This window comes from Astyanax mexicanus, chromosome 20 (assembly GCF_023375975.1).
Source record: "Astyanax mexicanus isolate ESR-SI-001 chromosome 20, AstMex3_surface, whole genome shotgun sequence".
NCBI lineage: Eukaryota > Metazoa > Chordata > Actinopteri > Characiformes > Acestrorhamphidae > Astyanax > Astyanax mexicanus.
In genome coordinates, this window is record NC_064427.1 from 9,339,319 (window position 1) to 9,407,242 (window position 67,924).

A 67,924-nucleotide genomic window follows, 5' to 3' on the forward strand; every position below is an offset into this window, starting at 1 on the left:
TACAAGACACTATGCTTAATAATAAACTGTATTTTAAAGCTATTGTGTGTGCACATTTATACATGTAATTTCCTGGGGCAGAAATGGCACTGATTCGGCAGAATATTCAGTGAATGTCCAAACTTTGACTGGTGCTGTAGTGTTCACTTAATATGTATTAAAGTCATTCAGTGTATATTGGAGTTAATTTATTTTATACTCTATCAGAATTTCCTCCATATATATCAAGGTTCGTTCTGTAGTCCAACAGAAGCAGGATAAACATTTATAATGCGTGATTATATAATAAATTAGTGCGTGTTTACAGAAAAGGGAATCTGTGGACGCGTCAGCTCTAGTTTCCATACTGTTCGAGAAGGGTAATGCTGCAGGCCGGAGCACCAGTGGGCGTGGCTAAAGGGCGGAGCATGTGTCAATCATTTTCGACTGCAGCCAATCAGATACTACACTTTCGTTGTCAATCACTTTTTATTAAGCCAATCCTCAGACAGACCAAGCTGTCCATCATTTTTTACTGCAGCCAATCACCTTAAAAGATCTGTTAAAAGAAGGCGGAAACTGCGGTGCTACCGGTTAAACGTTAAACGTGCGCGATTTAAACTTCTGAACAGCGGTGAAGCTGAATGTATATTTTACACAATACTACATTAACAGTTTAAACACATTTATGTGCTACTGTAGTTAGTCCTGCCTATATGCCGCTCTTAAACAGAAGTAACTGAATGAAAACGTTAGAAAAGCCCTGACTTTAGATATTTTTAAATCAAAGATTAAAATACTTTTTTTTCTGGAATAGCACTTTCGTGATTTTTTTTTTCCTTTATTGCAGTAATTGCATTAAATCGTGTATACGTGTGTGTGTGTGTGTGTGTGTGTGTGTGTGTGTGTATACATATATACGTACACATACGTATACACGATTTAATGCAAGACAGACAGACAGACACTTTATTGATCCCCGAGGAGAAATTTTGGAATTACTGCAATAAAGGAAAAAAATCACGAAAGTGCCATTCCAGAAAAACGAGTATTTTAATCTTTGATTTAAAAATATCTAAAGTCAGGGCTTTTCTAATGTTTTCATTCAGTTACTTCTGTTTAAGAGTGGCATATAGGCAGGACTAACTACAGTAGCACATAAATGTGTTTAAACTGTTAATATAGTATTTTGTACGTTCAGCTTCACCGCTGTTCAGAAGTTTAAATCGTGCTACGTTTAACCAGTAGTAACGCAGTTTCCGCCTTCTTTTAACAGATCACATGCTCCGCCCTTTGGCCACGCCCACTTGGGCTCCGGCCTGCAGCATGACATAGATGTACTGTTCTGAAGAAACGAAAGTGAAACTGATCTCAAGCTCAGCGGAAATCTGATATCTACGAGATCTGCGGCTCTTCGGCATTTTAGCCCAGCAGGTCAGCGCGCGGAGGAGCGGAATGGACGAGTTCCCTTACCCCCTCACCGTGGAGGGACCCTGGCCCGCTACCTCCACCAAAACTCTCACTTACAAACTCCAGATTTACTTTCAGAGCAGAAAGAAGTCTCAGGGTGGAGACTGCGAGGTGAAGATCTGCGAGCAGAGCGGAATCGCTACGGTTTTTTTCGAATCAGAAGAAAGTAAGTAGCCTACTCTTCTACACTGAGAATGAATAAGTTAAGCTGAAGTCACATTTTTTTAAAGAGTGAGGAAATACGGGAGTTTTTCGTGGTTAGGAAGGGGTGGGGGTAAGTTTTAGGAATATGATATTGTGTTTTTGTGTATGTGCTCGTGTGTAAATTAATAAACACTAATACATAAACATCTACTAATCTAACAAAAAATAATAAATACATTAAACCGTGTATGGGCTCGCTTGTTGTAGGTGGAGTAAAAATGGTAGGCTTGTTGTGTATTTGAACCTTGCCCGAACTTGTGTAAAACATCGATAAAAATCACGTGTGTGTGTGTGTGTGTGTTTGTGTGTGTGTGTGAGAGAGAGAGAAAGAGAGAGAGAAAACAGAGTCAGAACTGAAAAAATAAACCACCACAATGCACTTATGCCCAATCTGGACTACGCCCTTGTGTCCATTTACGAGGACTTTACTCATCCGGTTTTGTATTCCAGTATTGGCACATTTCTGTTTAAATATAGATCCCACAGCAGATGTATTAAGTCTAAAAAATATAATAAACATGCACTTCAAACAGAAAGATTATTGTTCTAGCAGCATTTCTATAATTGGAAGAAAATATATATATCAATTCTGACGTCATTCAAAATAATTTTATATGAAATCTGTCATCATTTTCAAGGGACACATATCAGGTATCCAACGGGTGTCTTTCAGTTTATTATCTTTGCAGACATATCCAGGGGACATAGATGTGTAGTCAGTCACCCTATGCAAGTATTTAAAACAGGGTGGAAATATTACTGCCTTTCATCACTTTATTAAACAAGCGTGTCTTATGCAAGCCTCTTGAATAGCACTTAATATGTATACCTAAGTTCATTGAAAACCAAGATGTTTTGTAATAGTGGAGTGCGGAGGGCCTTCAATGATGACTCGATAATTTTTTTCCAGTCTAAAAACATCGTAGGTGTAAAAGTAACCCATTCGCAATAGATACAGGCTAAGATATTTACTCATTCATAAGTTTCCCAAAAACCTAACGAAATTCTGCTTCAGTAATGAGAAAGCAATACATTTTTTAACGTTTGCAAGAATTAAATCATACTTTTCTATTAGTCTTGAGGTAAAGACAATAATCGTAATCGTAATGTTAAGCTTTGAATTTGGTACAGAAATAGAAAATACAATCTCAAACTTATAAATAGACTTAAATAACAAATAGATAAATATTCTAGACTATATCTATTTTGGACCTCACTACGGTAAAATAGCGCATGAAAGCCAGGTCGCAAAATGCTTCATTCAAGTGGAAGATCACCAAGCACATGATTGTGAAAAAATCAAATGCTAGCTGTGCGGTTGTTTTGGTCACAAAAAGAAGGAATGTATATATTCCTTTTGCGGTTCCTTTTGATTTTATATGATTATAATAAGACTCTCCAACACCTTCCATTGTGCTTCAGGATGTGATTGAATAAACAAGTAATAGAAGAGTTTTATTTATTAGGACTTCGTACAAATACAACATGACAATTCTGCTGCCCTGCGCCTGTTTTTCTAACGTTGCGAGGTGCATGCCGAGATCTGTGAGCTGCAACGCTTTCATGCCGCCTTTTGTTGAGCGCTTCATTAAGAAAATGCAATCTCAGAAACAAATCGCAGTGTGCAGGCACGCAATCGGTCACGTGGTCATTATTTAACTCTACCTGTGCACCACACAATGTAACATAGGTCATTATCAAATTACTTTTAGGCTGTACATTTTAAAGAGAAAAAAAACTTTGTCACTGCACAAACCAATGTTGTACAATATTGAACTTTTTATTATTATTGTTATTATTTTTATTATTATTATCATTATTATTATTGTTATTATTAGTAGATACATACGATTTTTTCAGCTTTGATTTGAAGCAAAAATAAAAAAAAAACTTTTGACCAATGTTTATGTATATTTTTGTTATTATAATGAAAAAATTACTGGCTTCAAACAAGGTAGCAAACATAGCGTTTCAAAAGTTGTTTTGAAATTATTTTAAATAACTTTCAATAAACACTCATTTAAAGTTGGTTACATCATTTATGTTAAAATAATATAATGGAAGCAAACTGTACATTTTGTATTTTGTATTGCATTATATTAATTTAAATATATAGATTTGTTTTGGTGCAAAAATGTACAAACTTATGTAAAAAAAACAAATATAAAACAGATACCCTGAAACTATCCAGGCTAGAAACTAATCAGGCTAGAAACCTTGGAGTTATTTTTGATTCTGTACTTAAATTTGATAAACAGATAAACTCTGTGGTCAGTGCAAGTTTTTATCAGCTTAGAAAAAATGCCAAACTCAAACCCATGTTAACTGTTAAGGACCTGGAAGTTGTAACTCATGGTTTTATTTCATCACATTTGGACTATTGCAATTCTCTTTATCTGGGTATCAACCAATCAGCCCTGTCACGTTTGCAGCTTGTCCAAAACGCTGATGCTGGAGGGAGTCCATCTCTCCTGTACTGGCCTCCCTACATTGGCTGCCTGTCAAATTCAGAGTAGACTTTAAAGTAGGGTGACCATATTTTTATTTGGGTAAACCAGGAAACCTGGCTAAATGACGTCAACACCTAATTTGCATAATACATGTTTTTGAAGCTGTAAAGGATTAAGGTTGTGAGAGTGAAAAAAAAAATATGTTAGAAATGATGCAAATGAACAACCTCTGTTGCTTTTTAAATAGGCCGTCACTTTTTTACAGTAACATTATTTTTACGTGAATTACATAAATCAGTTTTTTGCCATGTTATTATAAGAGCAGACGTTAGACTGACCTGTTATTCCACGTTTTTTTAGGGGTTTTGTTTGTATTATTTATTTTTTTTACGTTTTCTTTATTTTTAAAGCTATCATAGACAAATTGTTCATTGGTTCAATAGATATGTAGCTTTTTACAAAGAGGCAGACACTGTGGAGGAGGTGAGTGACAGGCTGTGTGGTGAATGAGGTGACTGACTGAGACTGTGGGAGTTAAATTCAGTCGGGGGGGGGGGGGGGGAGCTTGTGCGCTCCGGAGAGGAAATTTATGTGGAGCTTTGATTTGGCGCCCCCTCTAGGCTGCATACTCCCCCTGCTCTCACTGAGGCGGCTCAGGGATTATGTCACAGGCAGCGCCGTGCGCAGTGCCATAGTGCCTGTTAATTTAATGGTCCAATGAAGGTCATTTAAAACCAGGACATTTCCTCACTTTTTGAAAAAAAAAAATGGGATGCCCGGGACAGGACGTGAAATACGGACATGTCCCGGGAAATACGGACGTTTGGTCACCCTACTTTAAAGTCTTATTAATTGTTTTTAAAGCCTTAAATGACATGTCTCCATCATACATCTCTGACCTTCTGTGTCCATATTCAACCAGAAAAGTCCTAAGATCTTCAAATCAGCTGCTCTTGGAGACGCCACATTCTAAATTGAAGTCAAAAGGTGACAGAGTTTTTCTGTTGCAGCACCCAAACTGTGGAATAGTCTGCCTGTTTTTATTAAAGCATCTCCCACCATTACAGTTTTTAAGTCTAATCTAAAAACCTACTTGTACTCTTAGGCCTCTGAGTGTTTTTAGTAAGTTTAAATGACTTATCTGTATGTCCGGGGTTAATCTAAATCTTGTTTGCTGATGCTGCTTTTATTTACTTATCGTATATATTTTTGTTGTTTAGTCTTATACATTGTATTGTTCATAATTATGTATTGTACAGCACTTTGGTTAACCCTTGTGGTTTTTAAATGTGCTTTAGAAATAAATTTGACTTGACTTGACTTGACTATCTGACATCTTGAAAGCCTCTACTGTTTGTGGCCTGGCGCCATGCAGCAACTCCGGAGCGCTGATTTGTCAGCAATGTTTTTTTTGCAAATCACTTTTGTAAATGACTTTCGTTGTTTTAAAACAAGCCCTATAATGGTGGAAAAATGCTTCTAAATGGGTCTAATCACAATCAAAGCCACCCCCTTCAAAGAGAAAATAATGCCAGTACTGTAAAACAATGGTGATAGAGAGATCCAAGGGCATAGGAGCAGGTTTGATAATGGAAGGGCACATCTGCTAATATGAATGAAAGCCCACCCAAAGTGTCTTAGAACAACATTTGTGGAATTACTTTTAATCACAAATGAACCATTTTTTTCTGTACTTCTGTTTATTATTAGTTATACACATTACATTTACTGTTGTTAAAAACAAAATTATGTGTGCAATGTCTAAATTATATACATATATGACAAAAACTGATGAGTTATCACCTAATGTTTAAAATAATATACCAGATGTGAATTTTATAATTATTATTATTATTATTATTATTATTATTATTATTATTATTATTATGTATTGGCATGTCAAATCTGTTTTATGTTTGTGTATTTACATTTACGCCACTTTCTTTTTAAATAACTCAGTAGTGTGTTTTTATTTTTTTCTACTGAAAGTACTTCTTATGATGGTCCTTCTAAAAAAAATAGCATATTGTGATAACGTTCATTCTTTTCCATAATGAAATGATAAAAAAATAAACTTTCATATATTTTAGATTAATTGCACACCAACTCTTTTATTGTTTTAATACTGAGGATTTTGGCATACAGCTCATGAAAACCCCAAATTCCTATCACAAAATTAGCATATAATGAAAAGGTTCTCTAAACGAGCTATTAACCTAATCATCTGAATCAACGAATTAACTCTTAACACCTGCAAAAGATTCCAGAGGCTTTTAAAAACTCCCAGCCTGGTTCATTACTGAAAACCGCAATCATGAGTAATCTGGACTGCTGTCCAGAAGGCCATCACTGACACCCTCAAGCAAGAGGGTAAGACACAGAAATAAATTTCTGAACGAATGTGCTGTATCAAGGCACCTCAGTGGGAAGTCTGTGGGAAGGAAAAAGTGTGGCAGAAAACGCTGCACAATGAGAAGAGGTGACCGGACCCTGAGGAAGATTGTGGAGAAGGGCCGATTCCAGACCTTGGGGGACCTGCGGAAGCAGTGGACTGAGTCTGGAGTAGAAACATCCAGAGCCATCGTGCACAGGCGTGTGCAGGAAATGGGCTACAGGTGCCGCATTCCCCAGGTCAAGCAGCACTGGACTGTTGCTCAGTGGTTCAAAGTACTTTTTTCAGATGAAAGCAAATTTTTGCATGTCATTTGGAAATCAAGGTGAAGACTGGGGAGAAGGAAATGCCAAAATGCCTAAAGTCCAGTGTCAAGTACCCACAGTCAGTGATGGTCTGGGTGCCATGTCAGCTGCTAGTGTTGGTCCTCTGTGTTTTGTCAAGAGCAGGGTCAATGCAGCTAGCTATCAGGAGATTTTGGAGCACTTCATGTTTCCATCTGCTGAAAAGCTTTATGGAGATGAAGATTTCATTTTTCAGCACAACCTGGCACCTGCTCACAGTGCCAAAACCACTGGTAAATGGTTTACTGACCATGGTATTACTGTGCACAATTAGGCCTGTCGCGATAATTAAGTTATCGACTTATCATAGGATAATTTTTTTTAACCGCGATCATTTTTACCGACGTCGATAACAGCCATCGGGTCTCCGCACGAGTTTGTTTAGATGAGAATGCTAAATATCTAGTGCCGCTCTCTCACCAGCTCTCTTTCTGAGGCAAAGCCGAATCTGTCAAACAGTGACATCTATCGGTTGATGAGTGTAGTGCACACAGAGCTGCACCAGTAACGGTGCCTCCACACACACACACACACACACACACACACACACACACACACACACACACACACACACACACACACACACACACATACACACACGGCGAACGTATTTGAGTGTCTGACAGTTACATTAAAAAATACATTTATAGCAAGAGCTATGGTGTACACGTGTGTTTTTGAGCTAATGTGTTTTACAGCATATGCATATATGATCAGAAAAAATAATCTGCAAGTGCCTTTTCATTATATCTAGAGTTAAAAAAATGAATTCATGTAAATGTTACTTTCATCTACTGTTTAATGGTCTGTTTAATATTTAGTGCAGAGGACCAGGGTGGTTGTACTTTATTTGTTTTATTTATTTAGGATATTAAAATATTTTTATATTAGAAGCCCAATGTCTGTTCTTAATAATAAAAAGTAAGTTTCACTGTAAAATGGTGTAATAGTATTATGCTAGTATATTATTACTGTGGCACACTTTCTTAAAGCTCCTTTGGTAGCCCAGAAGCAGGAAAAAAGCATTACGATTAAAATGACAATATTATCTTTTATCGGAATAATTTCTGGGACAATATATCGTCCTAAAAATGTTGTTATCGTGACAGGCCTATGCTCAATTGGCCGGCCAACTCTCCTGACCTGAACCCCATAGAGAATCTGTGGGATATTGTGAAGAGAAATTTGAGAGACGCAAGACCGACACTCTGGATGAGCTTAAGGCCGTTATCGAAGCATCCTGGGCCTCCATAGCACCTCAGCAGTGCCACAGGCTGATAGCCTCCATGCCACGCCGCATTGAAGCAGTCATTTCTGCAAAAGGATTCCCCGATGAAATATGCGATTTTTTGAGATAGGGATTTTTGTTTTTTTCTTACTTTTTTTGCCAAAACCGTCAATATTAAAACAATTAAAGTGAACTTGAACTACTTCAGTGGTGTGTAATGAATCTAAAATATATGAGAGTCTAATGTCTATCAGTACATTACAGAAAATAATGAACTTTATCACAATATGCTAATTTTTTTAGAAGGACCTGTGTGTTTCATAGAGATGTTTGGCAGAAGTTAGCATAAAAGTTAGATAACCCAAACCCTCCTAGTCTGTTAGTATCATGAGATTTTACTAATGGACCAGATATATTCCATCAGTAAATCTATTCTTCAATAAATCATGTAAAACTGTACATCAACAATTGATTTAATTTAACAATGTATTAATGTAAACAATTCACTTGTTTCTAAATTGTTCTTTTACCTTTTATGACATGAATTATTGAAAGAAACATTAATAAATATTAGTCCTAAGAGGCCTACACTATTAATAATCTTTAAAAATTACTCATATATCCTGTATGCATTAGGGTTGGGTGGTACTGAAGTTTTTCATACCCTCATACCATACTCAAATGCCGCTGCTCCTTCTGTTCTATAGGTGTTGTCTCATAGCGCTGGTAAAGCTTTATATTCAGTCTGTTAATCTACTGCTTTGAGATTAGTACAACTAGTGGCTCTTAAATTTGTTTTTGTTCATTTCTTTGTTTGGGGCGTGCAGAGAGCCTCGTGGTCCGCGGAATTACTTATCTAAACCCTGAGGAAACTGCAGAATTAAATGTCCTGTTTTTCAAAGTAAAGATTTGGCACGTCACGTCACGTGGTTAATATACCGTCACCATTTTACAATACTGTCACCATATGTAAAAACCGTGAAATACCAAAATACCGTCATATGCATAATCTTGCATCTCTTAACATGTTCTTTCTTTTTAAACATTGTCACACTAAGTTGCTGTATAGTTGCTCAAAACATACAATTACAGTAAAAATAAAATCCAGAAAAAGCCGGAAATCCCTGTATTTACTCAGGACATGTGGTTATACTGTAAACTACAAATGAACAGAAGTCAGGTTAGATCAGTGTTTCTCAGCCCTGTTCCTGCATATTCTACTTTAATAAAGTAAGTGGTGGTATGATGTGTCTTAATACACTGCTGGATATACATAATGATTGATTTATGGTCGATAGGGAGCTAAGGGATTTGAACAGATAAACTCAATAAAGGATTGTTTTTTAGCTGATCAGGTGGATCCTGTGGAAAACACAATTTTAGGGCAGTGATCAGGGTTAAGAAATTGCTTTAAACTACTGTGGTAGGCCCCTGGGGTAAGGGGCGTGACCACAGTGACCCAGAAGGAGGAAGCACACAGAGAACACAGACACGGGGAGTAAATGAAACTCAAAGCATACCTTTATTCGGCTTTTAAACTGCCCTCCACCACACCCAAAACAACTCAAAACATAATGCTCAGCCCAATGGGGCTCTAGAGTCTGTAGAATTACTTTTAGTTTAGTTTTTAAGGTTTTAAGGTCCGTGCAGCCTCAGCCCTCTGCTCCCCAGTGTAAGTTCTCCCAAATGATGGCTGAGGCTGAGTATATATGCCTGTCTCAACTGGCGGCTCAATCAGCCCTCATGCGGGCCAGCTGAGACAGGCATGGCTTTGCGCTCTGGCGTGGGGCGGACCCACAACTCCCCCGCCTCCTCACGCCACACTACAAACATAAAGTACTGTTCTGAATTCTAGCTATTCACAACATCCATCTTCTAGCTAACTAGTTAAGATCGCTAAAAGAATTTTCTTAGTTTCAGGTCACAATGACTATCACAAGCTGTAAGCAAACAGTGGGTTTGATCTGTGTGTTTTGATTCTTGTCTTTTTAACCATCTATCAGAAATAATCTCATCACAGTTTACATGGTTAGCTCTGTTATCTTTTTTTTTTTTTTTTTTTTTAGAAAAAACGCTGTACCAGTGACTGGAGACGTGACATTAATAAATATTAAATAAAATGATAATTATAGAGTTCATTACAGTGCTTGATCAAATTAGAGAGTGAAAGTGGATTTGGGACAGTCTGGGGGCATTTTCCTTTAGTTATTTATGTCCACGTGAACAAGTTAAAGATCGACATAACTTTAAAAACGCCAGTTTGGCATGTTCCCAAAAGTATTTTTAGTGTCCAAAGTTACTGTTTTGTTGACTTTGTCTGCTGAAAGAGCAGTGTCAGTCGAAAAGTGAACCATTTAAGTGAACCGATTATTTTCTTATTATTAAATCACATACACAGTTCTGGAAAAAACACTTCAGTCTCTGAATCAGTTTCTCTGATTTTGCTTTTTATATGTTTATTTAAAGTCAGTTTGTCTCCATTGGCAAGTTTAGATCTGACCCATCTTGTCTATCTCATGGTGTTTCCTGGGGACAAGTTCTTGGCCCATTATTATTTATTATTTACATGATACCTCTGGGCAGCATCACTAGGCCGCATGATGTTCAAATTTATATAGATGCGTCGTCAGCGTCCTGTCATTGAATTCCGGGAGATTATATGTGGGCATCAGGGAGCCGCTACCGAAATGCGGGACACTCCCGCGGCTTCAGGGAGACTTGGTTTGTCTGGGTGGATGGCAAACAATTTCTGCAGCTAAATAATGGAAAGTCTGAGGCTATGCTAATTGCATCTCTCTCCATCTGAAAGAAAATTTTCCACCCCATTGTGTCCTGGCTGGATTTTGCTGCTTCCCCTGAAGATCAAGTTAGGATGTTATTTTAGATTCCACGTTGTCATTCAGTGCACATATTAATAACCTGACTAGAACAGCGCATTAAGAACATTACTATGTTACACTATTTTCTGTTGTATTTGGCCACTGAGACCCTTATTCATGCTTTTGCCACTTCTAGGCTTGATTACTGCTATTCTGTAGTATTTGGTTTTCCAGCCTGTGGACAGAAGAAACTGCAGTCTGTTCAGAATGCAGCAGCTAGGGTTCTCACTCGTACCCGATCCCAGGACCATATAACTCCCACTCTAATACAGCTACACTGGCTACCCATTCATTATCGCATACATTACAAGATACTTGTTTTGGTTTTTCGAGGCACGGCTACATGGCTTGGCACCTTCCTACCTTACTGACCTACTCCAGAGGTTTTTATCGACACGCTACCTCCGGTCTGCCGACACCATCCTTCTCTCTGTTCCACACACCCGGTTACGTACATGTGGTGATAGAGATGGAATTCCGTATGGAATTCCCTCCCTGTGCATCTTTGCATTATTACTTCCCTCCTGTCTTAAAAAAAAAACAGTTAAAAACCCACCTCTTTCAGATTGCGTTTTCTAAAGCTCTCTGACTTAACTAGATATATCAAGGGTTGTGCACATAGCCTCCACCATTGTTACTTCATTTTATGTGCTTATGTTTTTTTTTTTTTGTTCTATTGTACAGTGTCCTTCGGTACCTTGAAAGCAGGGTGCGTATTATACAATAATTGTTGGGGGTTAAGTATTTCTTCGGAGTGAAACCAGTCCAGTGCAAGTCTTACAATCCTTACAATTTCTCGCTTCCGTAATGTCTACAGCACGTAAGAGATAAACCCATTACACCAGCTAATGTAGCATATACCAGACGATAAGTCTATAGCAGCCACCTACACGTAATGCTGTAGCTTGAGCAGCTGGCGCACCTTAACTTAAATGCAAGCCACCTGACCAATAATGAGGCAGCAGGCAGGTAAACGAGAGGAAGGCTTATTATAATGGAATGGTATGATCCACTTGAAATCGTATCACAATATTCTTCCAGCCATAGATACTGCATTGTTTTTGTAGTAATTAACATTATGTAAAAAGTATATTTAAATGTTTTTACCCCTTTAGGGGGGCTTAAAGTCCCCAGACCAGATATTTGTACATAGTGACGTGGTCTTTACATATGCCACTAAAATAATTCAAGAGAAGACTTTATGTAGTCCTGCATTTTATTTAATTCATGAGGAATTTGACATTAAACTTTTTAAAGGGTTTGGCTCCACCTCCTGGACTTTACTGTTAGTGTTCACAAGTAGACATATTTGTACTTTAACTTTTGTACTTTGTACTTTAATATTTTAACTTTAACTTTAATATTTAAAAAAAAAAGTTAGACTCCTCCTTCATTGACGACTTTTTGCTTTTGTTACAGCTCGTGATCAGGTTCTGGCTAAAGGAAACCATTCCATAAATATTGCAAAACAGGTGGTGAAACTGAAGGTGTTCAAACCTAGTGATGCAGAAAATCAGACAAAAGCAGCCAGTGGAGCAGTAAGTTGGCAAATCTGTCTTTATTTTTTATTAATTTTTAGATGCAGCATTGTCCTGCAAGTTTTCATGTAGTAAAATACTGACAAAAACCTACATTTGGATGGGTTATAACTCTGCTTTTTGAGGATTTTTTCTGGAAGATTCACTGTTGTTCCACCTCTGTTTTACTTTTTTTTATTAGGTTGCAGCAGAAAGTGATGTGGTGGCTAGCTTTCAGCAAACAGGTGAGAACTCAAAAATAGCTTTTTTGTCTTTGTATAGAACAAGATTCTGTCTGTCTATCTGTCTGTCTGTCCATCCAGTCCTCTTGGTCAAGGCATTCCACAAATGCTACTTAGTACAAAGCTGCAGGTTTCAGTAAAAAGTAAAGTTTTACTTGTTGTAATGTTTTGATCTTGGCTATGGCAACTAATTTTTGAAGACTTCAATACGAATCATAAACCTTCTCTAAATTTTAATAGCTGTGATATCAGCAGTTTGTTTGTATCATTTATCTTTTAAGTAATTACACTATTTCACATTTTTACCTCCAGTTGGTGCTGAGGAGAGTCAGAGTGACCCAATGGATGAATCTTCTAAGGAATGTTTAGCATATCCTCCACAGTCCAGTGCTGTGGTCCTGGAAAAACTGCCAATCCACTTTTCCAGAGATACGCTTGTGCTTTTAGTGGAGAACATCAGTGATCTCCTAGAAGACGAGTTTGGCCTAGAGATAATCGTGGAATCAAACTGTGCTGTTGTGACCTTTAATAACCCCAGTGGTAAGTTCATGACAAGCAGTGTATGGTTACAAACTGCTGTTGTGTCTTCCTATATATGATTTTTCCACAAGATTTCTTGTAAAGCTTCTCCTGTGGTTAGGCAGGTATTGCTCTGAACTCTCTCTTTACCAGTTAATATTTTTCTTTACAGTTTCTGAGAAATTTCTGATGGAGAGCAGAAACAATAAAAAATTCCAGCAGTATGGTATTGTAGGTCGTGCTTTGGAAAATAGCAGAAGAATTAAAGTGGAAAGTTTGCCTAACCAGGCCTCTATTAAAGATATACTAGAACTTTACTTTGAAAAGTGGGGTGGAGCAGTGGAGACCATCACCATGATTCCAGAGGAGCAAAGTGCCATTGTCACTTTTCATAGCCATGACGGTAAATCATTTGTGCTTTTAACTTCAAATTTACCCTTGTAAATAAATTACCCCACTTTTGGACAGATTATGAACCTAAACATCTCCCATCATTGGTTTCAGGTGTACAGAAAGTTCTGGGGAAAGAACACAATGTTGGCCAGACTTCAGTCAACGTGTACCCATATTTCATGTCTTTGGGTACAGCCTTGTATGGCAAAGACAGACCAACATGGAGTCTGCCCAAACCGTTCACAGAGAAGATCCATCCTGCTCTAAATCAGTTCCTTCATCAGAAAGGATTAATATCTTCCATCTGTGATCAGATGAGCTCTTATTTCTGTGAGCTAAACATGGACAAAGCTGAAGTCCAGATCAGCCCTCTCCCTACTCTTCTAAAGCAGAAAGGTTTTACCAAGACACACATAGATGGCTGGATGAAAAATGCTCTACATGGATTTAGAACCATTCTTTCCAATTATGCTGTTTTTGAGCATGCGGTGATGCCTTCTATGTCAACTACAGTAGAGAAGGACATCCAATCCATAGTGAAAGACAAAGCTTTCATGATAATAGATAGTGGACTTTTGATGTTGGCAGGAATGGCTCAAGATATTAACTTGTTGAAGCCAATTTTGGATGATTTTTTGAAGAAATCAGTCAGTCAGATGGAACGGGAAAAGAACACTGTCTCAGACACCTTGGAGATATCTGCTGCCATGTTCTCATTGCTACTGCAGGAAGGTTTTAAACACAAGGCTTTGGCCAAATACCCAGAACTAAAACTCACACACAAAAAAGACTCCAATCAGTTAACATTGCAGGGTCTTTCTGTTGAAATTGTTGACATAAAAAACTGGATAATTGAAAAGAGAATTAGCGTAAAAATGAAGTCACTGAACATGGATGCTTCATTGCTTGAGTTCTTGAGGTCAGCTGACTGTGATGAGATGTCTCAAGATTTATTCCTTTCCAAAGGAATTAGCTCAGTCTACAAAGTTGAAAATGGAGATGTCGTATTAATGGGAAGCACAGACTCTGCACTGTCTGAGGCAGAAAAGCAACTACAAAGGACTCTTACATCCAGAACTCTGTCTTTGAAGGACCAAGGTGTGCTTGAAAAGCCTGAATGGCATTCTCTTAGAAACCAACTGTTTGACATATACAACTCCACCAGAAAGAAAACTGTGGTTATTACAACCTCACAGAATGGAGATACACTTGTAGTTTCAGGTTTTAAGGATCCAGTCTCAGACGTTAGCCAGAACCTGGAGATGTTTATTAATGAACACTCAAAAATCTTCAGTCTGCCAAAACCATTCACAGAGAAGATCCATCCTGATATCAGAGAATTCCTGCACAAGAAGGGATTAATATCTTCCATCTGTGATCAGATGAGCTCTTATTTCTGTGAGGTAAACATGGATAAACCTGAAGTCCAGCTCAGCCCTCTTCCTACACTTCTAAAGCAGAAAGATTTAACTAAGAGGCAAGTGGACAGCTGGAAGCAAAATGCTATTGATGGCTTAAAAAGTATTCTCTCCAATTATGCCGTTTTTGAGCATTCAGTGACACCAACTTTGTGGTCTACAGTAGAGAAAGACATCCAATCAATAGCGAAAGATAATACTGTTTTGAGGTTGAATAATGAACTCTTGACACTGGCAGGAATGGCTCAGGATATTGAGTTGCTGCGACCACTTTTGGAGGATATTTTAAAGAAAGCACTGACTCAGATGGAAAGGAATAAGAACATTATCTCAGACAGCATGGAGATGTCCCCCGCTATGATCTCATTGCTTCAGCTTGAAGAGTTACAATCTATTGCTGCAGAAAAATACCCAGAGCTAAAATTTGCAAACTCAGACAATCAGTTAACATTCCAGGGTCTTCCAGTGGAAATTATTGATGTGAAAAGTTGGATCCTTAAGAGGAAATTAAGCATTAAACAGAAGCCTCTGAACATGGACGCTTCATTGCTTGAGTTCCTGAGATCAGCTGACTGTAATGAGATGTCTGAAGATCTATTCACATCCAAAGGAATTAGCACAGTCTATAAAGTTGAAAATGGAGATGTCATATTAATGGGAAGCACAGACTCTGCTCTGGCTGAAGCAGAGAAGCAACTTCAAATGATGCTTACATCCAGAACCTTGTCTTTGGAGGACAAAGGTAAGCTTGAAAAGCCAGAATGGCGTTCTCTCAGGAACAATTTGATTGACTCATACAACTCATCCAAGAAGAAAACTGGGATAATAATACCTTCAGGAAACAAAGACACACTGGTAGTTACTGGCTTTAAAGATCCAGTTTCAGAAGTCAGCAGTAACTTGGAGATGTTCATTAATAAACACTCAAGAATCGAAAAAGTAATTCGTGTCAAGTCTTGCGCTGTGCTGAAATTCATTAATGAGAAAAACTCTGAGGCTTGGGCAAAATTTGTGAAGCCCAATGAGGTGAAAGTACATTTTGACCCAAGAAGACCATTGATCAAACTGTCTGGGGCGCGTGTACATGTCCAACCAGTCATGGAGAACTTCCAGAAGATGGCCCAATCTCTCCACACCGATACACTGACAATAAACAAGGCAGGTGCTAAGAAGTACTTTCAAGAGCAAGAAAACTTGTTCCTGATAATGATAAAGGAACACAGATTTGTGGTCGTTCTTGCGGAAGGTGACATGCTGGAAGAGGATGAAGAAGATGAAGATAATTATGACAGTGGCAGACTGGAAGATTTTGGACAGCTGTCCTGTAAGGTCCAAATGCCTGATGGGGTTACCATCACAGTCAGAAAGGCTGATATCTGTAAGTTCAAAGTAGATGCTGTGGTCAACGCTGCCAATGAAGACTTAAAGCACATTGGTGGTTTGGCTTTGGCACTCCTAAGAGCTGCTGGACCAAGTTTACAAGAGGACAGTGATCGATACGTAGCTAGAAATGGACAGGTGCAACCTGGTAATGCCATCACTACTGGATCAGGTCGTCTTCCATGCAAATATGTGTTGCATGCTGTTGGTCCCCGCTACTCAGATACTGACAAGTTTACAGCAGTGAGACGACTGAGGCAGGCTGTGAGGGAAAGTTTGAAACAAGCTGTGGAAAACAAGTGCTCCTCCATCGCAGTCCCAGCCATCAGTTTAGGAATATTTGGCTTTCCTCTGGAACTCTGCTCTGAAACAATTGCCAAGGAGCTGTATGCATACGTTGAAGCCCAGAGCCATCAATGTGGCAGGAGAATAACTGAGATTCATCTGGTGGACAATAATGCCAACACTGTAAATGCCATGGCTCAGGCTATTAGGAAGGAATTTGCAGATTTTATCCCCAAATTGACTTTGACACAGCAAACACAATCTGATGGGGATGGTAATGGTGGGCACGGTAATCGTGGCAAGAATTATTGGAGTCGAGGTGCTTATGGACATCAAATTGCTGGGCCATGGAGTAAAGAACAAAAGGATTACAGAGCAAATAAACCCATAGAGATTCAAGCACGAGGAGCATTTAGACGACTAAAGTCACACCAGTTGTCTCATGACTTTAGCAGGTCAAGGCCTCTTGAAACGCAGTCCACCCAAGAAGGACTTAGAATCATTCAAAGAAAAGGGAATATCCAGGATGCAGCTGTAAGTATGCATGTTGTGTCTGATTAAACAAATCAAAATATTAATTTAATACTGTAAAAACATTGATAATATACCTAATCAATTAATTACATTAACAGATATCTGTACCACCTGCAAAGTCCCCACAGTGTCCTGGTGAGTCTCTAATGCATTTACCCATCATATTTTGTGTCTTGTTCATCAAAACATTGTCAAACACACAATTATAGCCTAATATGTACATCATGTCTATTAAATTTATAATGTCAGACATTTTTATTGCAACTATTTTTAGTAGTAATAAAAGGTAGATGTAGTAGTATTAAAGCTTAAATGAAACAAGCTGATTTGGTCAGTATATTAATACATCTAGTGGCTGCATTGTTTTAAATGTATTTTACTTCATTATAACCACACACACACGCAAACTGCCATGGTCCTGCAAACATGTACTAACTCGTCAGCACAGTGAATTATCATGTGTCACCAGTGTTCTTTTTGTTATTACTTCCATTAAACAGCACTTCCATTAATCTTTTATAATTTCTTCTTTTTTATTATTATTATTTCTGAACTAGCATTGTAGCTCTACTGCAACTATCAAGAGGCAACATACATTAACAGACATCCCAAGTTGCAAAAGTTGATTTCAGGGAGGTTAGCCTACCACTACCCACCCACACCCCCCCCAAAAAAAAAAAAAAAAAAAATTGCACACTTACCAAAGGCTAACCAAACTTTACTTTAATATTAATTAATTTGACTTTTTTTTAGTTTTTTTAATTTAGAGTATTCAGAGGTGAAATTAGTTTTATCTTTTTTCTTTTTCGAAGGCCCTGCTTCAGGGAGACTTGGTTTGTCTGCATTAAAAGTGTTTTTTTTTTTCCCCTGACTCACCTATGGCATCAAAATAGGGTCAAAAATTTTTGAGAACCAAGAAGCGCCGAGTGGTCCAGCAGTCTAAAGCACTGCCACAATGAGCGGGAGGTTGCAGGTTCGAACCCCAGCTCATGCAGCTTTGCCATCAAGTTGCTGATGTTCAGAGGGACCAAAATAGGCACTTCTCCCTCTGGGTGGGTAGATGGAGCTCTCTCCCATCACTCCTAGAGTGATGTCTGCAGCACAAGGTATCAGAACCGAGCCGCTGCGCTGTCCTCTAAGCGCGCTGGTTGCTCGGCAATGCTGCATCAGCAGCAGCTCGAAAAGAAGCGGTGGCTGACTTCACATGTATCAGAGGAAGCATGTGTTCGACTTCACCCTCCTGGTGTGTTGGGGCATTACTAATGATAGGGGGAGTCCTAATGAGTGGGTTGGGTAATTAGCCATGTAAATTGGGGAGAAAATGGAAAAATTTTAAAATACAGTTATTAAAAAAAAAAAGTTTTTGAGAACCAAAAGTATAATCCATAACCAAGAAATTTTAATTTGAAAACAAGATAACTATTATTGATATGAAGATTTTTGTTTTTTTATTACAGAGCTTTATTTTGTATTTAGCATTAATAAAAATAAGAGGTGCTTTTTTGGTCTTATGTTTATAATTGTAAAATACAAAATTGTATACAAAATAAAGCTCTGTAATAAGTTTAATATATTCTATATTTAAGGAAATATTAAACCAAATCCACTCCTAAAAAATATTAAAACAGTTTTGGTAGTAGGTATGGATAACTGGCATTCTGCACAGCCTCAGCTTCTGTAACTTTATAAAAACGGTGGAATCTAAATATGTTGTATCACAGCCCAAACACTGAAACCGCTTTTCCACTGCGGGTTTGTCGACCATTTCTGAGCTCAGAGAGGAGTTCTGTTCAGGTCATTTTTCCACACGGACAAACTTACAAACCGAGGCGGGTCTTCCCAGTTAGCTCTCCGTACCCAGTGACAACAAACCACTCAGCGGTAGGGCATAAGACAAAGGGATCTGCCTAATAGCCAGCCGGACCGGGCCGGTACAGGCACTGCTACTTAGCATTGCTTTAAGACCTGGGTGCCGTTGGCATTGTTAAAAACAGGTCAGAACCAGCCAGGAACACAAGTTTTCAGGATTCAGCTTGCCCGTGATCTATAACTGGTCTGTGACCTTCGTACTGTAATGGTCGCGGGCTTTTGCTGACATAAGCGAGTGGAATGACTTTAATGGGCGCGGTTTGTTTCCAGCAATCAATGACCAACTAGTGCCCACCCACCTATAAAAACAGGGTCAAAATTACATGTGAGAAAATTCAAACTGAAAACAAATCTGAAAGACACGTAACTGTAAAAAAAATATATACTGAAGGCGAAAATGGATTTCTAGTAAAACACAAAACAGAAAATGTAACTTTCTATGCAGTATTAAATATTCTGTTTACAAACATAATTTTAAAATTCTTGATATCAATAATAGTCCTTTTATCTTAAAATTTTAATTTCTTGGTTATGAATTATACTTTTGATTCTCAAAAGATTTGACCCTATTTTGACGCCAATCTCCCCTAGCTCAACTTACTAAATTATGAAGTAATTATTTATCAGTTATAACAAACAAAATTCACAGCATCACTAATGATCAGACCTTTCCTATAATAAACTGTACAATAATGAAAATATCTTAATTTAATACACCAGGTCTCTTTGGCGTGGTTTCCACTCCTACTCTTGGAGTGCACAGAGTCCAGGTGGGGCATCTGACTCTTGAGGTATCGTCAGGTGACATCACCAAAGAGAGAACTGATGCCATCGTAAACTCCTCCAACTCATCGTTCACTTTGAAAGCAGGTAAGCTTTCAGTATACAGTGTAATATTTCAAAATAAATGTAGCTAATATTAGAAACTGTCATTTAAACTCTACAGTATTCATGAGGTCAAGTGACATAAAATATCAGTTTAAACACACAGAACATTTAAACAGATACAAATTCAAGAAGTGATTTAAGATGCATTTGAGCCACATTATAGCAACACAAACACACCTGTCTCCCAAGGCCCATTCAAAAACCAAAGAGCCTTCACAGTATAATAGTACAATTCCTCCCCTTGCAGTACAAATGCATAATCTGTCCACATTGGGCTAGTGCCAGCTTATCTAATTCCACTGGTTTAATCAGTTGGTCTGTCATTCAACAACTGGTCTCATGACTTCTACTTAGTTAGAATGAAAACCTGCAGCCACACCAGTCCAATGTGGACAGGTTTGACACCCCAGTTGGTCAATTTCTTGTCAGCATAGACTTATGAAGCAGTTGCTATCCTTTGAGTTTAAAGCAGTGCACAACATTGTGTAAAATTGCAAATAACAAAATTGCAACATCTATCTTTTTTTACATGTAAAAGCTTAATGAATAAACAATTGTAAATAAATACCATGTGTAAATACATGCAGTTTAAATAAGAATACTACTACTCTCTGAAACTACATAGAGGGATCATACAAATGCTTGTAGAGGTGTAACTTCAGATTGTTCCATTTTGCATGAAGTGAGCACTAAATTACAAAAAATTCGGGTAGATATTAAAATGGCACAGGTGTTAAATATGATTTATGAGACCTATGCACTGGTAACCAAAACAAATGTTTGATAATTTTGGCCGGAAACAGCAGCGCTGGACTGCTCAAGTGAGCTGCTGTGCACACAGTCACTCTCACACACACGAACACATGTAGTGGCAACTCACTGAGATTTTATCATAAGTTGCCAGGTCTGTATAGAACCCTCAAGAGGGATTGCAAGTTGATACAGAACCCTTACTTCTGTAAGTCCTAATGTCTAACGAGACTAATGAGATCATACAGGAGAGTAGCGGTTGGGTTTATAATTGTATACTGAAATCTATTACAAGATGATTACTTAAGAAAAAATTTAAGTTCACCTGCAGTTTCGCATTTTCAGTGAAATAGAATATTTTCAAATATATTTCATTTTATTGTCATTCGCATCACATGTGGTACATGAGGTGTAAGCAAATTGTGATCTCACGGTCCAGTTTACACCCAAAGAGCAATTGTTAAAATAGATAAATATAGATAAATTAAAATAAAAATAAGAACACAATAAAATAGAATAGAACAAAATAGACATCCAGATAAATACACAAAAAATAGGGAGAGTAGGCAGGTGGCAGCAACGGGAAGTCCAGAGTTCAAGTTGGCTATAGCAGCATGATAGTGTGAATTAATAACATAAAGTGTCTCAGTGCGGTTTAAAGTGACAGTGTATGTAAACAGTAATTTGTCATTGTGTGTCAGTGCAGTGTGTTGGTTGTTAGGTGGAGTTTAAGAGTCTTACAGCTTCCGGAATGAAGCTGTTTCTGAGTCTGGCTGTTTTGCACTTGATGCTCCGCAGCCTCCTGCCTGAGGGACGCTGGACAAAAAGCGCGTGTCCTGGGTGGGTGGGATCCTTCCTGATGCAGGTGGCCCTTTTCCTGCATCTGGAGGTGTAGATATTCGTGGTGCTGGGGAGGCTGACTCCAACAATCCTCTGTGCAGCCTTCACCACCCTCTGCAGAGCTTTACTGTCTGCAGCAGAGCAGCTTTTATGCCACACGTTGATGCTGGAGCACACATCGCTCTCCACCACACATCTGTAGAAGGAGGTGAGGACTGTGCTCCCAAGTCCAGCTCGTCTCAGCCTCCTGAGGAAGTAGAGCCGCTGATGTGAGCAGTCATATGTGAGCAGTGAACAGGAGGGGACTCAACACACAGCCCTGAGGGGAGCCAGTGCTGAGTATTATGGTGGGGGAGGAGATGTTGTGAATCCTCACAGACTGCGGCCTGTTGGTCGGGAAGTCTAGGACCCAGTTGCACAGCGAAGAGCTCAGTCCAAGTGAGGAGAGTTTAGTTATCAAGGTCCGAGGAATCATTGTGTTGAAAGCAGATGTGTATTCCACAAAGAGCATACGGACGTAGGAATCCTTCTGCTCCAGGTGGGTGAGGGCAGTGTGGACCATGGAGGAAATGGCATCCTCTATTGATTGATTCTTTTTGTATGCGTACTGATGTGGATCCACAGTCTTTCAAAGTACTTTGTGACTATCGGAGTGAGGGCTACTGGCCGGTATTCATACAGACCTGTCACTGCGGAGCTCTTGGGGACTGGGATGATGGTGGCAGTTGTCAGGCAAGTAGGGAAAGCTGCCTGGATGAGGGAGGTATTGAAGATGTCCGCCAGGACGTCCGAGAGCTGGTCTGCTTAGTCTCTCAGTGTCCTCCTTACTTCTGCTGGTGTCATGCTGAGGGGCTCCTCTCCTGGTGAGTGTGGAAGTCTGGTGCTGGGTGGGGTGTCAGGATTATCAAAGCGAGCATAGAACTTGTTGAGAGCCTCAGGCAGGGATGGTCTTTGGAGCTTTGTGCAACGTTGAATTTGTAGTCTGTGATGCCCTTCCACATGCTCTGTGGAACTCCAGCAGTCAGCAGACCTGAAGGCAGCATCCCTGGCTTTCAGCAGAGAACGCACCTCGGCGTTCAGCCATGGCTTCTGGTTCGGTGTAGCCAGTCACAGTCTTGGTGGTAGTGACATCCTCTTGTCTGGTTCTTGCAAACCCAATACCGTGTCTCGTCTTGCAAGATGAATGTTTCATTGCACCCCTAGTGCTCGGCCACAGAGTGCCTGCTCAGCGCAGAGAAAGAGCATCTCTATTTAGGAACGTGCTAGCTGCACCAATGGATATAAATGTGTTATTTATTGATCAGTGTGTGAACAATGCATATATTTTTTTTTCACAACAGTTTATGTGATGTGACGAAGCTTTGTTTACTGTTGTCACATGAATAGCATATGAACAGAGACATTAAATCATTTTATCAAAAAAATATAAAGTTTTAAATGTAACATTTCTATTAATTACACATCTACTCATTATTTTCTTTGAAATAGCTGTTATAATTGAAATACTTGGTAGTTTTAAAAGGGCATGCTTTCCATGGACATATCATAGAACCATAGTTTTGTTCCATTCAAGGTGTCTCCATTGTTTACTAATTTTCTTTTTCGGAAATGTATTTATTTAGGAGTCTCCAAGACGATTTTAGATGCTGCGGGATCAACAGTGGAACTGGAATGTGCACAGATTGGTCTGTAAAATTATATGATTCAACTTTCATTTAATTTTGTTATAGTTTGTCCTATTGTGTGTTATTCATATTGTTCTTTAATCAGTCCAGCGAAGTCTACTTCAACAAAATGAATTGATAGTGACCTCTGGAGGACGTCTCCCATGCAAACACATCATCCATGTCATAGGCCGGAACAATGCTGCAGCCATCAAAGATGTTGTTTACTCCGTCTTGAAGTTGTGTGAGACACAAAAGTTCTCATCTGTTGCCTTTCCAGCCCTTGGCACAGGTAATGTACAGTTATCATAACGTATTGTAAGCAGAGTTACGTCTGCTAGAAAAGTGTGTAATTTTTTTTCGGTCTCAATGATTAGGCCAAGGTGGGATAAGTGCTTCTGCTGTTGCCGACGCCATGATTGATGCCGTGGTTGACTTTGTAAAGAAGAAAAAAGGACAGCATTTACAGAGTGTGAAGTTCCTGATATTCCAGACGTCCATGGTGCCAGATTTCCATCAGACCATGCTTAGAAGGCAGCAGGAGAGTGTTGAGGAGGAAACTGGTGTGCTCAACTGGATAAAAGGTTTTTGGACATATGCAGTGGTGTTATGCTGATATTTTAACCCCACAGTCACATGGTGATAAAATGTATGTTTAAACAACAGTTTAAAACTTATTAAATGTATTTATTTCACTTATTTATAAGACATTTTCTTTTCATTTTCTTAAACATTCAAAAAATAGGAAAATTTGAGGCTGTGACCAGCATATATTATGGCGGCAATTCAGAGTCCCCTGCAAACGAGGAATTTGAGATGGTGGAGGAGGAGTTTGAGCCGGCTGTGTTCCAGCTGTGTGGAGAGAGCCAGCAGGACCTGAATGAAGCCCGAGAACTGATCAACAGCTTCATTGTGAAGGAGCATAACAGTTCAACTGTCCGGGACTCTGCGATCAACCATTTCACCAGGGAGGATGCTGAGATTCTGTCCAATCTGCAACGAGAACTCACGGTCAGCATCCAGCTGAACAAGAGCGGCCCAGAACCGGTCATCACTGTGGAGGGCCTGACCCGGGACGTGATGAAGGTGGAGAGCATCATCCGGGACATGATCCGAAAAGTGGAGAAGAACGAGTCTCGTAAGCGCGAGGCCTTCATGGTCGGCAGCATGGTAGAGTGGCAGTATCTGGACAGCAGGAAAAAGCTCATACCTTTTGATTATCTCACTAACTATGACTTGGAGGAAGCCTTCGGACAAAAACAACCTCGCATAAAGATTAAGATCAACAATGAGCCATATGAGGTCAACATAGCCCAAAGAACTGCTGTTGGAAAACACCAAAGGATTGAATTGAAGAGGGTTGATCGGAGAGGTAGGACATTTCAGATGGTCAATGTGTTTCAGTTGTTCTGCACATTGACTGCATTTACATTTCTGTATGTCTTTGAATTTTTGTAGACAAAACCTCTGTGCCTCTGCCCAGTCACTGGGAGGACATGAAGGGGAGCTTTGTCAAACTGGTTCAAATTCAACCTGGCACCCAGGAATACACAGATGTGGAAAATGAGTTCAGGAGAACTGGACTGAACAATACAATTCTTGAAGTAAGATTGCAAATGAGCTTGCTTTTATCTATTCATACTATTCTCTTGCTATTTATTACATCTGATAATTTATATAAGACAAGCAAGGTGTGATTGATTTAAAAAAAATGTTTGTATGATCAATAAAACCATGTCCAAATGTAGCTTATTTAGTGTAGTGTTGGCATTGCGATGGCATTGCTGACAAATTGGTAGTGGATTTCATACACCAGCTAACTTGTTATTGACTGAAATTCATATACATATACAATCTCTGGAGCATCATAGAGTTTAAAGAGGCACTAAACCCTAAACATTATTTTTTTCATTAATAACTGAAATGTGTTCCTTTGAAGTCGTGAAACATACCATTCCTGCTTGAAATTTTTATAAACATTTCCTAATATATAAAAATTAATTTCATTTACACCTTTGCAGCGCCCTCTCAGGTTTAACTGTGCTCTAGGCGAGGACGATGTGTCCGTGTACTTTTGTACAAATTAGTCAATCAATAATACCCTTGGACGTAACCCCTGGTGACATCCATCCATCTGCTAGTCACCGCTTTTAGAGGCACACTGGATGGGTCAGAGGCACACCCAATCAGTTCTCCCTTCTGACCCGCCTCCAAACTCATACATCACCTAATTCCCCTCCCATTCTGTAGCATTTTTCAAATTTGAGTGTGTATCAAAGGGTATTGTTACCTTTTAAAGTCTTTTTAATGTTCTCAGATTGAGAGAGTCCAGAACAGCACATTGTGGAGGAGCTACATGATCCAGAAAAATCACTTGGACGAAAAGAACAAGCACAAAAACAATGAGAAGAAGCTTTTCCATGGCACTGGATCTAATAATATTGATAAGATCGACAAACAAGGCTTCAATCGGAGCTATGCTGGGATGCACGGTATAATACAGCTATAACATTTTTATTTATTTTTTATTTTATTTTACCAAGCAAGTCATTAAGAACACCTTCTTATTTTTGAAATGTTATTTCAGTACATATTTATAAAATTCCTTTGTCTTGTCTTGTCTTGTCTTGTTTTAAGGTGCCATGTACGGGAATGGTGCATATTTTGCTGTTGACCCAAATTACTCCCAAGGCTACGCAAAGCAAGACCGACTTGGTCATAAGCGCATGTATCTGGCCAGAGTTCTGGTTGGTGACTACACCACAGGGAAGGTGGGTCTTTTTTCACCTCCAGCCAAGAGCTCCAGTGCCACAGATTTATATGACAGTGTGACGGATAATCATCGAAACCCATCCATGTTTGTGATCTTTCACGATGTGCAGGCATACCCAGAATACCTAATCACATTTCAGTAGGTGTGGGTATTTTTCTTTTTTTGTAACTTGTATACATAAATTTTAATATTAACTGTGGGTGAAATCTAATAGTATATTTTGGAGAATATTCATCTAGTCTTTTTATTCATAAAGCTAAGGTTTTTATTTTTTCTGTGGTTTCAGTAACAACTTGTGCAATAATTAGCACTGATATCATATGTGACTATGCTGGTGATCTCTGATCACTGAATGCCTTAATCACTGATTAGTGGTGTAATTCCTTGTACCATTCTGTAATTGTGCTATGCAATACTTCACATCTCCACAAGAGAGCAGGGAACACAAATGCAAGATCATGAACTGAAACACTAAGTTTAAGCAATTTTGGCTTTTCCTGTACTACGAATTCTCTGGTTATTTTATTAAATGTGAGTTTCTCAGATTTTTCAGAAATTTATTAAAAAACGTCATTCAAAGAATCAGAGTTTGTTTGGCACAGAGTTCTTCATTTTAAAGTCTGTACCTAAACATACATTTCTCTGTGGTTTTGAACTAAAGCACACATCTGAAAACTTCAGTTTCTTTAAATACTCCAAACATTACACCAAATTGATATAAATACACTAAGACCTGTCTCTGCTGTCTTTGTTGCAGTTTGGAATGCATCAGGGCACTTCATAGTTTAGTTTAGTTTAAATATCTGAGACCCACCAGGGGACTTTATAGTATGTTTCAAAATGTTAATGATATAATTAAACTGTAGTGATTGCTTCAATGTTGTCTGAGAAAGAGATTGCACAATAAAATGCTGAAATAAACACATTGGACAGTTTTTATTTCATTTTTCTTTCTTTAATTTTAAGCTTAAGTGTAAAAACACAGTCAGTATTGGTAATAATATAAAGCAGTTTAGTGTAAACACAGTCACTGTACTTATTGCCTAAAGCATGCAAAGGGATATGGTTATGTCAGACAGGTCTTGTTAGGTGGGGCCCCAAAATGTATTGATTGATGTGATCCACAGAGCCCATAACCTAAGGACACCATCAGGGATCTACATGGACATTGTTAGACCTTTTTTAGAGTGCATGTTGATATTCTGAGTATAATGCTAAAAAGTATAAAACATTGTCTTAAATTTACTATATATAGCAATAATCAATGTTAGGCTTATATTCACCAATTGATTGGTGCTGTGTCTGTGAGGCGTGGAGCAGAGTGAGAGAAGAAATGAGAGTGGGAGAATGGGAAAGCAGCTATTTTGTGTTAAAATATATAAAGTAAAAACATGTTACATATTTAAAAGAGGCATATTGTACCACTTTTGCACAAGTTAGAATAGGTCTATGGACTGTAAAAGACACTTTCTTTGCACAAAGTCTTTGCACTAAATCACTCTCACATAAGGAGATCTCACCAGCTCTATTTTTGCCAGTTTCAGTCCCTTTCAGAATAAACCATTTAAGGGTTCTGTCATGTTTATGCAAATAAGCTGTTGCAGACCACCCATGTTTACTGCACATTTACAGTGCTAGCTCATCTGCCAACTTGCCACGGACAGTAGGTACAGATTCCTCCGTCAAAAAAAGTCTGCTGGCTAATGTGTATTGTCAACGGCTCTCAGCCAAAATGACAAAATGGCAGACCATCAACCATGACCATGATCTAAATGGTGGGGCTCAGGTGGTAGTTGATGGGTGAGAAGTTGTGCCGGGGTGGTTCTATGCACATTTACTTTTGTGATGTCACAATAAGTAAGCTTTCCAAATTGATCATGATTCCTGACACCAATAATAATTTAAGTGACTTACAGAAAATTGACTTTGGCATTTGGAGTGTTTATAAGGACAGTCGAGACCCAAGGCCAAATGCAAATGCACGTAAAAAGTGAGTTTTGCATGCTTCGTTAAGTTATTGTCCATTCAGAACAGGTAGTGGCAATGACTTAAGTTAAATTGACTTAAATTACTTTAATTAAATGAATAAATAAAATTAAATCGTGTATATGTATGTACAGTCATATGAAAAAGTTTGGGCACCCCTATTAATCTTAATCCTTTTTAGTTGTAAATATTTGGGTGTTTGCAACAGCCATTTCAGTTTGATATATCTAATAACTGATGGACACAGTAATATTTCAGGATTAAAATGAGGTTTATTGTACTAACAGAAAATGTGCAATATGCATTAAACCAAAAAAATTGACTGGTGCAAAAGTATGGGCACCCTTATCATTTTATTGATTTGAATACTCCTAACTACTTTTTACTGACTTACTGAAGCACAAAATTGTTTTGGTAACCTCATTGAGCTTTGAACTTCATAGCCAGGTGTATCCAATCATGAGAAAAGGTATTTAAGGTGGCCAATTGCAAGTTGTTCTCCTATTTGAATCTCCTCTGAAGAGTGGCATCATGGGCTCATCAAAACAACTCTCAAATGATCTAAAACAAAGGTTGTCCAACATAGTTGTTCAGGGGAAGGATACAAAAAGTTGTCTCAGAGATTTAACCTGTCAGTTTCCACTGTGAGGAACATAGTAAGGAAATGGAAGACCACAGGGACAGTTCTTGTTAAGCCCAGAAGTGGCAGGCCAAGAAAAATATCAGAAAGGCAGAGAAGAAGAATGGTGAGAACAGTCAAGGACAATCCACAGACCACCTCCAAAGAGCTGCAGCATCATCTTGCTGCAGATGGTGTGACTGTGCATCGGTCAACAATACAGCGCACTATGCACAAGGAGAAGCTTTATAAGAGAGTGATGCGAAAGAAGCCATTTCTGCAAGCAATGCTGCAGATGGTGTCTCGCCACAAACAGAGTCATGCGACTCTGTTTGTGGCGAGACACCATCTGCAGCAAGATGATGCTGCAGCTCTTTGGAGGTGGTCTGTGGATTGTCATTGACTGTTCTCACCATTCTTCTTCTCTGCCTTTCTGATATTTTTCTTGGCTTGCCACTTCTGGGCTTAACAAGAACTGTCCCTGTGGTCTTCCATTTCCTTACTATGTTCCTCACAGTGGAAACTGACAGGTTAAATCTCTGAGACAACTTTTTGTATCCTTCCCCTGAACAACTATGTTGAACAATCTTTGTTTTTAGATCATTTGAGAGTTGTTTTGATGAGCCCATGATGCCACTCTTCAGAGGAGATTCAAATAGGAGAACAACTTGCAATTGGCCACCTTAAATACCTTTTCTCATGATTGGATACACCTGGTTATGAAGTTCAAAGCTCAATGAGGTTACCAAAACAATTTTGTGCTTCAGTAAGTCAGTAAAAAGCAGTTAGGTGTATTCAAATCAATAAAATGGTCAAATTTTGGTTTAATGCATATTGCACATTTTATGTTTGTACAATAAACCTCATTTCAATCCTGAAATATTACTTTGTCCATCAGTTATTAGATATATCAAACTGAAATGGCTGTTCAAACACCCAAATATTTAGAACTAAAAATTATTAAGATTAATGTGGGTGCCCAAACTTTTTCATATGACTGTATATATATATATATATATATATATACATACATATACACGATTTAATTTTATTTATTAATTTTATTGCAGTAATTGCATTAAATCGTGTATATTTATTTATTTATATTTAGTTATAAGCTGCCCTCACTGGTGTCAAGCGAAGCCAGTGAAGACAGGAAATAAACAGATAAATAGCTAAAGCTAGCTAGTAGTTGGGTCAATATCGAGTCTAACTGAGTTTCTAATGTATATTTTTGACATATTTGTCACTGTCAAGGAAGTAATCAGATACGATGTCTGCTCCACTGTAAAGACTGATTGCAGTTCATGCAATTATGGAGAATTTGTTTAATTCATTTGTTTTTATTATTTTTTTTTTCAAGCTTTACGGTACAAATTAGGGTTAAAATCTATAGTTTTTTTTGACATTGCACTTTTTCCATGAGGAATTTCACATATAACTTTGTGAGATAATAGTGCACTGCTTAAGACAAAGAGGAAAGTTTACTTTTTCAAAAATATTCAGATAATATGTACATTGTCTTCAGTAATGCCCTGAGACTGGAGCTGGGAATCACAGATGAAGGCTAAGATACAGTATTGTTGGTGAAAGCTCTTATACACTTCAATAACAACCTTTTGCTTTTCTTCCAGCTCGAGATCAGGTTCTCACTAAGAGAGATCACTCCATAAATATTGAAAGTCAGATGGTGAAACTTAGGGTGTTCAAACTTGGTGATACAGTAGATTCGACTAGTGGAGCAGTAAGTGGACAAACTGTCTTTATTTATTATTAGAGGCAGCACTGTACTGCCAGTTTAGAGGTATATGTAGCCCTCTTAGTGAAATGTACTCATCCTTTGTGACCACTTTCATGAAGCAGTTTTTTTTAGTAGGCTGGTCATTTCATTTTTTCTTTTTTTATTAGGTTGGGACAGAAGGTGATGGCCCAAACAGTTTTCAGCAACCAGGTGAAAAATAGAAAATCTGGTAACCCTTTCTTTTACAGTCTCCTAAGTTCTAGGTATTAACCAGGTAATTGTGAGGTACAAACTCTGAAGTACTAAGAAATTATTTTGGGTAACAAGATGGTAAGTACCAGGACATTCTTGTCTAATTACAATAAAAAGGCTGACAGGTTCTAGATATTAAACAGGTACATGGGATGCACAAACTCCAAAGTACTACGTAATTATTTGGGTTAACAAGATGGTAGTAACAAGCACAGTTTAACTTAATTACACTGAAATTCCTCATAGGTTTTAGATATGTGAGAAGTATGAGATACAAACTCCAGTAACATGATGATAAGAACCAATACAGTCTACTTACACTGAAGAAAACTGTTTATTTCGATGGTGTTACTGTGCTCTTATCATGTACACTGTAAAAAAAAAAGTGTAAAAAAACGGTAATTTTCCGGCAGCAGGGGCGCCAGAAAATGTCTGTAAAAAAACAGAAAAATTGTGTAATTTTTAAAACATACATAAACCGTAAAAAAACAGTTATTGTATTTACTGTAATCATCGTCTATTATTGTAATTTTACAAGAAATTGCCCTTTAATTACATTAAATGTTTTTCTTTTAACATATTTTATTTCTTAAAAAAGTGTCATGCACTCTTTATAAAATGGAATAATTTGTCATTTTACAGGAAATGTTTCTATAATTACATGATATCTTTTAATTTTAACATATTTTAATTCTAAAAAAAAAGTGTCATGCACTCTTTATAAAATGGAATAATTCGTCATTTTACAGGAAATGTTTCTATAATTACATGAAATCTTTTAATTTTAACATATTTTAATTCTAAAAAAAAGTGTCATGCACTCTTTATAAAATGGAATAATTCGTCATTTTACAGGAAATTGTCCTATAATTACATGAAATCTTTTAGTCAGTCACCCGGAGGAAACCCACGCAGACACAGGGAGAACGTGCAACCTCCACACAGAAAGATCCGGGTCGCCCCAGCCGGGAATCGAACCCAGGCCGTCTTGCTGTGAAGTGGAAGTGCTACCCACTGCGCCCATGAAATCTTTTAATCAATAAATTGAATGATCACTGAATCGATTCTCTCAAACCAAGTTAAACCAATGAATCAGGCATGTTTGAGCAGTGAGCACAGATAGATTTAAGGAGTCACTGTTGTACTGATTCGGTTACCTGTGAACACAGCCAAGTTTCTGAGATGTGTTTTTACTTGTTTTAACCTCTTAATACGAAATTTATGAAAAATCATATCTGGCTGTGTTTATGAATAGTTATGAACAATTATAGGCTCAATATAGACACCCAATATACCATTTTAAATCTTAGAATCTCTGCTTTTCAGTTATCTAGCCTATTTAGCAGTATCTCCTTTCAGGAAATAAACATTTATGGCGAAATATGCCTAGTTTCATAAAGTTATGATTCATATCTTTCATATTTGCATTTATCGTACGTCCAAATCGGATGCGGACATGTTATAAACCATTCGAACCGTCTGGCTCTCCGGATTCCGAAACTGTGCTCCGTTTTACTGTAGGATGTACGGTTCCTGAATTAGAGCTGAAAGAGCGCGTCGGAGCGCGTGTTTACAGTTAAATCAATCCACTCTCCTATAATCCCCATTTATATCGAATCAGTGCTTGAAATCATTTCAGGCAGAAAGACATTAATATAAACTTTAACTCCTTATTAAAAGCGTTTTATTTGACGCATCGCCGAGTGTCTGGGGTCAGATTACTCAGCAGACTCTACTGCACGTGACGGTATGCAAATGAGGCCTGTCAGCCAATCAGGTGTCGAGCTCAGCCAGCTGGAAGGAGGGGCGGGGGCTGCTTGGGCACAGAGACTCCCCCTCAGAGACTTCCCACTCTGCAGAAAGCACTCTGTTACAGAGACACTGCGGTTTTCTGTTTGTATAGGAGTAGACCACACAAAAACAGCCTTATTACTGCAAAATGAGTTATTAAAGTGGTAGTTTTTATTCTTATAAAGTTTTCAGTCCTTTGGAGAAAGAAAATACCATTACTGCTTCAGATCACAATAAAATCTGACCAGTAAGAGGCAGCAGTTTATAATTTTATATGATGATTGTAAACACATTATAGCACAATGTAGAGCTGCCAAAACCCTTGTTCCATATAAATAGTTCATTTTATGTGTCTGGAAATAAAATAAAAAAAATAGAAAATCTGAAAAGCGCCTAAAAATTTTCCTGGTTTTTACCATATTTTGGCCATTACATGTTCAATTGAATAATTAAAGTGCCTTAAATTAATTGTGTAAAGGCTTCTAAGTGATATTAATTCATAGAATTGACTCTAAATTATTTAATATTAGAGTGATAAGCCTTCAAATGTGAGTATGTAATTTCAGGCGGTAAAAAAATGGTAAAAATAGGCTTGGAGCTTTGGGTTGTGAACATAACTGTACATGGCAGTGATGTAGAGAGCATTTGCTAAATTATCATTAGCTAAGGTTTTTTTAAACTCAGCTTCATCACCACCACCTGGGAGTAGCAAATGGTGACATGTCAGCTATAGGTGATAGCTTCATGATGGCATAGTCATCATTGTCTGTTGAAACTGTTGGGTTAGATTACCCAACCCTGTTATACACTATATTGCCAAAAGTAATAATTCACCCATCCAAATAATTGAGATCTCAGTTAATTCCAGCTGCTCGATCATGGAAACCCATTCCATGAAGCTCTCAACACGCTGCAACTTATTATATCAAAAATGTTTGTAGAATCAGTCTGCATGCCTAGGTGCTTGGGTTTGTACTCCTTTGGCCATGAAAGTTATTGGAACACCTAAATTAAATTAATTGGATGGGCGAGTGAATACTAGAGGGAAAGTTTGCAGTTGATTGACTGTTACACTGAACTTTTGCTGTTGAGAGGAATGTTTACGTCCGATTGGTCTTGAGGTTATTAATCAGGGTGAGCAGAAAAAAAGTTTTATTTGATTTTGAAGATTTTAATGTTGAAATAATGACACATCACCCACCTCTAGTATTCACTCGCCCATCCAATTAATTTAATTTAGGTGTTCCAATAACTTTCATGGCCAAAGGAAATTATGACACGTGTGTGTGTGTGTGTGTGTGTATATATATATATAATTTATTTTTCAAAACTTAACTATGTAAGTGGATTTAAACATTTGTTTTTAACTGAAAAGTAAACCTGTCTGTGAAGTGTGATCATTAAAGTACATAAAATATTTAGTAATAATAGTATTTCTGATTGCTGTTCTGTTACTTCACTTACTCAGCACTGTGGATGGTGTTTTGCTTCAAATATTTAGAACACTGTTTTTTACTGCACAAAAAATATTTTAAAAATTTAACCCCTGGGAGACTGACAGCCAGGGCAACACTCAAACACTCAAGATAACCAGGGTGAGAACCAGAAAATGAGAATCAACACTCAGAGCAGAGTACTTTTTTAATAGTTTATTAGACAATAGAAAACACATTTCCCATTATCTCTTAGTTGGCACTTGGGATCACTCTACACTGTAATTTCCATAGGATAGTAATCCATTATAAAATAATAAACCTGAAGTTTTACACACTGGATCTCGATTTTAACACTCCACAGATCTGAAGCAAATCACAAATACTAACAAATAAGTTTTATATTGTAGTAAATTCCATATTTTTTCCAGTTTATTTATGTAAAATAGTGGTTAGAATTGCAAAATTACAAAATGTTTCTTTATTAGCCTACAAAATTTCTTGCTATTATACATTTTCAAATGAATTAATAAGTATTGCATATGTATTTTACTAAAATATCTGCATTTTAAAATGTAAACTTTGTGTAAAAATACAGAAAATTTAGCTTTTTTTCACAAAATATGACTTTATTTTTACAGTTAGTATTGTTCGAATTGTCATCTAAAATTTGTTAAAAAACAGATATTTAATGTATTTTATTCACACAGATTTGTTATGTTAAATCACATGACTCATTTCAATAGACAGTTTATTCTTGTCATTTTAATACCATTTGCCTGTCATTTTGAAATACAGGGAAATATTGTAAAATTTTACTTGGAAAAACTGTAAAAAAAAATGTTTTTTTTACAGTGTACATTAACAAATAACCCTTTGTAGAAGTCCCTGCTTTAATTACAATGTACAACACTGTGTGAAAAACAGAATAAATGAGTAATAAACGAGTAAAAGGACTGTACAAAAAGCAGAGCTTATTTATCTGGTTTTAATGAGTTCTGTGGAGAGACAGCCTACTCATTTAAATAACCCCGCCCCTGAGGGCTGCCTCCACAGAGCTCACACAGTCTATGGTCCCGCCCATACAGTCATTGGTCCCACCCTGGCTAGGTGTAACCCAGCCCTTTTACAATAACCACACCTTTTTGAATAGAGCTGATTAACGCTTTAAAAAAGGAATTCTGTGAGGATATAAAAATTGTCAATATAAGCAGAGGTTACACTAGCTGCTGCATTGAAATAAAGGAGGTAGAATTACAGTATATTAGAAAAAACATGATTGAAAGTTGTCTGTTTTGCCATTGAAACCTATGGGGATGGGTGGGGTTACACAGCTTTCTGCAACCGAACAGCAGGGGGCGCCCGACCTGTGGTGACTTCACTTTTGAGAGACGATGCTCTGTCCAGCTATACACAGTCTATGGTTCTTACCATGTAAAAATTAGCAGCTGATAAGACTTGAAATTAATACCGAATGGTTGGAACTGTTTCTTAAAATTATTTATTCCTTTTATCAGTTCGCTCTTTTTACACAACAGTTCCTGTACAAGAATTCCCTTAAGATTTATTACTTCACTTGTTATAACACATGCAAAATGACTCAAATTTACAGTATATTCAGTCCAGACTACCAGTTGGGTACACACACACACACAACTAAACTTACCACACATAACACTTAAACTGTCTATTAAAAACAGAAATATAAAGTATACTAACTCCCCAAACTTCGCTTTAGAGTGGAGAAATGCTAAGAACTCAGCAGCATAAAATTTTGGCATAAAATTTACTATATACACAGATTTTTTGGATATCTGAGTGTAGGATCCTTTGAAAAATCCTATGTATGTTTAGCAATTTCTTTTTGTTGTTTTTCATGTAAAATGCAATAAAACTTAATTTCCCAGAATCATTTTCTGTTTTTGCACCATTTTTTTTTTGTAGTTTTTTGTTCAGTGGGAAGAGTGTGAGGCATGTTTGCCATGTTATTAGCCAATCAGTGTTGAGAAGTCAGTGCTGTCCAAGTGTCCTTTCTGTTTGTGTGTGTGAGAGACAGAGGGGGAGAGAGAAGTTTGCCTGTGTACTTACGAAGCTGTTTTCTTATAATTTCTCCGCTCTAAAGTTAAATTTGGGGGGTTAGTGTACTTAAATGTCCCAAATGGCCATACCTGTCAAGTCTCCCATTTTGGGTGGGAAACTACCGTATTTTACTGCTCTTTCCCCGCCGTCCTCATGTATTAGTATTTTCACGTAAATTTTCTGTATAATATTAACATTTAAAAAACTTTATTATTAAGGCGACAGGCCAGTCTCTTAACCAATCGTGGTGCCAGTTCAAGGAGAAAGTCCCGCCTTTCAGGAGAAACAGCCAATCAGGTTGCTGGTTTTGCGAGCGCAGAGGAGGGTTAGTGTGTTTAGCTAACTAGTTATCTAGAAGATACTGTGGATAACCAGAATTTAGTACAGTTCTTTATGTTGGTAGTTTCAAGCAGTTTCTTAACCCTGATCACTGCCCCAAAATAGTGTTTTCCAGCAGATCCAACTGATCAGCTATTAAGCAATCCTTTATTGAGTTTACCTGTTCAATCCCGTAGCTCCCTATCGACCATAGATCAATCATTATGTATATCCAGCAGTGTATTAGACACATCATACCACCACTTACTTTATTAAGTGCATTTAAAGCAGAGAAAGCTGTAGAATATGCAGAACAGTGGGAGTATGCAGTAGAATATGCAGGAACAGGGTTGAGAAACACTGATCTAACGTGACTTCTGTTCATTTGTAGTTCACAGTAAGACCACATGTCCTGGGTAAATAGAGGGATTTTAGGCAAACCCAAGTGTTTTTTTTTTTGTATTTATTTTAACTGGAATGTGTTCAAATCTTAAGTATTGTGGTGTAATTTATTATTTAGAAGGGTAGAAGCGATGGTTGAGATGGAGAGAGAGAGAAAATGTGGAGAGGGCTGAAATTAACTGAACTGGGTAAACGATCAATCTTAGCGAATAACGAACGAACTAACGAATGACATGAGTAAAGAACGAGCCAGTTCTGCTAGTGTTTCCCAAAGAGCTTCGCAAAATGAAAATTAATGAACGAGGTTAAAGAACGTCTTTATTGACTCCTCCCCTGAAACAATGCGTTCAATTGAACCATAAACATCGATTCAACACTGCCAATATGCAGTATTTATTCACTATTACACCCTAAAAATGGAGAAATGTGGTGTAATCAACAACATTATACATATTCTAAAAATTTTAAAAAGGACTACAAAAGGATGTACTTTGGCATTGATAAAATACTCCTTAAGATACATATGACTAAATATCTCTCATTTATTTAAAATAGATTGTAGCATTAATATAGTTAATTTTGTTTATTAATTTGATCATGTGTTATTACCTATGTTCCTTTATCTCTCTCTCTCTCTCTCTCTCCCCTGGTGGGCATTGTATATAGGTGCGTCCATGGCAGAGTAACAGCCTGGATACAGAATGCACAGACTTGGAGACTTTGCAGCTTTGCTTAGACTGATTTGCTTAGACTCTGCAGGAATTGACTGATTGCATTAATTGCAGCATTAATGTCAAGAACTCTATCATCGCTAATCTGGATTTTAATTATTTATTTGTTCAAAGTTCTTAGCATTACGAAGCTTTCGGGAAACCCACCTCTGATCAAGACTAAACTGATCAAAAGAAAGAAGTATTAAGGAAAGATTAGTAATTGTGTAGGCCCTTTAGGATTTAATGTTGCCGCCGTTCTTTGTTTGTATCTGCTCTTACCATTCTGTGGAGGGGGGAAACTTGGTTCTAAAGCTCTGGTAAAGTGAACAGGTCACTGATGTGAGGTTGTCGGAAAAGATGTTAGCTTTAAAGCTAATCTATGTATCTGGGAGCATGGGGTGCGTGTTGCAGCTAAACCTCACAGCACGTCTGACCCATCTAATTTAATGAAGCTTTATAAATGAGCTATTCCTTTACTGAGAAACACATGGGATAGGGTGCTCTAGTGTTGATTTCTCCTCTATAAAATGGTAAGAGAAGACATTTAGATGTGTATCATTTAGCCCCTGTAAACTATAAACAAAGATCCTCTCCTTTGGAAGAAGGTTTATATAAGTTTAATGAAAGTTAGTGTGAGTTAATGTCATTCAGGAAATTAAATGTGTAAAAAAGATTTTTACAACTGATGGAATAACAGCCAGGTAAACCTGTTGTCTTTTTTCTTGTTGAACTGTTAATAAGTAATAGTTTATAACCATAGCCATGGGAGGATATTGTTTTTGCACCAGCAATAAAAAAAGCACTGACTGGAAAACTCCAAACCTGCATTGGATCTTTTTCTTAACATCCTGTTATTTAATCAGAAGTACCATTTATCCACTCACCCACACTCCAACAAATGGTGGTTATGCTGCTAAGGGCGTTTATATCTATAATCATAAATAATAAAACAAATCTGTGCTGGTTGACAACTGCGTTTATATGGCAACATGTTTATTGCCATGTTATACACTCGTTTTTGTCCTGTAAAAATGAAAGAAAGTAAGTCTGTGCATGGGTTATTTGTGACTAGATAAGACACAACCTACAGATTTGTGGTTAAGTAAAAGATTTAGTAAAAAGGTTGTGTGAAAACAACTAGTAATAAGGATTTAGTAGAGTCTGTACTCACAAACTTAAGAAGTCACTGTCACTATCTGTTCTGACTAGACAATAACTTAATGGAGACATGCAAACTCACTTATTGCGAGCTTTGTCCATATAAACACTCCAAACGCCAAAATTCATCCATTTGGATAGCTCACTTAAACTTATACTTTTACATAACATGTAAATGTGCATAGAACCAACCCGGCACCACTTTTCACCTGTCAGCCTCCACCTGAGCCATCCAGATCAGTTAAAGGAGAACCGCACTGTCCATGGCAAGTTGGCTGACACTTACCAACTTGCCATGGAAGCTAACACTTACATGTGTTTAATGTGCAGTAAACATGGGTGGTCTGCAACAGTTTATTTCCATTAACATGAGAGAGCGCTTAAACAGTTCATTCTGGAAGGGACTGAAACTGGCAAGAATAGAGCTGGTGAGATCACCTTATGTGAGAGTGATTTAGTGCAAAGCCCAAAGACCTATTCTAACTTGTGCAAAAAAAAATATGTTCACTTAAAATATGTAGCATGTTTTTATATTTCAACACAAAATAGCGGCATTCCCATTCTCCCACTGTCTACTCCTGATGTCTTCTCTCACTCTGCTCCCCCCTCACAGACACAGCACCAATCAGTTGGGGTGGGGGGTGCTAAAGAACAACGGCCCCCTAAAAAAGGCCTATCAATGTTCATGCAGACCCCTGATGGTTATGAGTTCCATGGATCACATCAATCAATACATTTTGGCGTCCCACCTCACAAGACTTGTCTGATGTGTTGGAGATGTTCCTAATCAGTTGTCAAACTAAGAGTATCTGGTTATTGTTAAAAAGGTACTTGTGCTAACATACTGAGGAACAACTAATATATGTGCAGAGTCCATAACCATATCCCTTTGCATGCTTTAGGCAATAAGTACAGTGACTGTGTTTACAGTAAACTGCTTTATATTATTACCAATACTGACTGTTTTTTCACTTAAGCCTAAAATTAAAGAAAGAAAAATGAAATAAGAACTGTCCAGTGTGTTTATTTCAGCATTTTATTGTGCAATCTCTTTCTCAGACAACATGGAAGCAATCATTACAGTTGAATGATACCAATAACATTTTTTTTAACTCTAAAGGCCCCTGGTGGGTCTCAGACACTCAGAAACTAATTTCTGGTGGTCATGATACAAGCGGCCACCAAACACATTTATGTAAACACTGAAGTGCCCTGATGCATTCCAAACTGCAACAAAGACAGCAGAGACACATCCTAGTGTATTAATGACAATTTGGTGTAATGTTTTTTTGTAATGGAGTATTTAGAGAAATTGAGTTCTTCAAATGTGTGCTTTAATTTAAAATCACTGTGAAATGTATATCTCTAGTTCAGACTCCCTAAAAATAAGAACTCTGCACCAAACAAACTCTTATTCTCTGAATGGCTTTTGTTTACATTTAACCAATTTCTGAAAAATCTGAGAAACTCTTATTGAATAGAATAACCAGAGAATTCTTAGGAAAGGAAAAGTCAGAATTGGTCGATTAAACTTAGTGTTTCAGTTCATGATTTTGCATTTGTGTTCCCTGCTCTCTTGTGGAGATGTGGAGTATTGCATAGCACAATTACAGAAAGGAAGAGACAATTATACCACTATTCAGTGATTAAGGCATTGCAGTGCAGAAAAAAAACTAAATACAATTTACTAATAGTTTGTGTCACCTTTATTAAAAGATGATATGAATGACTGCATAGTCACATATGACATCAGTGCTAATTATTGCACGTGTCCATCGTTACTGAAACCACAGAATCTTTAAATGAAAAACAGTAGCTTTCTATTCATAAAGTCTAGATGAATATTCTCCAAAATATACTATTAGATTTCACCCACAGGTTATATTAGAATTTATGTACACACAAAAAAAAAAAATCAAAACAAAACAATACCCACACCTACTGAAATGTGATTAGGTATTCTGGGTATGCTTGCACATCGTGAAAGATCACAAACATGGATGGGCTTCGATGATTATCCGTCACACTGTCATATAAATCTGCGGCACTGGAGCTCTTGGCTGGAGGTGAAAGAAGACCCGCCTTCCCTGTGGTGTAGTCACCAACCAGAACTCTGGCCAGATACATGCGCTTATGACCAAGTCGGTCTTGCTTTGCATAGCCCTGGGAGTAATTTGGGTCAACAGCAAAATATGCACCATTCCCGTACATGGCACCTTAAAACAAGACAAGACAAGACAAGACAAAGGAATTTTATAAATATGTACTGAAATATCATTTCAAATTTTGTATAGATTATTTTATAGCTCTATTATACCGTGCATCCCAGCATAGCTCCGATTGAAGCCTTGTTTGTCGATCGTATCAATATTATCAGATCCAGTGCCATGGAAAAGCTTCTTCTCATTGTTCTTGTGCTTGTTCTTTTCGTCCAAGTGATTTTTCTGGATCATGTAGCTCCTCCACAATGTGCTGTTCTGGACTCTCTCAATCTGAGAACATCAACATAAAAAGATGTTAAATGGTAACTAAAGCCCTTGATTGTATTTGAGTCGACACTCAGCTCAAATTTTCTAAAAATGCTACAAAATGGAAGGAGAAGTTTGAGAGGGGCATTAGGTAATGTATGGGTTTAGGGGAGGGGCAGAAGATAGAGCCGGTTGGGCTGAACAGTGTCCCTCTTTTTGACCATTTCAAAGAAACACATTTTCGTTATTAATGAAAATAATATAGTTTAGGGTTTACATTTACATTTAAGGCATTTAGAAGACTCCCTTATCCACAGCGACTTACAACAGTGGTTTAGTGCCATTTTTTGTATATGTCAATGAATTTCAGTCATTAACAAGGCAGCTGAGTATATCAAATCCACTACTAATTTGTCAGCAACAGACATCCTAAGTTGCAAAAGTTGATTTCAGGGAGGTTAATATCACCCCTGCAAATAAATAAATAAAATAAAATAAAAAAAACTTGCACACACACCAAAGGATAACAAAACTTTACTTTTATATTAATTAATTTTACGGTTTTTTTTTTATTATTAAATTTAGAGTATTCAGAGGTGAAATGAGTTTTATCTTTTTCTTTTTGCCTCTGCTTTCCTTGTTTTGTTTTTTTTTTTGGAAAAAAGGCTTTATTTGACAAAAAATGACAGTTACAATATCACACAAAATTGCACAACATCAAAAACATTCCAATATTACAATAATTATTAATATTGCCTCCGCCATGATCTGTTCTCTCTCTCACTGAACAAATCCCATCCGGGAGGGGGGAAAACACTGCCCGCCCACACTAAAAACTGATTGGCTGTCTCACAGACTCTTTGCAGAGAACAGGCCAATCAGAACCCTCTCTGTTTTCTCTCTCTCCTTCCCACACGCGATTAGAGAAAAAAAGTCTGTCGCACTCGTTCTGAATTCCGGGAGATTATAGGTGACTCGCGGGCATCAGGGAGCCACTACTGAAATGCGGGAGACTCCCGCAGCTTCAGGGAGACCTGGTTTGTCTGCAGCAATGCCATCGCAATGTCAACACTACACCGATTAAGCTACATTTGGACACAGCTCATGTTTTGACTGATCAAATGCACATGAAGAAAGTGCAAAATGTGTAAAATTGGGTAAATACAAGTACCAGCAATTACCAGATGTAATGAATAGCGTGAGAATAGCATGTATACAGAAAAAAAAGCTCAATGGCAGCCTTACTTCAAGAATTGTATTGTTCAGTCCAGTTCTCCTGAACTCATTTTCCACATCTGTGTATTCCTGGGTGCCAGGTTGAATTTGAACCCGTTTGACAAAGCTCCCCTTCATGTCCTCCCAGTGACTGGGCAGAGGCACAGAGGTTTTGTCTACAACAATTCAAAGACATACAGAAATGTGAATGCAGTCAATGTGCAGAACAACTGAAACACATTGACCATCTGAAATGTCCTACCTCTCCGATCAACCCTCTTCAATTCAATCGTTTGGTGTTTTCCAACAGCAGTTCTTTGGGCTATGTTGACCTCATATGGCTCATTGTTGATCTTAATCTTTATGCGAGGTTGTTTTTGTCCGAAGGCTTCCTCCAAGTCATAGTTAGTGAGATAATCAAAAGGTATGAGCTTTTTCCTGCTGTCCAGATACTGCCACTCTACCATGCTGCCGACCATGAAGGCCTCGCGCTTACGAGACTCGTTCTTCTCCACTTTTCGGATCATGTCCCGGATGATGCTCTCCACCTTCATCACGTCCCGGGTCAGGCCCTCCACAGTGATGACCGGCTCTTGCCCGCTCTTGTTCAGCTGGATGCTGACCGCGAGTTCTCTTTGAAGATTGGACAGAATCTCAGCATCCTCCCTGGTGAAATGGTTGATTGCAGAGTCCCGGACAGTTGAACTGTTATGCTCCTTCACAATGAAGCTGTTGATCAGTTCTTTGGCTTCATTCAGGTCCTGCTGGCTCTCTCCACACAGCTGGAACACAGCCGGCTCAAACTCCTCCTCCACCATCACAAATTCCTCGTTTGCAGAGGACTCTGAATTGCTGCCATAAAATATGCTGGTCACAGCCTCAAATTTTCCTATTTTTTTTTTAGTGTTTAGGAAAATAAAAAGAAAATGTCTTGAAAATTAGTTAAATAATTAAAAAAAATAACTTTTAAAACTGTTGTATAAACATTTATTTTATATACAGGGGTTGGACAATGAAACTGAAACACCTGTCATTTTAGTGTGGGAGGTTTCATTGCTAAATTGGACCAGTCTGGTGGCCAATCTTCATTAATTGCACATTATTGCACCAGTAAGAGCAGAGTGTGAAGGTTCAATTAGCAGGCTAAGAGAACAGTTTTGCTCAAAATATTGCAATGCACACAACATTACGGGTGACATACTAGAGTTCAAAAGAGGACAAATTGTTGGCGCACGTCTTGCTGGCATATCTGTGACCAAGACAGCACTGTCTTTGTGATGTATCAAGAGCCACAGTATCCAAGGTAATATCAGCATACCACCAAGAAGGACCAATCACATCCAAAAGGATTAACTGTGGATGCTGTAAGAGGAAGCTGTCTGAAAGGAATGTTGGGGTGCTAACCCAGATTGTATACAAAAAACATAAAACCACGGCTGCACAAGGCAGAATTCAATGTGCACCTCAACTCTCCTGTTTTCATCAAAACTGTCCGTCACCACAATAAATTATTGTGGTCTAAAACCAGGTGTTTCAGTTTCATTGTCCAACCCCTGTATGTCACCATGTGACATTGGGGTTAAAATATCAGCATAACTCCACTGCATATGTCCACAAACCTTTTATCCAGTTGAGCACACCGGTTTCCTCCTCAACACCCTCCTGCTGCCTTCTAAGCATGGTCTGATGGAAATCTGGCACCATGGACGTCTGGAATATCAGGAACTTCACACTCTGTAAATGCTGTCCTTTTTTCTTCTTCACAAAGTCAACCACGGCATCAATCATGGCGTCGGCAACAGCAGAAGCACTTATCCCACCTTGGCCTAATGATTGAGACCAAAAAAAAATTACACACTTTTCTAGCAGACGTAACTCTGCTTACAATACGTTATGATAACTGTGCATTACCTGTGCCAAGGGCTGGAAAGGCAACAGATGAGAACTTTTGTGTCTCACACAACTTCAAGACGGAGTAAACAACATCCTTGATGGCTGCAGCATTGTTCCGGCCTATGACATGGATGATGTGTTTGCATGGGAGACGTCCTCCAGAGGTCACTATCAATTCATTTTGTTGAAGTAGACTTCGCTGGACTGATTAAAGAACAATATCAATTACAAACAATAGGACACACCATAACAAAGTTAAATTAAAAGTTGAAATTAAATAATTTTACAGACCAATCTGTGCACATTCCAGTTCCACTGTTGATCCAGCAGCATCTAAAATGGCCTTGGAGACTCCTAAATTAATACATTTCAGAAAAAAAACCTTGAATGCAAAAGAACTATGGTTCTACAGTATGTCATACCAGCTTTGATTTCAAATGACAAGTATGTGTATAGACAAAAATATCCTTCCTTTTACTAGATGTGTAAATACTAGAAATGATTACATTCAAAACAGAGTATTGAAGGAGTGTTAACACTTTATGCTATTTTTTTCACACACCGATTTAAACAGTTTAAACAGTTTAAAATGCAAAGTCGGGAATGTGCGGGCGGGAACATGATGCTCAGCCGACTACATGATTGACTGAACGCAGAACAACATGTTAAAGTCAGCAAATACAAAGAGAGCAAGGTGTAAATGTGTGTGTGTGTGCAGAAGCTCATTTGAGCACATCAATGCAATCAAACATTTGTTTTGGTTACCTGTGCATAAGTCTCACAAAACACATTTAACACCTGACAAGAAATATTGTGGGATCTCGTGGCACAACATCCCGTCACACCCCTGTCGTACACCTCCCAGTGTTTTATAATTTGGTGCTCAATTCATGCAAAATGGATGAATCTGAAGGTGCTTTTGTGGAGCAGTAACACCCCTACAGGCATTTGTATGATACCTCTATGTAGTTTGCACCATGTAAAGTATAGTGAACAAAAGAATGCAGTGTGACACTCTGGTGAACGACTATAACTCAGACCTGAGGCTTTACTTATGACTTGTCAATTTATGGGACTATATTGATTGTATCCTAATTTTAACTGCATGCATTTACACTTGGTATTCAGTCACAATTGGTTATTCATAAATCAAGTTTTTACATGTAAAAAAGATGGATGCTGCAATGTAATTTGAATTTTTTTTTACAAAGTGGTACATTTCTTAAGACTTAAAGGATGGTAACAGCTTAGGAAGTCTGTGCTGATAAGAAATGGACTGACTGGGGTGTAAAAACCTGTCTACATTGGGCTGGTGTGGCTGCAGGTTTTTATTCCAGTCATGCAGATAGTCATGAGGTCAGTTGTTTGATGACAGACCAACTGATTAAACCAGTGGAATCAGATGAGCTGCCAATTGTTCAGAAGCAAAACTTGCAGCAGCATCGGCCCAATGTGGACAGATTTGACACCTCTACACAGATTAATTTAGCATATGATGTACTGCATGGGGTAGTTGAATGCATCTTTGAAAGACAGGTGTGTTTATATTACGTGCTATAATGTGGTTCAAATCAATCTCAAATTACTTCATGACATAGTTTGAGTGGTCGAATTCGTATCTGTTTAAATGTTTTAGGTGTGTTTAAACTGATATATTATGTAGCTTGGCCTCATCCAGACATAGTCATGATGCTCAAGACGGATAATATAGGTGTAAACGGCAGGTGTTAAATGACAGGTTCTCATATTAGCTACATTTATTTTGAAATATTACACTGTATACTGAAACAAGCTTACCTGCTTTTAAAGTGAACGATGAGTTGGAGGAGTTTACGATGGCATCAATTCTCTCTTTGGTGATGTCACCTGACGATACCTCAAGAGTCAGATGCCCCACCTGCACTCTGTGCACTCCAAGAGTAGGAGTGGAAACCACGCCAAAGAGACCTGGTGTATTAAATTAAGATTTATAGTTGAATTGTTATAAGAATTAATTATGTGATTATTTTTTGTTTGTTATAATTGCTTCTTAATAGGAGCAGTGGAGCTACAAGGCTAATAAAGTTAAGAAATAATGGAAGATTAATGGAAGTAATGTTTTTATAAAAAAAGGTCACTGGTGACACATGAGAATTCACTGTGCTTAGGATGTTGTGATTGGAGGACACAGGCAGTTTGCATGTGTGTGTGTGTTTAGAAAGGAGTTAAATACATCTAAAACAATGCAGCCACTATATTTATTAATATACTGACCAAATCAGCTAGTTTCATTTAACCTTTAAGTTCAATTGACTTGACTGACTGAGAATATAATAATAACACAAATAAAAGTCATATAATACTACTGATACTACAACAATAATAATAATAATAATAATAATAATCATTGCAATAACAATATCTCTGACATTCTAAATTCACTAGACATGATGTTCTCATGGTGGATACATCAGGCAATAACTGTGTGTGTGACAATGATTTGATAATTAATTAACTGTGCTTTAAGAATATTTGGTTCGCTTTTTTTATTGTGATAAAACCGAATGTTTTCTAGGTTTTCCAGAACTGATTAGTGTTTAAGTACATTTGTTTTTAATAATTTCAAGCTGTGGCCAATTAACAGTGGTAGGAAACAGTAGATATTAGGGGTGTCACGATTCTCAAAATCCTCGATTCGATTTTATTTCCGATTTTAGGGTCACGATTTGATTCGATTCTCGATTTTCTTTTTTTTTTACTTTTACTTTTTACGATTTTCTTTATTTATTTTATTATTGTTGTATGTATATACATATATCAGAGTATATAAAAAAACTGAATATAATAAACTCTTGCTACCATAAGTTTACCCTGAAACTGTGATTTAGGCTTTACAAATATAGTACATGAACTTCTTACTGGAAACATGCTCTAATATTGTGCTTCTTTTGTCTTTTTACCAAATGAAGCAACAGGTGTAGTCAATCATAAGTTTAAGATTTTAATCAACCTCACTGTGATCTATAGTTCAATAAATCCATTTTCAGCTTCTCCTCCGCGGTTGAAAGGCAGAGGTGAGGTGAGAGGCTCGTGTGTGTGTGTGTCTCTCTCACACACAGCGGAACTTTTTGACGGAGGGCGGGGCTGCGCTCATGCAGCCGCTCTCTCTCTGTTGAAAAACCCTGGGCTACAGTGTGCTGCGCCAATGCGTAGCGCGCGCACGCTTGCGTAGCTTAGCGGGAAGGATTGTCAATCATCTTTTTGACTTCGAGGCTCGAGACCATGCCATAATTTCGATCGATTTCGATAAAATATCAAAATTGTGACACCCCTAGTAGATATAGAGCTATAATGCTGGTGAAAATGAAGGGCTTAAATATTAGCATTTGAAGCTGTAAACATATATACACAGAATGTATTAAAAATTGTAAATTCAATGCGACATGCTAGATATTTAATTAAATTTTAAAAATCCACAAACACAATTTACATTTTGTGTTTGTTTTTACATAGTTTTCTGCTTCTTAGCTACACTAGCTTTCAGCTCAAGTATAAACCTAAAGAAAAACAAATTAGAAACAAAACACCTCTTTTAACTATTAGCTACAAAGAGTAAAGTAGCATTAGCTAAAACGTGGTAAAACACGACCAAAAATGTGATGGGTTAATGCATAAGAGTCTCACCTGGAGACTGGGAGGACTTCGCAGGTGATTTTGTATGTGATGGTTGTTGGCCGGCTTGTGCACGTTTAGTGATGGGACCTGGCTTCCCACCTCTGAAGCTCTTTATGAAACACTGATGGGCAGACACAAAAAAAACATAAGACCACAGCATTTCCAAGTCATCCAGAAACAGAAGAGCTGTTTAATCCAGTACCTGTACAGTCTCATTATCTGAAGGGTGCACAACCACAGTCACTTCTTGAAGGTGCTGAGGAGTGAATCTGGCACTAAAGTCGTGAATCTCTCTTAGCAGAATGCTGGACACCAAGTCTTTGGGAAAGCGAAGGTTCCCCGTACCAAGAGCCGGAAAGGAAAGTGATGACATTTTCTGGTGTTCTGCTCTTTTAAGGCAATCTCTGATTATCTGTTTCAGTAAGTGCTGAAACGAAAATACACAGTGTATGTCAGTTTTACAGAAATGGGTACATAATTGTGGAGAATAGGCTAAGCATCGTCACAAAGCTCTCAGAATCACCTCAGCTTCTGCATCAGCTCCTCTGTTCCAAAAAGGACAAACAGTATGGAAAACCCTTTGACAGTTCAGGTTGTATCCAGCAGTGACCACTATGTCACCATAATTAAGCTTAGAAGATCCAAACGAATCGAGATGAGAACTAGCCTCTGACTGAAGTTGAGGACCAGCAGCACCTAGGAGTGCTTTGGAAACAGCGCCTGAGCTGAGATCCCCATCCTCTGAGATAGTATTGACAATAACATCAGACTGTGGGATGAAAGGTACAGATAACGATTAGTACAATTTATTGTTTAGGTACGTAATCAATGTTTTGTCAGTATTAAATAAAACACAACATGTTCACTTACAGTTGCATCCTGGATATTCCCTTTTCTCAGATTGATTCTCAGTCCTTCTTGTGTGGATTGCTTTTCAAGAAGCCCTGACCTGCTGAAGTCATCAGACAGTGTGCTGGACAACTGGTTTGAGTTTGGTCTCTTCAACCCCTCTCGAGCATCAGTCTCCATGGGTTCATTTGCTTTGTAATCATCTGGTTCCTTACTTCTTGGCCCAGCACCTTGATGTCCATAGGCACCTCGACCGCGATAACTCTTGCCTCGATTACCGCGTCCACGATAAGGCCTGTCATGATTACTGTACCCGCGGTTACTGGCCCCACCAGATCGCGTTTGCTGTAGAAACATCATCTCGGGGTTGAAATCTGCAAATTCCTTCCTAATAGCCTGAGCCATGGCATTTACAGTGTTGGCATTATTGTCCACCAGATGAATCTCAGTTATTCTCCTGCCACCTTGATGGCTCTGGGCTTCAACGTATGCATACAGCTCCTTGGCAATTGTCTGAGAGCAGAGTTCCAGAGGAAAGCCAAATATTCCTGAGCTGATGGCTGGGACTGCAATGGTGGTGCACTGCTTTTCAATGGCTTGTTTCAAACTTTCCCTCACAGCCTGCCTCAGTCGTCTCACTGCTGTAAAACTGTCAGTATCTGAGTAGCGGGGACCAACAGCATGCACCACATATTTGCACGGAAGACGACCAGCTCCAGTAGTGATGGCGTTACCAGGTTGCACCTTCCCATTTACAGCTACATATCGATCACTGTCATCTTGTAAACTTGGTCCAGCAGCTTTCAGGAGTGCAAAAGCCAAACCGCCAATGTGCTTCAGGTCTTCGTTGGCAGCGTTGACCACAGCATCTACTTTGAACTTACAGATATCAGCTTTTCTGACTGTGATGGTAACCCCATCAGGCAATTGGACCTTACAGGACAGCTGTCCAAAATCTTCCAGTCTGCCACTGTCATAATGGTCTTCATCTTCTTCATCCTCTTCCAGCATGTCACCTTCCGCAAGAACGATCACAAATCTATGTTCCTTTATCATTATCAGGAACAAGTTTTCTTGCTCTTGAAAGTACTTCTTAGCACCTGCCTTGTTTATTGTCAGTGTATCGGTGTGGAGAGATTGGGCCATCTTCTGGAAGTTCTCCATGACTGGTTGGACATGTACACGCTCTCCAGACAGTCTGATCAATGGTCTTCTTGGGTCAAAATGTACTTTCACCTCATTGGGCTTCACAAATTTTGCCCAAGCCTCAGAGTTTTTCTCATTAATGAATTTCAGCACAGCGCAAGACTTGACACGAATGACTTTTTCGATTCTTGAGTGTTTATTAATGAACATCTCCAAGTTACTGCTGACTTCTGAAACTGGATCCTTAAAGCCAGTAACTACCAGTGTGTCTTTGTTTCCTGAAGGTATTATTATCACAGTTTTCGTCTTGGATGAGTTGTATGAGTCAATCAAATTGTTCCTGAGAGAACGCCATTCTGGCTTTTCAAGCACACCTTTGTCCTCCAAAGACAGTGTTCTGCATTGGAGCATCATGTGAATTCTCTTCTCTGCTTCAGCCAGTGCTGAGTCTGTGCTTCCAGTCAATACAACATCTCCATTTTCAACTTTGTAGACGGAGCTAATTCCTTTGGATGTGAATAAGTGTCCAGACAGCTCATCACTGTCAGCTGATTTCAGGAACTCAAGCAATGAAGCGTCCATTTTCAGAGGTTTATCTTTCATCCTCAATCTCTTCTCAAGGATCCAATTTTTTACACCAAAAATTTCAACAGAAAGACCCTGCAATGTTAACTGATTGGTGTCTTTTTTGTGTGTGTGTTTCAGCTCTGGGTATTTGGCCAAAGCAGTGTGTTGAAGACCTTCCTGCAGTAGCAATGAGAACATGGCAGCAGGTATGTCCATAGTTTCTGAAACAGTGTTCTTGTCCCGTTCCATCTGATTCAGTGCTTTCTTCAAAAAATCCTCCAAAATGGGCTTCAGCAAGTTAATGTCTTGAGCCATTCCTGCAAGTGTCAGATGTTCATCATTTACATTCAGGAAAGCTTTGTCTTTCACTACAGATCTGATGTCTTTCTCAACTGTTGCCCACATAGAAGGCATAACCGCATGCTCAAAAACAGCATAATTAGAAAGAATAGTTTGAAATCCATCTAGAGCATTTTTCATCCAGCCATCTATGTGTGTCTTGGTTAAACCTTTCTGCTTTAGAAGAGTAGGAAGAGGGCTGATCTGGACTTCAGCTTTGTCCATGTTTAGCTCACAGAAATAAGAGCTCATCTGATCACAGATGGAAGATATTAATCCTTTCTGATGAAGGAACTGATTTAGAGCAGGATGGATCTTCTCTGTGAACGGTTTGGGAAGACTCCATGTTGGTCTGTCTTTGCCATACAAGGCTGTACCCAAAGACATGAAATATGGGTACACGTTGACTGAAGTCTGGCCAACATTGTGTTCTTTCCCCAGAACTTTCTGTACACCTGAAACCAATGATGGGAGATGTTTATCTTCATAATCTGTCCAAAAGTGGTGACATTTATTTACAAGGGTAAATTTGAAGTTAAAAGCACAAATGATTTACCGTCATGGCTATGGAAAGTGACAATGGCACTTTGCTCCTCTGGAATCATGGTGATGGTCTCCACTGCTCCACCCCACTTTTCAAAGTAAAGTTCTAGTAGATCTTTATTAGAGGCCTGGTTAGGCAAACTTTCCACTTTAATTCTTCTGCTATTTTCCAAAGCACGACCTACAATACCATACTGCTGGAATTTTTTATTGTTTCTGCTCTCCATGAGAAATTTCTCAGAAACTGTAAAGAAAAATATTAACTGGTAAAGAGAGAGTTCAGAGCAATACCTGCCTAACCACAGGAGATGCTTTACAAGAAATCTTGTGGAAAAATCATATAGAGGTAGACACAACAGCAGTTTGTAACCATACACTGCTTGTCATGAACTTACCACTGGGGTTATTAAAGGTCACAACAGCACAGTTTGATTCCACGATTATCTCTAGGTCAAACTCGTCTTCTAAGAGATCACTGATGTTCTCCACTAAAAGCACAAGTGTATCTCTGGAAAAGTGGATTGGCAGTTTTTCCAGGACCACAGCACTGGACTGTGGAGGATATGCTAAACATTCCTTAGAAGATTCATCCTTTGGGTCACCTTTGGGACTCTCCTCAGCACCAACTGGAGGTAAAGTCACATGGAAAAAATGTTATAGGACTTAATGAGTGAATTGTTTTAAATTTAAATGATGTAACAAAAGATTCAGGAATAACAATTGCTCCTAAATCCATGCATAATTACTTAAATATAACAGCAGTTAAATTACAGCACCAAATGTATAGCAGGTTTATGATTCCCTATTTAAGTCTTTAAAAATTAGTTGCCATAGCCAAGATCAAAACATAAAACCAAATAAAACTCTACTTCCAGATAATTTCATCTTCAAAACCTGCAGCTTTGTACTAAGTAGCATTTGTGGAACGCCTGAGGCATGAGGACTGGATAGACAGACCGACAGATAGACAGACAGAAAGACCTTGTCCTATCAAAGAGGAAAAAAGAGATTTTCAAGTTCTGACCTGGTGGCTGAAAGCTAGTCCCCACATCATTTTCTGCTGCAACCTAATAAAAAAAGTAAAACAGAGATGGAACAACATTGAATCTTCCTAAAAGTTGTCCTCTCACCAAAATTCCTCAAAGAGCAGAGTTACAACCCATCCATACTTGCAAACTTGCAGGACAATGCTGCATCTAAAAAATAATAAAAAATAAAGACAGATTTGCCAACTTACTGCTCCACTGGCCGCTTGTGTCTGATTTTCTGCCTCACTAGGTTTGAACACCTTCAGTTTCACCACCTGTTTTTCAATATTTATGGAATGGTTTCCTTTAGCCAGAACCTGATCACGAGCTGTAACAAAAGCAAAAGGCTGTCAATGAAGGAGGAGTCTAACTTTTTTTTTTTAAGTTAAAATATTGCCGTCTACTTGTGAACACTAAAATGAAAGTCCAGGAGGTGGCGCCAAACTCTTAAGACGTTTTATGTCAAATTCCTTATGAATTTGAACAATACATAGTTTTAGATATAGCATCATAAAATCTTATTTTATTCAGTTACCCAATTAACACCAAACAGTTTTATAATATCTTATAATCTTATATATCTATAATATCTCAAAATAAGAGGCCACTTAAAAATTATGAGTTTCTTTAATTTTACCAAATTGAAAACCTCTGGAATATGATCAAGAGGAAGATGGATGATCACAAGACATCAAATCAAGCTGAACTGCTTAAATTTTTGCACCAGGAGTAAAGGCATAAAGTTATCCATAAGCAGCGTGTAAGACTGGTGGAGGAGAACATGCCGTGGTGAATGAAAAAATACTCTCAGGACTGAGAATCTGAGTAAATGTGTTTACTGTTTAGTGAAAGTGTAATTGTGTTAAGGGAAGGTGTAATGTAATGGTGTTTAGTGAAAGTGTGAAAATGTTAAGGGAAAAAATAAATTCATTATGAGTATTCAGATTTTGCCATGGTGTTGTCCCGGTAGCTTGGCTCCCCCAAAATAAAGATTTTTAATATATTTAATAATATTTTTAATATTGTGGTATGATAGGGGTAATTAATGTAATTTATGCATTGCTTTTAGTGGTTGTTGGCAGATTGAAGTGTTTAAAAAAAGACGGGTATAGAAATTAATTGTAAGACATAACTAGTACCAGAAGATGGTAAAGCTGTTTTGTGTTCCAGTAAACCTTCCTATAGCATTGTTTGACTCAGCAGCAGATTTGAACCTGAACCTTTAACCTTTAATGTAGAAGAGTAACTAATTTGGTAAGAAGCTAATTTGGACTAGAATTAGGCCTTATTTGGAGGTCTGGGGGACATCAATAATGAACATGTGGAGGACGTCATCTGGCGTCATAGTCTGCACATTTGGACGCAAAGTTGCAACGCAAAAATGAACTAGAAAAGATGTCGTTTCCACTTCTTTTGTTTAGTGGGTAGCATTTGATTTTCTCCACATTCTTGTCTTTCATTTGAAAGATTAAACGTTTATGTGCTATTTTACTGTTGTGAGGACCAAAATAGATAGATACAGTCTAGGATATTTATCTATTTGCCATTTAAGTCTTTTTATAAGTTTAAGATTGTATTTTCTATTTCTGTACTAAATTCCAAGCTTAGCAAGAGGAGATCTTTAGTGGAGAACTTTATGACGATTGTCTTTACCTCAAGACTGACAAAAAAGTATACTGCATTTTTTTTCCACTTATTTCATACTAGCTAACTCTAAAATGCATTGCTTTCGCACTACTGAAGTAGAGTTTAAATATAGTGTTTGGAAACTCATGAATGAGTGAATATCCTCAGCCTGTACCTATTGCAAATGGGTTTATTTACACCTAAGATGTTTTTAGACTGAAAAAAAATAATCTAGTCATCACTGAAGGCCGTCTGCACTCCACTATTACAAAACATTTTGGTTTTTAGTTAACGTAGGTATGCATAGATTAAGAGCTATACAAGAGGGCCGTGTAAGACACGCTTGCGTAATAAATTGATAAAAGGTAGTGTTATTTCCACCCTGTTTGAAATACTTATATAGGGTGACTGACTACACATATATTTCCCCTAAATATATCCTCGTTTTGGAATGTAAAAAATGCATAAATTCTGTAAAATGTGGGGGCTTATTTTAATGATTTTACATTGCTTGCTCGCCTGTCCCAGACTACAAAGAACTTAGAAAGATAAAAAACTGAAAGACACCCATTGGATACCTGATATGAGTCGGCTGAAAATGATGACAGATTAAATATATAAAATAATTTTGAATGATGTCAGATTAAATATATATATATATATATATATATATATATATATATATATATATATTTTTTTTTTTTTATATTATATTTTTTACATTAATTAATGCCAATACTGGAATACAAAACCTCCCTGAATCCGTGTATCATTCGTTCATTTGATATTCAATTGAGAATCAAAATCGGAAAATTAAAAAAACAATTCGTTTTTTCGTTTTTTCGTTTTTGAATATAATACCAAAAAACGAATAACGGCTTGTATTTTGTATTTTTATTTGGTTATCCAAACAAAAATTGGAAATTTAAAAAACGGACCAGGAGCCGAATTTGATTTTGATTTTGAACTTGACCCATTTGTGTGCCCCGGTAGTTACTGATTTGTTTATTCTTGGTGGGTTTCTGTTGCGCGGGAGTTCACTGCAGTGTTATCTACACAGTCTGTATTGCTGTAGGCAGCATGGCCGGACTGGAACCACATTCTGGCCTAATTAAAGATCTTTTTGAAGGTGGTAAGACGCATGAAGAGATTTCGTGCACGTTGCAGCAAATGGGGATCCAGCGATGTTCTGCAATGAGTGTTAGAAGGTTCTGTGTTCAACACGACCTTAAGCGAAAAAGACATGTATTTTCTGTTGTCATATCGTCTTCTTTCACTGCAACGCGTTTAGTTCCTCTGAACAAGATAAAACTCTCCATCCTCAACTCCATCCAAAGCCTACAGCAATACAGACTGTGTAGATAACACTGCAGTGAACTCCCGCGCAACAGAAACCCACCAAGAATAAACAAATCAGTAACTTCCGGGGCACACAAATGGGTCAAGTTCAAAATCAAAATCAAATTCGGCTCCTGGTCCGTTTTTTAAATTTCCAATTTTTGTTTGGATAACCAAATAAAAATACAAAATACAAGCCGTTATTCGTTTTTTGGTATTATATTCAAAAACGAAAAAACGAAAAAACGAATTGGTTTTTTAATTTTCCGATTTTGATTCTCAATTGAATATCAAATGAACGAATGATACACGGATTTCCCTGAATCCGTGTATCATTCGTTCATTTGATATTCAATTGAGAATCAAAATCGGAAAATTAAAAAACCAATTCGTTTTTTCGTTTTTTTCGTTTTTGAATATAATACCAAAAAACGAATAACGGCTTGTATTTTGTATTTTTATTTGGTTATCCAAACAAAAATTGGAAATTTAAAAAACGGACCAGGAGCCGAATTTGATTTTGATTTTGAACTTGACCCATTTGTGTGCCCCGGAAGTTACTGATTTGTTTATTCTTGGTGGGTTTCTGTTGCGCGGGAGTTCACTGCAGTGTTATCTACACAGTCTGTATTGCTGTAGGCAGCATGGCCGGACTGGAACCACATTCTGGCCTAATTAAAGATCTTTTTGAAGGTGGTAAGACGCATGAAGAGATTTCGTGCACGTTGCAGCAAATGGGGATCCAGCGATGTTCTGCAATGAGTGTTAGAAGGTTCTGTGTTCAACACGACCTTAACCGAAAAAGACATGTATTTTCTGTTGTCATATCGTCTTCTTTCACTGCAACGCGTTTAGTTCCTCTGAACAAGATAAAACTCTCCATCCTCAACTCCATCCAAAGCCTACAGCAATACAGACTGTGTAGATAACACTGCAGTGAACTCCCGCGCAACAGAAACCCACCAAGAATAAACAAATCAGTAACTTCCGGGGCACACAAATGGGTCAAGTTCAAAATCAAAATCAAATTCGGCTCCTGGTCCGTTTTTTAAATTTCCAATTTTTGTTTGGATAACCAAATAAAAATACAAAATACAAGCCGTTATTCGTTTTTTGGTATTATATTCAAAAACGAAAAAACGAAAAAACGAATTGGTTTTTTAATTTTCCGATTTTGATTCTCAATTGAATATCAAATGAACGAATGATACACGGATTTCCCTGCCCTACTTATTTTACTTTTCTTCTCTCTTTTTTTCCTTCTCTATTTTTATCACGATGACGGATGAGTGAAGTCCTCGTAAATGAACACGAGGGCGTAGTCCAGATCGGGCAGAAACGCATTGTGTTTGTGGTTTATTTTTTTGCAGTTCTCTCTCTCTCTCTCTCTATCTATCTATCTATCTATCTATCTATCTATCTATCTATCTATCTATCTATCTATCTATCTATCTATCTATCTCACACACACAAACACAAACACACGTGATTTTCGTCGATGTTTTACACAAGTTCCGCGTTCAGGCAGGCTTAAAATACACAACACGCGCACCATGCTAATTTCACCTACAACAAGCGAGCCCATACACGGTTTAATGTATTTATTAATTTTGTTAGATTAGTAGATGTTTATGTATTAGTGTTTATTAATTTACACACGAGCACATACACAAAAACACAATATCATATTCCTAAAACTTAGGCCTGTTTTACCCCCACCCCTTCCTAACCACGAAAAACTCCCGTATTTCCCCCAACGCCTTTAACAAAAACTGTGACTTCAGCTTAACTTATTCGTTCTCAGTGTAGAAGAGTAGGCTACTTACTTTCTTCTGATTTGAAACGAACCGTAGCGATTCCGCTCTGCTCGCAGATCTTCACCTCGCAGTCTCCACCCTGAGACTTCTTTCTGCTCTGAAAGTAAATCTGGAGTTTGGAAGTGAGAATTTTGGTGGAGGTAGCGGGCCAGGGTCCCTCCACGGTGAGGGGGTAAGGGAACTCGTCCATTCCGCTCCTCCGCGCGCTGGTCTGCTGGGCTAAAATGCCGAAGAGCCGCAAGTCTCGTAGATATCAGGTTTCCGCTGAGCTCGAGATCAGTTTCACTTTCGTTTCGTCAGAACAGGATGGAAACTAGAGCTGACGCGTGCACAGATTCCCTTCTCTGTAAACAAGCTCTTGTTGGGACTACAGATAAAGCTTTATCTTAAACAGTGATGTTAAAGCAAAGTTTAAGATAAAGATAAAGCTTTAACAAAGCTTTATCTTTAGTTTAAACTTTGCTTTAACATCTGTTTTCCTTAAAACATCTCCTAATCTCTTCTTATCCAAGTTAAGTAGTGTTATTTCTAGCTTAGCCTATCAAAACCTGGTTTGTTAAATCAAATCTTACTGATGTTAAATCAGGTGAGCTGCTGATGGAACAGAACATATACAAAAATGGGAGAAATGTGGAACTAAACTTTGTTCTACTGCTTGGATCAGGATACAGCCTACTTACCTAAAAATGAGAAATTCTTGTTACTTTTTACTGTATTTATGTTTCTTTGCATCTGTTTAAATCATATGTGGTGCTTTTTTTCAGGCAAAAACACTCATATTGCTGAGTTAAATGAATTAGTGTCATTTGCTTAGGTGCCTAAAACTTTTGCACAGTTCTGTATAGGAAAGTAATTCTGATACAGTACATAATAAATGAACTCTAATAGACATTGAGTGACTTTTATACATATGAAGTGAACACTACTACAGCACCAGTGAAAAGTTTGTACATTCAGTGTTTCAGTGTTTTTCTATTTAAAATCTGCAGAATAGATTATGGCATATTCCGCCTAATCAGTGCCATTTCTGTCCCCAGGAAATTACATGTATAAATGTGCACACACAAAATAACATTAAAATACATTTTATTATTAAGCATACTGTCTTGTACATTAACCTAATTGCAAAAGTAAGATATGTAATTAAAAACATTTATAAAAAAATAGCATTTGTTACCTGTCCTCTCTAACTATATACTATACTTTACCATGACATATATAATTAATTTCAGGTTTGGGTCTTCTTGAAAAGATAAAAATGGCTTTGCATGTTTTAGAAAAATACAATGCATGCATATATAGTGATTTTTTTGTCATAAATATCAATTATTTAAAGTTGCAGTCTACCATTTCTTTATATTAAACACTTTCTTCACACTAAAAAACAGAGGTACGATATGTGATAGGTACTTTCTTGTACTCAATGGTAAACTTTTCATAATTGTACACTCAATGGTATAATACTGGTCTTTACAGGGTCAGATGTGTTCCCTCTGAATTAAAAGGTCTTTTGGAACAGCAGAAAGTACAGATTTGTGCCATTTAACCAGACAAAAGGTACATTTGGTATTCTGGATTACTGTACTAATAAACAATATAGGTAACACTTTATAATGCTGTTCCATAGTTAATAGGTAACTAAGCAGTAACTAATTAATAGTGCTGCATTAACACCTAAATATTTTCTATTAACTACCAGGGAGTACTAAATAATTACTCAGTAGATAGTACTGAACTAATGATTATAGTAGTTCACTATTAACTCCACAATAATTACTGAGACTTACATATCTCCCAGAGAACTACTTACTAATGATGTCTTCTTTATAATAACTATTCATTAATTACTGCTCAAATCAACATTAACTACTGAAAACCCTTACATGCCACCTGGGGAACTATAGATCTAAATCAGTCTACACAAACAATTATTCTATCAGTGGTGATATTAAAGGCATATTTGAGTGACACCATTTGTAGTAGTAGTAACCTTAATTACCTTATTATCATAATTATCTTCCAAATATTAGCAACATATAGTAAAATACTACAGTGTCGTAATCTGCTTAAACCCCATTTTTGAAAGAAAAAAAAAAAACTTTATAACGTAATATTATTACATAGTAGACATTATTTATGTTCTCCAGAAGACTCTAAGACTGACTGTACTCAATTTTGTTTTAATGGTCACTGCTTTAATTTTCAGCACCAACCTTATAAACGGTCATCTTTAGCCTTGCAGTCTCACAGACTTTTAGTGCCCATTATTAGGGTAATTACGGTAATTCCACAGCGCCGGACCGCTAGCCTCTATCAGTGTGTTTATCTGCTGCTGCAGGTTATTCTATCAGTGGTGATATTAAAGTTAGTGACACCACTTATCATATATTAACCTTACTTACCTTAGTATGCTCAATATCTTCCAAATGTTAGACACACTGAAATGTGCAGTAGTCTGCTTAACCCCCATTTTTGTAATGTTCTGTCAGTGTGTTACAGGTGTTTATTCTAAACCTGTGCTCTTCTTCAGTCCTCCTGGAGATGTGCTCAGTAGAAGTGATGGCTCACATACAACTTTACTCTAGGCTGTGTCCTACATCCCTTATTCTGGGGGAAATCATGTTTAAATGAATAAATATTTGTGTTAGATAACGGACTAGGCATTCCTGTGTTCTTCATAGATAATTAATAAGGGGTCCCTGTCTTCTTTTTTCGGGAGTTAACAGCAGCACATGGTAACCCATTACTAATGACTGAGGAGTTACTGTGTTCTTCTTTAGGAGTTACTGTAGATCATGTCACAGTATTATAAAGTGAGAAACATGTTAACTAATTACTAATTACTGAAGAGTTACTGTGTTCTTCTTTAGGAGTTACTGCAAATCATACCACAGTATTATAAAGTGAGAAACATGTTAACTAATTACTAATTACTGAGGAGTTAACGTACTGTGTTCTTCTTTAGGAGTTACTGCAGATCATGTCACAGTATTATAAAGGGAAATATACATTAATAATAATAATAACTAGAAAAGGCAAAGTTCGTGAACGAACTTTAAGTTGGCTTGTCAAATAGTTACTAAGTTGTGTAGTGTGGTGTGGAGTGTGTGGGGTGTGGAGTGGGTTGTGGAGTGTGTTTGGTGTGGTGTGTTTGGAATGTGGGGTGGAGTGTGGTGTATGTGTGGTGGAGTGTGGGGTGAGTTGTGTGTATTAGGTGTGGAGTGTGTGTGTTGTGGAGTGTGTGTGGTGTGGAGTGTGTGTGGTGTGGGGTATGTGTGGTTTGAAGTGTGTGTGGTGTGGGGTATGTGTGGTTTGAAGTGTGTGTGGTGTGGGGTATGTGTGGTTTGAAGTGTGTGTGGTGTGGGGTATGTGTGGTTTGAAGTGTGTGTGGTGTGGGGTTTGTGTGGTGTGGAGTGTGTGTGGTGTGGGGTATGTGTGGTTTGAAGTGTGTGTGGTGTGGGGTATGTGTGATGTGGAGTGTGTGTGGTGTGGGGTGTGAAGTGTCTGTGGTATGTGTGTGGTGGAGTGTGTGTGGTGTGGGGTATGTGAGCTGTGGAGTGTGTGTGTGGTTTAAAGTGTGTGTGGTGTGGGGTATGAAGTGTGTGTGGGGTGGAGTGTGTGTGGTGTGGGCTATGTGAGCTGTGGAGTGTGTGTGGTTTAAAGTGTGTGTGGTGTGGGGTTTGTGTGGTGTGGAGTGTGTGTGGTGTGGGGTATGTGTGGTTTGAAGTGTGTGTGGTGTGGGGTATGTGTGGTTTGAAGTGTGTGTGGTGTGGGGTTTGTGTGGTTTGAAGTGTGTGTGGTGTGGGGTTTCTGTGGTGTGGAGTGTGTGTGGTGTGGGGTATGTGTGGTTTGAAGTGTGTGTGGTGTGGGGTATGTGTGGTTTGAAGTGTGTGTGGTGTGGGGTATGTGTGGTTTGAAGTGTGTGTGGTGTGGGGTTTGTGTGGTGTGAAGTGTGTGTGGTGTGGGGTTTGTGTGGTGTGGAGTGTGTGTGGTGTGGGGTATGTGTGGTTTGAAGTGTGTGTGGTGTGGGGTATGTGTGCTGTGGAGTGTGTGTGGTGTGGGGTGTGAAGTGTGTGTGGTATGTGTGTGGTGGAGTGTGTGTGGTGTGGGGTATGTGAGCTGTGGAGTGTGTGTGTGTGGTTTAAAGTGTGTGTGGTGTGGGGTATGAAGTGTGTGTGGGGTGGAGTGTGTGTGGTGTGGGCTATGTGAGCTGTGGAGTGTGTGTGGTTTAAAGTGTGTGTGGTGTGGGGTTTGTGTGGTGTGGAGTGTGTGTGGTGTGGGGTATGTGTGGTTTGAAGTGTGTGTGGTGTGGGGTATGTGTGGTTTGAAGTGTGTGTGGTGTGGGTTATGTGTGGTTTGAAGTGTGTGTGGTGTGGGGTTTGTGTGGTTTGAAGTGTGTGTGGTGTGGGGTTTGTGTGGTGTGGAGTGTGTGTGGTGTGGGGTTTGTGTGGTGTGGAGTGTGTGTGGTGTGGGGTATGTGTGGTTTGAAGTGTGTGTGGTGTGGGGTATGTGTGGTTTGAAGTGTGTGTGGTGTTGGGTTTGTGTGGTGTGGAGTGTGTGTAGTGTGGGGTATGTGTGGTTTGAAGTGTGTGACGTGTGGGGTTTGTGTGCTGTGGAGTGTGTGTGGTGTGGGGAGTGAAGTGTGTGTGGTATGTGTGGGGTGGAGTGTGTGTGGTGTGGGGTATGTGAGCTGTGGAGTTTGTGTGTGGTTTAAAGTGTGTGTGGTGTGGGGTATGAAGTGTGTGTGGGGTGGAGTGTGTGTGGTGTGGGCTATGTGAGCTGTGGAGTGTGTGTGGTTTAAAGTGTGTGTGGTGTGGGGTATGTGTGGTTTGAAGTGTGTGTGGTGTGGGGTATGTGTGGTTTGAAGTGTGTGTGGTGTGGGGTTTGTGTGGTGTGGAGTGTGTGTGGTGTGGGGTATGTGTGGTTTGAAGTGTGTGACGTGTGGGGTATGTGTGCTGTGGAGTGTGTGTGGTGTGGGGTGTGAAGTGTGTGTGGTATGTGTGGGGTGGAGTGTGTGTGGTGTGGGGTATGTGAGCTGTGGAGTTTGTGTGTGGTTTAAAGTGTGTGTGGTGTGGGGTATGAAGTGTGTGTGGGGTGGAGTGTGTGTGGTGTGGGCTATGTGAGCTGTGGAGTGTGTGTGGTTTAAAGTGTGTGTGGTGTGGGGTTTGTGTGGTGTGGAGTGTGTGTGTGGTGTGGGTTATGTGTGGTTTGAAGCGTGTGTGGTGTGGGGTATGTGTGGTTTGAAGTGTGTGTGTGTGGTGTGGGGTATGTGTGGTTTGAAGTGTGTGTGTAGTTAGTGTGTGTGTGTGGTGTGGGGTGTGTGTGTGGTGTGGTGTGTGTGTGTGGTGTGGGTTATGTGTGGTTTGAAGCGTGTGTGGTGTGGGGTATGTGTGGTTTGAAGTGTGTGTGTGTGGTGTGGGGTATGTGTGGTTTGAAGTGTGTGTGTAGTTAGTGTGTGTGTGTGGTGTGGGGTGTGTGTGTGGTGTGGGTTATGTGTGGTTTGAAGCGTGTGTGGTGTGGGGTATGTGTGGTTTGAAGTGTGTGTGTGTGGTGTGGGGTATGTGTGGTTTGAAGTGTGTGTGTAGTTAGTGTGTGTGTGTGGTGTGGGGTGTGTGTGTGGTGTGCGGTATGTGTGGTTTGAAGTGTGTGTGTGTGGTGTGGGGTATGTGTGGTTTGAAGTGTGTGTGTAGTTAGTGTGTGTGTGTGGTGTGGGGTGTGTGTGTGGTGTGCGGTATGTGTGGTTTGAAGTGTGTGTGGTGTGGGGTATGTGTGGTTTGAAGTGTGTGTGGTGTGGTGTGTGGTGTGTTGTATGTGTGTAGTGTGGTATTGGTTCTGGTGTGGGTTGTGTTCAGCAGTCTCTTCTCCATACAGATACAGTACTGAGGAGCAGGGCAGAGAGGGGGGCCGTGCGCAGGATCGGCTGGTGTGTGTGAGATGGCCAACATTCCGCCCATTCATTCCTATGGGGAAAGTTCGTACGATAATTTTACAAAAAACGTAAATCGTATCGGTGAGATCAGCATATCGTCTGAAACGTCTCTGCAAGTTCTGTATGTCTTGTGAATTTCGTGGTTCTAGCTTGAAAATTGTGACTTTAAGAGCAGTTTGAAAAAAGTGTGAATGGAAGTCTATGGGGAAAAAAGTGACTTTGACGGAACCGTGCTAGAACCCTGGTTCTCCGATCGCTTAGAAAAGCACAAGCACACTCCACGGCTATGGGTTCTACCATCCTGTGAAGTTTGGTGGTTCTAGCTCGAAAACTGTAGGAGGAGTAGCGTTGAGAAATTTTAGCGTAGAATAATAATAATAACTAGAAAAGGCAAAGTTCGTGAACGAACTTTAAGTTGGCTTGTCAAATAGTTACTAAGTTGTGTAGTGTGTGTGTGGTGTGGAGTGTGTGGGGTGTGGAGTGGGTTGTGGAGTGTGTTTGGTGTTGTGTGTTTGGAATGTGGTGTGGAGTGATGTGGTGGAGTGTGGGGTGAGTTGTGTGTATCAGGTGTGGAGTGTGTGTGTTATGGAGTGTGTGTGGTGTGGTGTGTAGAGAGTGTGTTGTGGTGTGTGGAGTATGTGTGGTGTGGAGTGTGTGTGGTGTGGTGTATGTGTGGTGGAGTGTGGGGTTTGTGTCAGGTGTGGAGTGTGTGTGGTGTGGGGTATGTGTGGTGTGAAGTGTGTGTGGGGTGGAGTGTGTATGGTGTGGGGTATGTGAGCTGTGGAGTGTGTGTGTGGTATGGAGTGTGTGTGGTGTGGGGTATGTGTGGTGTGGAGTGTGTGGTGTTGTGTGAATTGTGTGTGGTATGTGTGGGGTGGAGTGTGTGTGGTGTGCGGTATGTGAGCTGTGGAGTGTGTGTGGTTTAAAGTGTGTTGGTGTGGGGTATGAAGTGTGTGTGGGGTGGAGTGTGCGTGGTGTGGGCTATGTGAGCTGTGGAGTGTGTGTGGTTTAAAGTGTGTGTGGTGTGGGGTGTGTGTGGTGTGGGGTATGTGTGGTTTGAAGTGTGTGTGGTGTGGGGTATGTGTGGTGTGTGGGGTGGAGTGTGTTTGGTGTGGGGTATGTGTGGTGTGGAATGTGTGTAGGGTGTGGAGTGTGTGTAGTGTGGGGTGTAGACTGTGTGTGGTGTGGGGTGTGTGTGGTGTGTAGTGTGTGTGGTGGAGTGTGTTTGGTGTGGGGTATGTGTGGTGTGGAATGTGTGTAGGGTGTGGTGTGGAGTGTGTGTAGTGTGGGGTGTAGACTGTGTGTGGTGTGGGGTGTGTGTGGTGTGTAGAGTGTGTGTGGTGTGGACTGTGGAGTTTGTGTGGTGTGGAGTATGTGTGGTGTGGAGTGAGTGTGGGGAGTGGACTGTGTGTCATGTGGTAAGTGTGTGTGGTGTGGGGTGTGAAGTGTGTGGTGTGGGGTATGTGTGATGTGGAGTGTGTGTGGTGTGGTGTATGTGTGGTGTGTTCGTGTGTGTGTGTGGTGTGGGCTGTGGAGTTTGTGTGGTGTGGAGTGTGTGTGGTGTGGGGTATGTGTGGTGTGGAGTGTGTGTTGTGTAGAGTGTGGTGTGGTGTGTGGAGTGTGTGTGGTGGGGTGTATAGTGTGTGGGGTTTGGTGTGTGTGGTGTGGGGTATGTGTGGTTTGAAGTGTGTGTGGTGTGGTGTATGTGTGGTGTGTTTGTGTGTGTGTGTGGTGTGGGCTGTGGAGTTTGTGTGGTGTGGAGTGTGTGTGGTGTGGGGTATGTGTGGTGTGGAGTGTGTGTTGTGTAGAGTGTGGTGTGGTGTGTGGAGTGTGTGTGGTGGGGTGTATAGTGTGTGTGGGGTTTGGTGTGTGTGGTGTGGGGTATGTGTGGTGTGGGGTATGTGTGGTGTGGAGTGTGTGTTGTGTAGAGTGTTGTGTGGTGTGTGGAGTGTGTGTGGTGGGGTGTGTAGTGTGGTGTGTAGAGTGTGTGGTATGTGTGTGGTGGAGTGTGTGTGGTGTGGGGTATGTGAGCTGTGGAGTGTGTGTGTGGTTTAAAGTGTGTGTGGTGTGGGGTATGAAGTGTGTGTGGGGTGGAGTGTGTGTGGTGTGGGCTATGTGAGCTGTGGAGTGTGTGTGGTTTAAAGTGTGTGTGGTGTGGGGTGTGTGTGGTGTGGGGTATGTGTGGTTTGAAGTGTGTGTGGTGTGGGGTATGTGTGGTTTGAAGTGTGTGTGGTGTGGGGTATGTGTGGTGTGGAGTGTGTGTTGTGTAGAGTGTGGTGTGGTGTGTGGAGTGTGTGTGGTGGGGTGTATAGTGTGTGTGGGGTTTGGTGTGTGTGGTGTGGGGTATGTGTGGTGTGGGGTATGTGTGGTGTGGAGTGTGTGTTGTGTAGAGTGTGGTGTGGTGTGTGGAGTGTGTGTGGTGGGGTGTATAGTGTGTGTGGGGTTTGGTGTGTGTGGTGTGGGGTATGTGTGGTGTGGGGTATGTGTGGTGTGGAGTGTGTGTTGTGTAGAGTGTTGTGTGGTGTGTGGAGTGTGTGTGGTGGGGTGTATAGTGTGGTGGGGTGTGTAGGGTGTGTGGTGTGTGTGGGGTTTGGTGTGTGTGGTGTGGGGTATGTGTGGTGTGGGGTATGTGTGGTGTGGAGTGTGTGGGGTGTGTAGAGTGTGTGGTGTGTGGAGTTTGTGTGGGGTGTGGGGTATGTGTGGTGTGTGGGGTGTGTGTAGTGTTGTATTGGTTCTGGTGTGGGTTGTGTTCAGCAGTATCTTCTCCATACAGATACAGTACTGAGGAGCAGGGCAGAGAGGGGGGCCGTGCGCAGGATCGGCTGGTGTGTGTGAGATGGCCAACATTCCGCCCATTCATTCCTATGGGGAAAGTTCGTACGATAATTTTACGAAAACCGTAAATCGTATCGGTGAGGTCAGCATATCGTCTGAAACGTCTTTGCAAGTTCTGTATGTCTTGTGAATTTCGTGGTTCTAGCTTGAAAATTGTGACTTTTAGAGCAGTTTGAAAAAAGTGTGAATGGAAGTCTATGGGGAAAAAAGTGACTTTGACGGAACCGTGCTAGAACCCTGGTTCTCCGATCGCTTAGAAAAGCACAAGCAACTTAAGTGGCTATGGGTTCTACCAACCTGTGAAGTTTGGTGGTTCTAGCTCGAAAACTGTAGGAGGAGTAGCGTTGAGAAATTTTAGCGTAGAAGAATAATAATAACTAGAAAAGGCAAAGTTCGTGAACGAACTTTAAGTTGGCTTGTCAAATAGTTACTAAGTTGTGTAGTGTGTGTGTGGTGTGGAGTGTGTGGGGTGTGGAGTGGGTTGTGGAGTGTGTTTGGTGTGGTGTGTTTGGAATGTGGTGTGGAGTGTGGTGTATGTGTGGTGGAGTGTGGGGTGTGTAGAGAGTGTGGTGTGGTGTGTGGAGTATGTGTGGTGTGGAGTGTGTGTGGTGTGGTGTATGTGTGGTGGAGTGTGGGGTTTGTGTCAGGTGTGGAGTGTGTGTGGTGTGGGGTATGTGTGGTGTGAAGTGTGTGTGGGGTGGAGTGTGTATGGTGTTGGGTATGTGAGCTGTGGAGTGTGTGTGTGGTATGGAGAGTGTGGGGTATGTGTGGTGTGGGGTGTGAAGTGTGTGGTATGTTTGGGGTGGAGTGTGTGTGGTGTGGGGTATGTGAGCTGTGGAGTGTGTGTGGTTTAAAGTGTGTGTGGTGTGGGGTTTGTGTGGTGTGGATTGTGTGTGGTGTGGGGTATGTGTGGTTTGAAGTGTGTGTGGTGTGGGGTATGTGTGGTGTGTGGGGTGGAGTGTGTTTGGTGTGGGGTATGTGTGGTGTGGAATGTGTGTAGTGTGGGGTGTAGACTGTTTGTGGTGTGGGGTGTGTGTGGTGTGTAGTGTGTGTGGGGTGGAGTGTGTTTGGTGTGGGGTATGTGTGGTGTGGAATGTGTGTAGGGTGTGGTGTGGAGTGTGTGTAGTGTGGGGTGTAGACTGTGTGTGGTGTGGGGTGTGTGTGGTGTGGAGTGTGTTTGGTGTGGGGTATGTGTGGTGTGGAGTGTGTGGGGTGGAGTGTGTTTGGTGTGGGGTATGTGTGGTGTGGAATGTGTGTAGGGTGTGGTGTGGAGTGTGTAGTGTGGGGTGTAGACTGTGTGTGGTGTGGGGTGTGTGTGGTGTGGAGTGTGTTTGGTGTGGGGTATGTGTGGTGTGGAGTGTGTGGGGTGGAGTGTGTTTGGTGTGGGGTATGTGTGGTGTGGAATGTGTGTAGTGTGGGGTGTAGACTGTGTGTGGTGTGGGGTGTGTGTGTGGTGTGGACTGTGGAGTTTGTGTGGTGTGGAGTATGTGTGGTGTGGAGTGAATGTGGGGAGTGGACTGTGTGTCGTATGGTGAGTGAGTGGAGTGTGTGTGGTGTGGGGTGTGAAGTGTGTGGTGTGGGGTATGTGTGTGGTGTGGGGTATGTGTGGTGTGGAATGTGTGTAGGGTGTGGTGTGGAGTGTGGGGTGTAGACTGTGTGTGGTGTGGGGTATGTGTGGTGTGGAATGTGTGTAGGGTGTGGTGTGGAGTGTGTGTAGTGTGGGGTGTAGACTGTGTGTGGTGTGGGGTGTGTGGTGTGGAGTGTGTTTGGTGTGGGGTATGTGTGGTGTGGAGTGTGTGGGGTGGAGTGTGTTTGGTGTGGGGTATGTGTGGTGTGGAATGTGTGTAGTGTGGGGTGTAGACTGTGTGTGGTGTGGGGTGTGTGTGTGGTGTGGACTGTGGAGTTTGTGTGGTGTGGAGTATGTGTGGTGTGGAGTGAGTGTGGGGAGTGGACTGTGTGTCGTATGGTGAGTGAGTGGAGTGTGTGTGGTGTGGGGTGTGAAGTGTGTGGTGTGGGGTATGTGTGTGGTGTGGGGTATGTGTGGTGTGGAATGTGTGTAGGGTGTGGTGTGGAGTGTGTGTAGTGTGGGGTGTAGACTGTGTGTGGTGTGGGGTATGTGTGGTGTGGAATGTGTGTAGGGTGTGGTGTGGAATGTGTGTAGGGTGTG

At 39.4% G+C, this 67,924-nt stretch overlaps 2 protein-coding genes across 2 annotated transcripts; one reads left to right on the forward strand and one right to left on the reverse strand.

The window, feature by feature from the left end:
• The first annotated feature begins 1,378 nt into the window (after positions 1-1,378).
• Positions 1,379-26,943, forward strand: LOC125784901 (protein mono-ADP-ribosyltransferase PARP14-like). The gene is made up of 14 exons (XM_049469072.1): positions 1,379-1,615; positions 12,366-12,484; positions 12,666-12,708; positions 13,018-13,245; positions 13,397-13,627; positions 13,729-17,238; positions 19,824-19,973; positions 23,204-23,266; positions 23,352-23,537; positions 23,623-23,829; positions 23,991-24,617; positions 24,704-24,849; positions 25,563-25,737; positions 25,883-26,943. The coding sequence occupies exons 1-14, from the start codon at positions 1,435-1,437 to the stop codon at positions 26,158-26,160; spliced, it is 6,144 nt and encodes a 2,047-aa protein (XP_049325029.1). The 5' UTR covers positions 1,379-1,434; the 3' UTR covers positions 26,161-26,943.
• A 12,587-nt stretch (positions 26,944-39,530) lies between these two features.
• Positions 39,531-57,270, reverse strand: LOC103023191 (protein mono-ADP-ribosyltransferase PARP14). Its single transcript, XM_007231163.4, has 17 exons — positions 57,003-57,270; positions 52,422-52,540; positions 52,209-52,251; positions 51,580-51,810; positions 51,198-51,428; positions 48,611-51,096; positions 48,264-48,509; positions 47,943-48,167; positions 47,750-47,861; positions 45,884-46,033; positions 44,378-44,440; positions 44,105-44,290; positions 43,813-44,019; positions 42,456-43,082; positions 42,224-42,369; positions 40,828-41,002; positions 39,531-40,726 (listed from the first exon to the last, which is right to left on the reverse strand). Exons 1-17 carry the CDS (start codon positions 57,181-57,183, stop codon positions 40,449-40,451), a joined length of 5,706 nt encoding a protein of 1,901 aa, XP_007231225.3. The 5' UTR covers positions 57,184-57,270; the 3' UTR covers positions 39,531-40,448.
• Positions 57,271-67,924: the final 10,654 nt, after the last annotated feature.

Bases quoted from the DNA above. Each gene is read 5' to 3' on its own strand.
- LOC125784901 (XM_049469072.1), top strand. From the start codon at position 1,435: ATGGACGAGTTCCCTTACCCCCTCACCGTGGAGGGACCCTGGCCCGCT. The intron at 23,538-23,622 runs GTAATGTACAGT...CTCAATGATTAG, and splicing joins CTTTCCAGCCCTTGGCACAG to GCCAAGGTGGGATAAGTGCT. The intron at 24,850-25,562 runs GTAAGATTGCAA...TAATGTTCTCAG, and splicing joins TGAACAATACAATTCTTGAA to ATTGAGAGAGTCCAGAACAG.
- LOC103023191 (XM_007231163.4), bottom strand. From the start codon at position 57,183: ATGGACGAGTTCCCTTACCCCCTCACCGTGGAGGGACCCTGGCCCGCT. The intron at 51,429-51,579 runs GTAAGTTCATGA...TTTTCTTTACAG, and splicing joins GACCTTTAATAACCCCAGTG to TTTCTGAGAAATTTCTCATG. The intron at 51,097-51,197 runs GTAAATCATTTG...CATTGGTTTCAG, and splicing joins CACTTTCCATAGCCATGACG to GTGTACAGAAAGTTCTGGGG.